Source organism: Dioscorea cayenensis, chromosome 17 (genome assembly GCF_009730915.1).
Source record: "Dioscorea cayenensis subsp. rotundata cultivar TDr96_F1 chromosome 17, TDr96_F1_v2_PseudoChromosome.rev07_lg8_w22 25.fasta, whole genome shotgun sequence".
Classification (NCBI taxonomy): Eukaryota; Viridiplantae; Streptophyta; class Magnoliopsida; order Dioscoreales; family Dioscoreaceae; genus Dioscorea; species Dioscorea cayenensis.
Window position 1 is genome coordinate 20,057,605 of NC_052487.1, and position 60,948 is coordinate 20,118,552.

Below are 60,948 nucleotides of genomic sequence, written 5' to 3' on the forward strand. Positions count from 1 at the left end.
TTTATGTAATTATTTTGCTTGGGAATGGAAGAGATTGGAAATGCTTTGATGATATGTCGGGATGATACGAATGAGTTAGAGAAAGGGGGAGAGATGTATGCTCATAATAGAATGTAAGATTTTGATAAAAACTTATGTGATGAGAACTAAAGCATGAATGTTCAAGAATGAAAATAATAATGTGAGTTGCATTTGAATCTAGAGGAATGGGGTGGTATGAAGCTAGGATTGAAGACATTTTAGGGTGAGATGACATGACAATTATGGCCGGTAAAGAATTGAAAAGTTGGTGAGTTGCGTGGGTGTTATTGCATCTTGGATATTAGAGGTGACCTTGACCTAATGTTAATTCAAAATTGGGGTAATTGCTTTATGTAGCTTATGTTGGTTGATGTTCAAGGGTTGTTTTAATATTGGAAGGGAAAACTAGGTTTATGCCTTTGAAATGATAACTTGTTTTAGATGAACAATTATGATAAGATACATTATTGATAAAATCGAAATGATGGGGAAAACCAATGGTGCTGGATTGGATTTATAGATTAGAAGTTTTGATTTATTAAAGACTTGTGCAAGATGATGTACTACGAGGGAATCTTAAGGTTTAGCTTGATTTTTCTCACTACGGGGACAAAACTTTTGGGAAGCATTTGACAAGGAAAAATGTTCGGTATGGTCTCGAGTTTCATTCGGCAAAATATCTTTGCAATTGTTAGTATGATCTTGGAGTTATGTGTTGTGAAATGGAATAGGTTAGAAGTGATATTATCCAGAGACCTTAAGAGTGTAATTCCCGTGGTGTTTGGTTTTTTTATTTGATGATTTATTCATTTGGTAAATTTTGTGCATAATTTCTGTTTCTTCAGTTATTTTCCCTAATGTGGGATTCTGAAGTTCTGTATTTCTGTTCGTGTGAGTATATGGGAAATTCATGAATACTCTGTATTTTTGACTATGATGTTTTGTGTGACTGATTTATTATATCATTTTGCTTACTTTTATATAACCTATTCTGTTTATTTAGTTATTTGCCCCGGATTGAAAACTTGGAATTTATTAGTATTTCTGCGTTTATTTGAACTTGAATTTGCAATTTCGAACTCGAACTACTGTGTTTTTGGTGTATAATTATTTATTTGTTTATTTTGTTTTGCATTAATTATTTCAGTATTTTCCTCACATGCGTGATTACGTATCTGCGGTTTTAGTACATCTCCATTTCGGCTCGCTTGACTAGGAGGAGTAAGTCCTAGCCATGTGCATGTTTTCTACGTAGTGGCGCTCTCCCATTGCTGATCGAAGATCCGCTACTGCTGTTGATATTACGTTCACGACTTCACGATCGAAGATCCGACCCTCGTCTGTTGATTGCATTATTAGTCAGGGAGATGTACATGTCTGTTTTGCGTATTTTCGGCATTTCTGAGCATCTCTGTATTCTGAGCATTCTCTGTATTTCCGTTCCGCTATTATTTTGCCATTCTGTATGGTAAGTATTATGTTTGGGAATGTTTCGATAACCAATTTCCGTATTCACTGGGTATTTTGAGTTTTCTTGTGTTTTTGCCCACTCAGCTGAGTAGCGTAGGTTACTCGACCTCTCTTCTTCTATCTTTTCGTGTCTCGACTCTTAGGTTGTGCTTAAGACCTTGTTGATCGGCAGTGCTGCTAGGGATGGATCCATTAGGGTTGTCGTTTTTCTTGTAAATTTTGTTATTAACTCTGTATTTTGTACATTGGATTCTCATATATGTGAGTACGTGTTGTATTTCATGTACCATTTTTATTGTTTCTGATTACTTTATTAGGGGTTGACTGACGTCGGGTCAAATCGAGGCCTTGACCCAGTGGGGCCCAGCCCCGTTGGATGCGGCCGATCTGTCAGCGGGCCCGGCTTTGGGGCTGGGGCGTGACAGTTCCTACCACATGCTAACCAAATTTCTCCTATGCTTTTGAGTTCATGGCAGGATAACTCTATCATCTCTGCAAGAGATGTTGCTGTGAAGGTATCTAATATCTATTGCATGCATGCATGAAATCTATATATATATATATATATTATCAAGTTAAATATTTAGTGTATTAATTATTGATGATGATGATGCATTTATAGTTTTCATTTTATATATTGGTGAAGGAGATCTTTAGCCTGTCTCCTGAAGAGCCTAAGAATGATAAGCTCATGAGAGAATATGATACACTTGTCAGAGGAATTACATCTATTCCTTGGAATATACCAGGGACACAATATCAGCGAGCTTTAGAGGTATATATGTATCATCTTTTATATATTTTACCATAATATTACCATCATCCTGTTTTTTGATAAAATTAATCAGTCATTATCGCAGTAATATATGTGGACTCAGCAATAAAAACAAGATGATAAATAATTTCAATGCATTAACTGAAATGCTACTAATTAATTATATAATTGGAAGACGAACAGGGATTTTTATATATGCTATTAAAATTTTGTTGTGTTTGTTAATTAACCAATGAAGTCAAGGAAAGAGATATATATTCAAAGTGTTTAAGCAAATCATCAAAGGAAGGAGCAGAGAGGAGAAGAAAGGTGATCATGATCTTCTTGATTGGGTCATGAACAACACTGAATACTCAAAAGAACAAGTGTTTGACTTCATTTTGCATACACTCTTTGCTGGTCATGACACCACTTCAAGAGCCATTGCTTTGATGATTTACTTTCTTGAAGGCTTCCCTCAAGCAATTCAACAACTTAGAGTAAGTATATATGTATATACATATATAAAAATTAATAATGAAGAGCATAATATTACTGTTCTATAAAATCTGTATTATAATAAGTCCACTTACAGGAAGAGCATCTTCAAGTTGCAAAACTTAAGAACATTAAAGGAGAGATTAGCTTAACATGGGATGATTACAATTTACAAGACAATGGAGTTCACAAAGTGTGTAAGTTCATTACAAAACCAGACTGATTAGTTTATGTATGTATATGCTTGCCAACTTTGCATGTATCTTATGTCTGGATGTTGATATATATATATATATATTACTGAAGGTTATCAATGAGACACTTAGCTGCTTGGCAACATTGCTTCATTAGTACAAAAAAAAAAAAGGAAGGATGGATGTTCATTAATTATGGAGCTATATATACATATATATATAGTTCTATATGTTATATTAATACTGATCATATAAGTTATATATTGAACACATGTTGTTCTTTTTTACTGTGAAGATTATGTGATTCCTCAAGGTGGTTGTGTCATAACAAGCTTCACTGCAGTTCATTTAGATCCTTAAGTTTTCGAGAACCCAGAGATGGATGGTTAGAGTTGCATATACTGAAATTTGAATAGTTTGATTAAGTCCCAGAAACTTTTAATCCTTGGAGATGGATGGTTAGAGTTGCATATACTGAAATTTGAATAGTTTGATTAAGTCTCTGAGACACAAGTGGTGCACAAGTAAACAGACCTCGATGTACAAGTCTGAGTAAGTTCGACCGAGTTGAACTTGAGGGAGGGTGTTGAAAATATAGTACCACATCAGTTGTGTGATAGAAGTGTAATGAGTTTATATATAGATATAGGATGTTAGATTTTATATTTTTGATACTAGTGGGCCCTATATGGGATTTAGGGGTCTTACATCAAAAAGTCTCAAGACTTAGTTGTTCAACCCTTATACCTATATATAAACTCATTACACTTCTATCACACAACCGATGTGGTATTATATTTCCAACAAGTAGAAGTAGAAGAGTTGTTTTAACTCATGCAAGTGTTGTTGTTTATATTAGGGTTCATTAATTTGGTGCAAAGTAAAAGGCATCAATATTATTTCATGGCATTTGGTGGAGGTCCAAGACTATGTCCAGGGGCAGAGCTTGCAATTAACCTGACCATCCTATGCATGTGCCCCAGCAATCCATTTCTTCAAAGGTTTACCCAAAGTTAAAAGCATCAACTCCCTGAACCATTGATAAGATCAGTGACACATCAAGAGGTTTAATTTGATATATTTATATGGAATATTTATGTACTTGTGTATGTTTGAGTCTGTAAATTTCTTGATATGCATGGCATGATATTATTCATGAAGAGGATCATACTGATGATTATATAATAAAGAGATATCTTTGTGGCCGGTTGGATTAATATTGTAGAACTTGTTTTTGGCATGCTATGGAAATTTTTTTTATAATAAATTTACCAATTTTCAATAATTAAACATTATTATCTTTTTAATTAATTGTAGTTGTTTATTGATATTTTCAAATTAATTATTAAATTTATAATATCGAAAAGAGTGTTTTTTTTTTTTCTTCTTCACTTTTTCCACTCTTGCTATTTTTTTATTTAATATAGCCATAATTTAGTCAAATTTTATTTATAAAATACAATATGACATATATAACTACAGGAAAAATTAAGGTAATAAATGAAAAAGCATATAAACAAAATCAAAGAGAAGATAAAATATATAAAAAAAGTAAAAATAAGGTTAATTTTCACCATAGACATGAGTAGTTATCCATCATAATCTAAATCATATAGAATTACAAGAATCAAATAGTCATTCTAGAAGTCATTGTTCTTCTTGGTTCCCCAATTTATATATAAACTAGCTTGCAAGGAAAAACATCTTTCAATAACTCCACAATAATGATGTGAAAAATTATCTCCTTCTTCTCTTTGGCATCATCAATAATGTCTTTGAACACACATGAGATTCCAACCTTAATTTGATTTAGACTCCACAAAGATGCCTTTTATGTTCTTCTTGCTTAACAATCTGTATTGACATTATGCTTTAGTTCTCAAAATATATACACACACACACACCTCTTCATTACACTAAATATCAAAGCAAAAAAGAGAGACTAATTAATTAAAGATGTTCTCAATGTTTTCATTAGCACTAGTACTTATAATATTTATGGTTCTGATAAGTGTTCTTGTTGTAGTCTTGAAAAACAATGAGAAGAGTAAGGATGAGGCCAATAAACTCCCACCAGGATACATTGGCCTACCTTTTATTGGAGAAACCTTTGCCTTTATGAAACCTCACTCACCAACAATACTAGGTGAGTTCATGGATCATCACATAGCAAGGTGAGAAATTAAGCTAGAGTTTTCACTTCTCAGCATGATAGTTGATTCTATGGGAGTTTAATGATCTAATTAAGTTCATGCAATCATGAAGGTTTGGAAAGATCTTTACTGCAAAAGTACTCGGTACTAAGACGGTAATCTCCGCCGATGTAGAGTTGAACCGATTTATATTGAAGAATGACAAGAAGATTTTTGAGGAAGGTTGGCCAAGTTCATTTTGCAACTTTAATAGGGAAAAAGTCGATATCAATGTTGGCCGGAGATGATCACAAGAGGTTGCGCTCTATAATCTTCAACTTCTTGAATGGTGATAGGCTTCGAACCGCATTTCTTGATGATGCTGAGCAAGTTATGTCTTTCCTCTTGAGTTCTTGGAATGATGGTCCTATAATCTCCGCAAAGGATGAAGCAATGAAGGTGATGAACATGGTTAATTATATATATATATATTGATCATTTAATGGATAATATATATATATATATATATATGTTTGCAGTTTTCATTCTATATTATGATGAAGGAGATGTTGGATGTGGATCCTGGGAGAGCCTGAGATGGAGAAACTGATGAGAGAGTATAATGACTTCATAAAAGGAGTTGCTGTTTTCCCTTTGAACATACCAGGAACTTCATACTGGAAAGCTTTGAAGGTATGTATGTATGTATGCCAATTTGACTAGAATTTTTAACAACATGGGAGTTTTCTTTTTAATGAAGTCAAGGGAGAAGATACTAGAAATTTTTAAGAGGAAGGTGGAAGAGAGAAAGAGAATTAATGGTGATGAAAACCTTAGAATGGAAAGAGATGATCTACTTAACTGGTTAATGAAAAACACAACAAATGGCTTTGAAGAGATTGGTGATACTTTGTTGCACACTCTCTTTGGTGGCCATGATACCACTTCAAGAGCCATTTGTCTCTTGCTCTACTTCCTTGATGGTTGTCCTAAAGCTATTCAACAGTTAAGGGTAAGAAAAACTAAATCTTAAATGCTTAAATTGTTCTCTAATATATGATCAAAAAATTAACTAGCTAGATGGATGATCTATCATTTACATGTTTTAATTTCAGGAAGAACATCTTCAAGTTGTCAAGATAAAAGAAGATAGAGGTGAGAGTAATAAACTGAACTGGGATGACTTCAAAGCGATGGAATTCACCAAATGTGTAAGCTCTCAAAATATATACTATATATCTAAAAAAGACAAGAAAATAAACTTATAATGATCACATGCACTTGTATTCATTATTGGCAAAAGGTTATAAATGAAACTCTGAGACTGGGAAACATTGCTGGATTTTTACACAAGAAAGCAAGAACAGAGATTGAATTCAAAGGTACTTAATATATTGATCTAGTTTACAATGGCATTGAACAGTGTTTGGGACTATGACTTCCAGGCTATGTGATTCCACAGGGTTGCACTGTTATAACACACCTCTCAGCTGTGCACTTGGATCCTAATCTTTTTGAGAATCCAAATCATTTTGACCCTTGGAGATGGATGGTAAATATTCTTCTTCACAGTACTGTAATTAATTCATGGCTATTGAAGATAATTAACTAATGAACAAATTATGTGTTTGTTTTCAGGGATTAATATCAGATGTTTATAAGATGAAGAATTTCATGCCATTTGGTGGAGGACCAAGACAATGTCCTGGAGCAGAGCTTGCAAGAATGGAGATGATGGTGTTTGTTCACCACCTTTTGTTGAATTATAGTTGGGAGTTGGCTGAGCCTGACCACCCAATTACTCTCCCTTTCATTGAGTTCCCCAAAGGTCTGCCTGTCAAGATTCAACCAGTTCCACACAAATAAAATGTGGCTTAACCAACACTGGATTGGTTGAGATGGTTAGAGGGTTTAGGCTCTTCAATAAGTGATTCTGGGTTTGAATTTTTGTGAAGGCCTATAATTCCTACTTCCTAGTGGCCCTGTGGAAAAGGCTAACCCCTGTAATAGGCTCTCAATAACCATACTCTGAATTAATTTAAAATTCAGAGGCTTTAGGATATCAATGGTTAAAAAACTGAACAAATGTGGCTTCATAAAATTTAGGCCTCGTTTGGATTGGCTTTTAGAAAACCCAGAAATATTTTTTTATAAGTTAAGTACTTTTGGGTTTCAAAAATGTTGTTTGTATTGGTTTTTCTGAAAAAACAGAAGCTGTAAAAAAAGCTGAAAACAACTTTATTCAAAAGCTAGTCATGACCAGCTTATGAAAAAAGATATTTTTTAGCTTATTTTTACAGCTTCTACTTCTACATAAAAGCTAATCCAAACACAAAATACAAAAAGTGCTTAACTTACTCTGGAGAAGCACTTCTACTAAACTAAAAAAAAAGTACTTTTTTTATAAGCCAATCCAAACAAGGTTTTAATAAATTTTATTGAATTTATTTTTTAATTATATATTTATTTAATTATTTATTTTTTGAGATATTGTATTACATAGTGTTTGGATTCAAAAGTCAAAGGGAAAGTAAGGGGAGGGAAGGGAAGGGAAAGTGAGAGAAAGAAAAGGACGAGTTCAACCCTCGTTTGGATAGACAAATTTTATGAAGGGAAAGGAAAGGAGAGTTTTCTAATAATATGATTTACCAAATATACCCTTATTATTAAATAAAAATTACTTATTTCTATTTAAACACATGGATTATGAATATCTCGAATAAATTCACACTTTAAGTAGATTTTTTTTTTAATAAATATTAAAATTATTATTTTGATTTTGATTTTTATACTTTAATTTTGTCTCTTATCAAATACAACCATTTATTTTTCCTTTGAAAATATATTATATATTATTGTCTTGTATAGGGCAAAAAAATGTTGCTATTTACATCATCACAATGGATTGATGCTTGATTAGGTCTACTAAAATATAAAATAATTAAAATAACTAAAATAACATAAATATTATTAAAAAAATAAACAAAAAAATTTAGAGAAAAATTATTCTAAGGATGAATTGAGAAATAAAAAACTCAATATAAAAAACACAATATAAACAAATAGATAAAAAAAATAAGAAAACAAAAAATAAATACATAAAAACAAAAATTGTGATGGGTGTCATGTGAATACTTGATTAAAATAAAATTAGATTGAAAAAAATGAAAGAAAAAAATTATGAAGTGGTGTTATGTAATTAATTTAAAAAAATTAAGGGTAATAAGGTCTTTTAAAAAATTTTAAAATCTTTACGAGGTTCTCCCTCGGGACCCTAAATCGGGGGCCAGGAAAAGGGGGGTTTCGGAGGGTTTTGGAGGGTCAGAGTTAACCCTTCATTTTTTTTCATTAAATTAAAAATATCAATCCAAACGAAGGAAGGACCGACTTTGACCCTCAAAAACCCTCGTTTTACTTTACTTTCCCTCGTCGGCCCAAAATCCAAATATAGCATTAGAGTTTAAAGAAATAAGAAGCTGGAGAGAATAATGGTTAAATAAAATATATAAAAACATTCTATAAAGCTATTTTGATAAATATAGACTATGGAATTAAAAATAATTAGACGAATAAAAATAAATAAATAAATAAATCCTTATATTTCTCTATTGTTATAATTTTTAATTGAAACCAAAAATTTTCTCAATAGAAGAATTTTTAAACTTTAATTTTTTTAAAATGAACAAGAAGGAAAAATTAAAATAAATAAATAATTAATTAATAATAATAATAATAATAATAATCCTTTGTTATAATATGAGATGATCCGTAAACGGGTCGGATTCTGAAGCAAAAAAGATCCGACCCGTTAGCAGCCCTTAGCAGCGCAGTCTTCGTCCTCGAAGCCGAAGAGGACGAGAAAGCACTGAACTTCCGAGAGATGTCGCCGCCGCCGCCGTCTCAAAAGCCCCAGTTCGCTCCTCGCAAGCCTCGCAAAGGTATTCGCCATTGATTCCTCTATTGCTTTCTCTTATCATGCGTTTCCTCTCAATTCCATGGAGATAACCCCTTTTCACGGTAGCAGGCAAGTCGAAGAAGCAGCGGGACGAAGGCCCAAAGGCATCTTCATCAAATGCTATTCCTCCGCCGCCGGAGAAGCCTCTTCCGGCTCCTCCTTCCATATTGTTTCCTAGATACTCTCCTCTTACGTCCACTCCTCTCCCTCCCCCTTCCATGCCTAGGAAGAGGTTTCTCCGGCGTGTCTTGCCTTTTCTTCTCGCCGCCACTGCCGGAGGTTAGCCATTCGTCTCCTTTTCTTGTTGATTTTTTCCAAGTGTTCGGAAAAATGAGATTTTTGTTCTTTGACGAATGTGTTTGTAACTTTGTATCGTGCCCACAAACTGTTTGATGAAATGCGTGAGCTTTGTTGAATGCGTTGGTTAGTTCGCAAATGATTTATTAATGTGTTTTAGCTAATTAATATCGGTCAGATCTTGCATTGGATGACCTCTCTTTTGCATTGATGTTTGTGCATGCAAACTGTTTGAAGAAATGCCAATGCTTTTGTTGAAGGCATTGAATGGTGAAGTTTTGTTCATTAATTTCAATCCGTCTTGGGTTTTTACTCTTTGTTTTTCTGGTCATAATGTTATATATTTTATTGATTCTTACTCATCAGTTCCGAGTGGGAACTGTTTCTGGACCTCTATGTTTGATCATGCACTTCATTTTTTTTTTTTTAACTGAAAAGCTGTATTTTGGCATTAACTTAAACTATGACTTGAATATTGGTAACATGATGATTTATTTAGTAGAGCAAAGATTTGATTGTGTTTGAACTCATAGTACTATTTGCAGCTTATTATTATAGGGATGGAATGTTAAAGAAAGAGGCAACAGAGAAGATTGAGGACACCAAAGCGGAGGTCTCTTCCGCTCTGGTTGAGAGCACATAGAGGCGGCCATTTCCTTGTCGAGTGATGCCAGTTTTGAGGATTTTCATTGGCTAACAATGTAAGCGGCAACTTGTTTCAGCACGCACAATCATAGATTTTGGTAATAATGGATTGCTTTCCTAATTGTGTATCCTGTGTATATATCCATCTTCGCGAGAGATAAGTGCAGACTTATGTGATCTTTCAATCAATTTTCTAATGAATAATCAATCCAAATTTGAAGTCTTACATTCTTGGCATCCTATGATATTCCTTTTTCGTGTGAAATGATTGGCTAAACCATATTATCTAATCCAAATTGAAATCTGCAATTGAGATGTATACTGAACCTTTTAGTTTTAGCATTTATTGGGGCTGTCCAGAGTTCTGTTCTTTCTTGAGCGAAGTTTATTGACCCAAGGACCATTTGAGGAGTTGTTCTTTTTTTTTTTTCCTTCTTTTTGTACAGCCATTCTCAGGTTCAGTGAATTTTTAGAGAGAGAGAGAGAGAGAGAGAAAGGTACCAAATTTTGTGCCAATATGTATGTTAGAGGACTCAATTATAGAGCATATCCAACAAAATGTAGCTTTCAAAAGGGTGTCTACCTGCACACTCATGCTACAAAAGACACTGCTGTATCCATGCAACATGGACCAATTGCTCTGTGTCTTTAGATTGAGCAAAATCAGAGGATGATTAAAATATAACAAAAGAAACTTTGATATGAATGATTTAAATAGACTGCATTCAGGTAGAATGTGACAGTAAAAACCATGGTATCTCATCTCTATTTGGAATTCAAGAGTCACAAGCTTGCAACTAGGCATTGCCCTCATTTGGTTTTTGTCGGAAAAAGTTTATTAACTTTGTCTCTGCTCTCACAAAACAAGAACAAAAAGGAAAATAAAGAAAAGTAAAAGGAGATAGATCTGCCACCTTATTGTCCATTTAACTGCAGAAACAGAAAGTAAATCCAGAGTAGATTGACAAGTTGCTGTCTTTGTAGAGTCATCCATTTTTGTATATTCATATAAGATTGAGAGGTATCCACCTAAATCTCTTTTATTAGTCTTAATCATCGATATAAAATCATTAATATTATCGTACTTTGTCATTTTAATTCCTTTTGTGCTGTGTGGTGTCACTCTCAGTATAGCAGGCAGTCACATGAATTCCCTTTGTGTTTTTTGTTTTCTTTTTTTCTGCCAAAAGGGCATGGTTTACTAAGACAATAGTGACAGTGCAAAGAGGAGAAAGATTTTAGAAGTTAATCATAAATATGGAAGAACACACCATCAAATCGTCAATGCAAAATTCCTTTTTCTATTGAAACATTGGGCTTGATCACATCTTTTTCTCACTCTCACAAGCTCTCATTGGTACATAAAGATCACTAGTCTTCTCATCTCTTCTTTCTCTTTCTTTCTCTCTTTCTCAATGACACCATTTTTCATGCCTATCTCCAATGAAGAAGGAGATCAAGATCAAAGTGATGACAGTGTTCTCATCAATGCAAACACTTCTCCATTCCCATGCGATATTTTCTTCAACAACTTGAGACAAGAAGGAACAAATGACTGTCATGACCAACAAGAGGTATGTAATGTAGAATGCTATCATCTTTACTAATTATTTTCTATATATAGGTGAACTTCTGAGAATTTTCTTCTTCCAGCTAAGTCATCATGGACTTTCATATGAAAGCAAGACAGTTGAAGAAGGATCATTAAGGTTTGGTGAAGTGGGTGAGAACTTAAATGAAAGATCAGATAAGTGGCTGTTCATGAAAAAAATGATGAGCTCTGAGAAGATCATACTGAAAACAAGAAGAAGAAGAAAGACAAGAGAACTTGAAGATCAACAACAACTTAACCAACAAAATAGTAACAATGCACAGACTGGTTCTATTAGATTTTGCTCTGATTGTAACACTACCAAGACTCCTTTGTGGAGGAGTGGTCCACAGGGTCCAAAGGTTCTCTCTTCCCTCTTTTTCAATATCTTTCTGTGTCCCTGAATGACCGAATGATGTTAATGGTGCAGTCGCTGTGCAACGCATGTGGAATTAGGCAAAGGAAGGCGAGAAGGGCGATGGCAGCAGCAGCAGAGACGGGCGCCGGTTTTATCAATGTGGACAAACTGAATGAAGTAGGCAAAGAGAAAGGATCAGATGCAGATCACAGTACTGTTCCATTCAAGAAAAGGTGCAAGTTCAACAACACTGAACCTACTCAAAAGAATGTTTGTTTGGACAATGTTATGATAAGTTTGAGCAAGAATTCAGGTTTCATGAATCCACCTCCACAACAAGATGAAAGAGATGCTGCTATTCTCTTAATGTCACTCTCTTGTAATCTTGTTAGCAGTTGAACTTGTTGTTGCATGTACATGTGTTCTTCAAGTGTCAAAACACTGACAAGTGAAGGAATAAGGTGTGCAAATAAGTTATGAACAAGAAATGTTCTTTCTTTGCATGTGTTTGCAGTTGTTTTGGTTCCTATTTGAAAATGTTTTTGAATGCATTAGATGTCTACATTGGATCAATTATGAACAGTGTTTTGAAAGACACTTGGACCTCACTGTGATATGATGAAATGGAGGTATTTTTGTGTTTATATATCACTAGTTGTTCTTCTTGTTTTAAAAAAAAAAAATAGTACAAAAGCTCAGGGTAAAGGGTACACTGGAGTGCATAAATATATAGGAAAAGTACAAGTACCATATGATCAAATTAATCACAAAATCATCAGTTTGATTGTACTCAGATCTTCAAATAGCACACTTGAATCATTGTAGAATAATATAATCAAGATGAGCAGAAACTTAGAAATAAAAAACACATTAATGATTGCTATAAAAAAAAAAACATTTTATACTTTTGTTCAAATTAACAATAGATTGCATGTGACAAAGTAAATATATAAATTAATAAATAAGATGGGAATCCTCAAATGAAATGGTTTTTCAACTGAATTACAGTACCAAATCTCCCATGATTCCTTAATAAAGCTGAATCTTGAACTTAGTTCCACCACCTTGGATATACATATATATATAATTTTGAATAAATAAATTTAGTTCATATATATTTTTTAAATATAAGTAGAATGGGCTATATAGTCCATGGAGACCAACAGTGTTGATCATATAATTAAAATATGCATATTCATATTAAAATTCTACAATTTGGGGCAACACAAACAAATCATGGCTTGTTAGAGTATATAAATCAACATGTGTTATGTCTAATTAGTATAAAAAATAGATATATAGTTGAATAACCATAGGTTCCATTATGAAAATTAGAGAGGGATCAACTAATCTAATAAAAGCAATGAAACCAACTAAATCAAATAGTGAAAAAAAATTTCAAACCAATTTGATTTGATTTGGTTTGGTTTGGTTCAATTCAAACTAGGAGTTTTACATGAACCCAACCACTAAACTAAGTTGATAAAAACCTAAACCGAACCAACATAAGGTTTAGTTTTAATTGAGAAATCTATATATTTATTGATTTATTCGATGTAAAATTTTATCATATCTTACTTTATGTATTTAGTTTTAATGGAACTGGAAAAAACAACCCAATAATTCATATAATCCAGTAATTCATATAATCGAATCCGGTTTTTCTATACTTACAAAGTTTTATTTTGCATAAAAAAATTTAAGCCCATGCTTGTACTTTTATGTTTGCTCATGTCTTTGCCTCTTTAAATAACTTCCTAAATTTTTGTTATGCAGGTATTCAAATTATCATAAATATGCTTTCTTGATTGTTTTAATTAGTGATTAATTGCATGTTATAATCATTATATATCACTAACATATTATAATATGGTATTCTATAGTTGTAGGTCTCTATATTGTTATATATCTTGATTCAATTAATTTTAATATTTCATCTATTAAAAGTTAATTTTTTAAAAAATGAGATAAGAGCAAAAAGAAATATGAGTATGAAGTGATTTAGGCCATTCACTGTGGATAAAAGATCTTCTTAGTTGGCCAACATAATCTGATTGCAATAATAGCTATTTTGTCATTTATATTTGACTCACATATATAAATTTATATATATCTATATCAACTCACTAGAAAATTGGATACTAAGAGCATCTTCAAATATTTTTCTTCAAGTGCATTGATAGGAGTAGGTTATTTCTTTGACCAAAATAGTATAATATTGGAATTTTAGATAAGGACAACAATTAATCAAACTAAACCAATATACTATTTACACATTTATTAACAAAGACCCATTGAATAGAAAAAAGAATGATTAATGTACTATTTCAAGAAAAAAAATATTATTAAATAGATATATCCTAATTTAATGAATTTCTCTTTTTATTTTTTATACAATGTAATATGAATATATTTTAATTTTTTTTAATACTTTCTTAAGGAGCGGATAAATTATAATCCATTAAAATAAAAGAAATAGTATAAAAAAATTTTGGGAGGGAACACACGAGATAGAAACATAAAATATATTAAAATGGTCTATTAGAATAGGTCGTTTATAAATATCAAGCTTTTTTGTATAAAATATTTGTATATTTACTTAAAAAAATAGATGCATAAAATATACTAAAAGAACCTATTAGAGTAGATCGTCTATAAATATCAGACTCTTTATGCAGAATATTTGTATTTTTATTAAAAAAATAGATGGATGCACAAATCAGACGAAGATCGGACATGACAAGAAACATGTCAAGAAACAAAAACATTGGAATTTTTACATGATTGTTTGTTCCGTTTCTCTTTTATTAAGTTTGAATGGAAATTCAGAAATTGCTCAACAAATATGAGGTGTTTGAAAATGGTGGAAATAGTCTAAAAAGATGATCACCTAAGCTATGGTCTAGTAACTAGAGAGTAAAAAGCTAATCGACATTGATGATGTGCACTTTGTTTCATGTTAGGATTCAAACACTAGAACCAAAAAAGGGTCTCAAATTTGGAAGTGGGGGGACACACATGACACAACACTCAAAGAGAAAAGGTCAAAAAGAGAGCTACAACATTGAAGCTATGCAAATACCAAGTGAATCCATGAAAAATCATGCATCATGATTATGAAATCAGAATGGCCAAGAAGAAGCCTATTGCTCTTATGTTATCATATGGTCCTGTTTGACATGCTTGGTTGTTCTTCTGTCATGAAGAAAAACACTATATATATGGATATATATATAATTGAATAAGAAGTTGAATATTTTAAATGAACTAAATAGTCCCACATCGACTAATTTTATCGTCGGTCCCTCTTTCGGACCATCAAACCTGAACCAAATCTCTCCATTGTTGACATCAGAAAAGAAGAGAGATATACTGAATGAATAGTCACCATCTATAAACATATGGTAACAAAGAATTTTGATGATCAACAATTTATGCTTATATATATATATATAAACACTTGGCTAAACATCATCCAAGCTTTCTTCTTTCATTCAATATCCAAAAATGAGGTTGATAGCTTTGTCTCCAAGTTTGTAAGCAAACAATGAAGTGATGCCTAATTCTCCCACATATTGAGTGGCTTTAGCATTAGCAACATGTAATAGCTTTAGTCTTTGTCCATTACTATCTTATTTTGATTCTTCCCAAAAATCTCAACCATGTAATTAGCCGGCTTGGAGTTTTGTTTTGGCCTTTCCATTAATCTTGATTTAATTTCATCACATCAAGTTACTTCATAAAATTTCACTAATGAGCTTATCATCATTAATCAATAAAATAACTAGACAAAAATCTCTTTTATCAACCAATTAAACTTTGACAATGACTAGACCAATATAATGATCAAAGATTCCAACGAAGCATGAAGATAGAACAAACAAAATAGCCCCCACCAACCCACTGATTGATCTAATTATATTAACCCAAAAAAAACCAATCTACTTATGACTAATGGCAAATTGTTCTTTGTTTGATAATCAAATCCATATTATATATATATATATATATACAAATACACACATATATTGATATATATATATATATATATTGAAGAAGCATCTTGGTAGCTTTCGGTGTCAAGTTATTAAAAGAATAGGAGAACATGCACATCATCACCAAAAGAATATAAATATGAAGATGAACAATGTTGATGTCCCACCCACCATGTAGTACCATCAATCCATGGATGGGGAAAGAACACACGGGGGGGACTTATGAATTATTTAGCCAGTGAGGCACTTTATTAAGGCTCCTTCATTAAAGAAGATCATAACCATTGGCCCCATATTTGATGTGTGTTTTAGATGTTCTCTTTGTTCTTACTAACCTAACATCACATTCCTTGTGTTTTTCCATCTCTAACCTCCAACCAACCATCACTCTTCTATCCCATTAATTGCCCTTTCATAACCATCTCTTCTCTATATATATATACACACACACATATATAAAGATTTAGTAACAATGGTGTTACTTAATTGAATTGATTTATAAGCTAACAAGAGATAATAAATGTTGGTGGATTGGAATAAAATCTCTAAGACAAAGTAGCTTTAGGTTGATATATGTATTAGTCTTTTTATATATATATATATATATATATATAGCTTATAAAGTGTTCATGAGAGAAAGGAAGAGAAGTGGATATGTGGGGATTAATATAATTAATATAATATGGTTGAGGGAGCAGTAAAAAGAATGAAAACAAGATGGATGTTATTACTAAAATGCAGGTAAAAATAGTTGAAAGCTGATGGATGGTTGCCATTAAATAAATAAAAGATCCCACATGGTCCTAGAGTGAAATGTTATAAAAAAAAACAGAGCAAATGATATAGAAATGTCTGTCGGTACCCATATATACATTCAACTCTGTTTTTTCCTCAATATATATATACACACACAACACACAACACACAACACACACCAAAGAAACAAATCCAATTTATGTTTTCCTTCTCATTTAATAGATAATAATATCATTTATGTAAACACTAAAACCTTAACCAAAATCTAAAAACAGAGTAGCATAAACTGTCACATATATACACATATTAGCAAAAATATAAAAAAATATATATATATATATATTTATAGAGAGAGAGAGTGTGTGTGTGTTAATTGATTGGACTTCACATGAGTGCACGAGGAGAGGGGGGAGATGCACGGTAAGAGCGCCACCATGCCATCATTAGGCGTGGGGACTAAACCCATCTATTTAAAAATTGAATAACAAAAATTGGTCCCCCATATGTCATATGCTGCACACTGCACCCTCTTGCCTTCTTCTTTTGTACTTTTCCTTCTCGAACACCAAATTCCCATACAATCCAATCCTTTGCTTCTCTCTAATTCCCTTCTCTTCACATATATCTATCTCTGATTCTCTCTCTAGATTCCTCTTTGTTCTTGCTGTCATCACTCTTGTCATCATCTTATTCATGGATATATAAGATTGCTTGTGGCCTCTTCTACTCTTTTGAGTTAGTAGTAGTACTATTACTAATATATATTGCTTCTTTAGTTATCTACTCTCAGAGATGGACTTCAACAACATGGTTTGCATGACTTTGTTCTTCATGATCAGCATCATCATCTTGCTCACTTTCATGTCCACACGTTTCAACAAGAGAAAGAGATCATCAAGGAAGAACTTATCAAGATCTGCCAAACTTCCTAGTGGTTCTCTTGGCTGGCCTTTCTTTGGAGAGACTCTTGAGTTCATCTCTTGTGCTTATTCTCCTCATCCTGAATCCTTCATGAATAAACGCAGACTCTTGTAAGCAATATTCATATATTTTTATATATATATATACACACACACACACACTCATGCTCTTCTTCTTCTTCTTCTTCTTCTTCTTCTTCTTCTTCTTAGTTTTTATTGTAAGTTTTATGATGATTTGTGAAGGTATGGGAAGGTGTTCAAGTCACATATATTTGGGAGTCCAACAATAGTGTCAACAGATGCAGAGGTTAGTAGGGTAGTCCTACAAAGTGATGCAAAAGCTTTTGTGCCTTCATATCCAAAGTCATTAACAGAGCTTATGGGAAAGTCATCCATACTTCTCATCAATGGTGGGCTTCATAGAAGAGTTCATGGTCTCATTGGAGCTTTCTTCAAGTCCCCTCTTCTCAAGTCCCAGATCACTACTGACATGCATAAGTACGTCCAGCATTTGATGTCTGGTTGGCAGGATAATCAGCTCATCTTCATCCAAGATGAAACCAAACATGTATGCATATGATGTTTCCTTTCTTTCTTTCTATTTTTTTTTATTAATTAATTAATTATTTATTTATTTATTTCTTATTTAATTTTGTGTGAGAATTTAATGGTGTTGCCTACCCGTTGTTTTCACCATTAGATTGTGTTTCAAATACTGGTGAGAGTCTTGATTGGATTGGAGCCTGGTGAGGAAATGCAGTTCCTAAAGCACAACTTCCAGGAATTTATTGCTGGGTTGATGTCTTTGCCTGTGAAGCTGCCAGGATGTAGGCTCTACAAATCACTGCAGGCAAGCCTACATCTCTTCTTCTGTTTTTTTTTTTATTCATTAATGACCATGATAATTAATTAATAAATAAATAAAACAAATTCAGTTATTTTTCCTTTCTTTTAAATATAAAATACAGGCTAAGAAGAGGATGGTGATGCTTGTGGAGAAGATAATCAAAGAGAAGAAGAAAAAGAGGAGGATGATGATGATGATGATGAACAGTAATACTAGTGATCATCAGAACACACCAAAAGATGTGATTGATGTGTTGTTGAATGACAACAGTAATCAGCTAAACGATGATCTTATTTCTGACAACATGATTGATTTGATGATCCCTGGAGAAGACTCGGTCCCAATTCTTGTCACTCTTGCCATCAAATACCTCAGTGATTGCCCTCCAGCACTTAAGCAATTGGAGGTATTAAATTAGTTAATTCCTAATCAATCACTCATCAATCTCTTTCTCTAACTACTAATTATTATTATTATTATTATTATTATTACTACTGCAGGATGAGAACATGCAATTGAAACAGCAGAAATCAAGCTTGAGCTGGACTGACTACTTATCTTTGACATTCACACAGGATGTAAGTGTTTCTGCTGATTATATATATTAATAATCTTAATTAATTAATTATCATTTACATTTATGTATGAATTAATAACAACAGGTTATAACAGAGACATTGAGATTGGGGAACATAATTAGTGGGATCATAAGAATGGCAATGAAGGACATGGAGATCAAAGGCCATTTCATACCAAAAGGATGGTGTGTGTTCACATACTTCAGATCAGTTCATCTTGATGAATCCATACATGAAAATCCACACAAATTCAATCCATGGAGATGGAAGGTAATTAAAAACTAATTACTAAGTAATCATCTTCTTCTTCTTCACATATATATACATTGTTTAATTTGTTTTATGTTTTTGGCAGGACAAGGACATGAATTCTTGTGGTTTTACTGCATTTGGAGGTGGGCAAAGGTTATGCCCAGGGCTTGATCTTGCCAGGCTGGAAGCTTCCATATTTCTTCACCATTTGGTCACAAACTTCACGTACGTATATATATACATATATACATGCATTACATGCATACACGTACGTAGATCCATGAAGAAAAAATATATATATATATATATATAACACAGTGTCAGTGTGTAAAAAGTGGAAGAGTGAGAGAGTGAAAAAGGAGTGAAAAAATCCAACAAGACAAGACAAACAAGAATCTTAGACAAAGATACGATGACATTCATGGGACGTGTCGGTGGGCATGAACATGAACTCTAGTTTATATATAGTTACCATGAAAATCTAAGACAAGATCTTGTTTGGAAACTTATCCAAAGCATATATATGCATGCATGATGACATTTATTTTTTATTTTTATTTAATATTTTTGAGGGTGGTGATGGTGGTGGTGGTGGGGGAAAAATATATATATAGGTGGGTGGCAGAGGAGGACCAAGTGGTGAACTTTCCAACAGTGAGAATGAAGAGGAGGATGCCCATAAGAGTGAAAAGAAAGGTGGAGACATAGAAGAAGACATGGGAGTGCACACGTGTGGGTCAGAAATTAACAAGGGTTGGAAGGAAAGTCATGAGAACACTGAGCACTGAACACTGATGAAGTAGACCTTTTTTTTTATTATATGGCACACTGATGCATGCACTGTTGTACAAAAAAAATATATATATATGTGAGTGTGTGTGTGTATTGTGTGTTTGGGGGGTGTGATTCAGATCAGATCAGAGAGACACACAGCAACAAGAGAGAATTTAAAGAGTGGGTCAAATGGGTGAGACTGAACCAGTGCCATCAGCTTTTAGGGTTGTGTGGCCTTTTTTAGGGTATGCCAGGGCCTAGAGAAGGGGGCTACCATGCTTGGGAGTTGCACCACTTTTGAAGAGATGGTAAAGAAGGACATCAAAGACTTGTGTACTTTTATATATAAATATATAAAATATAAATAGAGAGAGAGAGAGAGTGAGTTTTTTGGTTCATTTTCTTCTTCATCTTCTTCTTTGCTTTTTTGTTTATATTATTCATTGATTGTATATTTGAATGTTGTTAATGGCCTTTAATGATGACCAAAAAAGGGAGCACTCTCTGCTACCACATGAATTGAGTTAGCTTTTGACCCTATGATATGTTTGTGTTATTATTAGTCAATTGCTAAGTTGGAGCGGCAGACTATTTTGGTCATATGACCATGTTTTCTTTTTTATATGTTCCTTATTTTATTTTATTTTTACTTTTCTTTTTCTTTAATTAGTGTGGCTTGAAAGAATGGGTTGCAATTATTTTGGTGGGCGTCAACATTTATGACTTAGTATCAATGTGTGACCAAATATGTGGAATTGATCCCTTGTTTTTTTTTTTAATTAATTATCAATTTTTTTTATGTGACAAAATGAACTTAAAAACATTAGTTGAGGTTTCAACCAATTTATTTTTTTAAATAAAGATAAAAATATCCTGCGTAAAAGACCCAGTTATATTAATGACCGAGTGGTCGTTGACATTATTATACAATTGTCATTAAAACATAATAATGAATATTTTTGGACATTAAGAGATATGTTGGATTTTAAATATGATATTATTAAAAGTTGTTCAATGATACCTTCATTGAAAAAAATAGTTTCTCCCATCAAATGATCAAAGAAACTCCAACAAAAAAAAAAAAAGAAAATTTATAGTAGGAGGAGGTTCACATCCAAAGCAATGTTCCAAAGGGGCATGAGATTTTAGTGACAACATGATGGATCTCTGTCATGACTTTTTGAGGACTCAAGTTGTAAGAATCCAAACAGGACTCTTTGTTTGACAATGGAGGAACTTAAAAGGACAATCATTTTTCAAGGACCTCCTCCTTTCTCATTCACTCTTTGTTGTTTTTCTTTTTCTTTTTCTTTTCTCTTTTCTTTCTTTCTTTCTTTCTTTCTTTCCACTATCATCAGACATTATTGAGCACTTTAAATTCATATCCCTCTCCACTTTAATCTCAATCTCAAAATTATTTTGCCATTCTTGTACTCTTATTGCAAGCATGACTTATACATACATCATCCTCCATATTCTTTGTTTGATCCCGTTTACAAGTGACTTAGTCCTTTAACCAAAAAGTTCAATAGTTTGATTTTATGGTTTGTTCTTTTTTTTTTAAAAAAAAAAACTTACACCTATTAATGACGTATAAAGAAGTTATACAAATTTTAAAAAATTTGAAATAATTAATTCCCTTTTATGAGAATAATTAAGAGTTGTGGCTATGTCTGTATTTAAAAAAAATTTAGCTATTTACCACATTTCTATTATAGAGAATAGTTATTAATTTTTTAGGAATTATATTTTTTATAATTATAAAAATATATTCAATTCTGAACGCAAGTGTTTTTTTTCCACAATTCAATTTATTTATACATCTCTATCATTTCAAATAAGAGAAAGTGTAGTCTAGTTTCATTTTAACACCTAATATGACAAAAATTACTTTTGATTTACATATTTTTCTCTAATATTCATTTTGTTTATACAATTAGCAAATCTCTTCCATCAACTTTATAAAACTTATTCTATTAATAATTTCTAGATGATGATGAAGCATATACAAATTACCATAAGACAATCACATGATTCACATCAAGCATGCATATTGCATATTTTCAAGATTAAAAAACAAACAAGTACATATTAATGTATCCTTCAATAAAACAAATAAAAATAACTGATTCATATCCCAGATAACAAACAAACTAGAAAGCATAATAATAATAATAATAATAATAATAATAATAATAATAATAATAATAATAATAATAATAATCAGACCACACAAACACAAGAACATATTCAGTGATGCTCATAAGAAAGTACATGACTACACAAAGTCCATGAACAAATGAAAATAGAGGTAAAAAAAAACAATTAGGCCATTGTCCTTTGTTAGTGCAAGCCTGTACAACAACAATTAAGTACACACATATATATATACAGAAAAATGTTCAAAGATAAGACTTTACACTAGTGATGTAGTGCATTGCAGAGTTGCAGCAGAGTTGCAGAGCAGAGAGCATGAACAAGTGGAGCAAGATGAAGTGCAAGTGGGGTTGATTCATCTTCACTCTTTGCATCAACAGCGCCATGTACTTTGGTGTTATTTCAACAGTTGGTCATTCACTGTAAGACTACTCACTCACCCTTTGTTTTGTTTCTCCACCATGGTCCCCTAGCTAGTTTTTCTCTGCTTTCAAACTTATTATTACTAAGTGAACAAAGGATGGCCACCCATAAAAAAAGAGAAAATGAGTGTCATGTCATACAATGTTTTTGGCCTTTAATCAACTCCAAGAGTCATGATGAAAACATTACAACATGTGTTTCTTGATGTGTTGTGGTTCAATACTTCAAGTTATCATTTTTTTATATTATATATATATATATATATATATGAATTTACATCCTCTGTAAACGTCCATAGATAAGAAATATATAGATGTCCATTATCAGCCGTTGGATCTCGATCCAACAGCCAACATTAATGAATATTATTTATATTCATTGTATTGTTCCGAACAATAATTACTTACTCTAGTAACTACTGTTCATCTATGCTAGCTGTTGGATCGAGATCCAACAACTGAAAATAGACATCCGTAGATTTCTTATCCATAAATATTCATAGAAGATTGATCCTATATATATTTGATATGAGACTATTTAATTCATCTTATAAAAAAAAGTTTTTAAAATAAAATAGAAAATGCGCTCATTTAATAAAAAATTGTGAAAACGAAGTTGATCTCTCAACCTCTCTCTTATTTAACAAGAGAAAGAGTTCCTTTTAATGTGAAAGTGATAAAAAAAATACACTAAAAATTATATGACATGTGATTTTAATATTATGTTTATGTATACTTTTTGGTGATCAATAAGAATGAATGACTCTCGCTAGTTTGCTTGCAACATCTCAACATATATATGTTAATTAAAATGAGAATGTCTAACACTAATTAATGTAAAATAAATATAAAATGATTAAATGTGTATTTTGATATTACATAAATTTTGATTTTACAAATTTATTTATTTTTAAATTTAAACTCACGTATTTTACTTCTGTTCTAATAGGGTAAGACGTATTCATTTATTTTAAAGTGATGAAAAAATCAGTGAAACAGATGAGTTTCCTCTCACTTCAAATGTTTGTTCATCCTCAAATCACTTCTCTCACTTAATATTTTTTTTTAAACTAAACTTATTTTAATATGTATTTGAAGTGGATTTACTTTAGTTCTCTTTCACTTTCAATAAAAATTAACATTAAAATTATTAATAATACTTTTAACTATTTTGGGGAAATATCTCTCCCACGTTTTTTTCACTTCAAAGCGTTTGAAAGTAAATCAACACAAGTAATATAAAGTCACGATATATTAAAAAACCAAACGCAAAAAAACACACACATGAGACTATGACTTCACTAAGTTAATATGTCTTGTACTAATTTATTTATTTATTTATTTTGGATCGATATGTTGGTTCTTCTATTATTTTGTGAAATGCTTTGATTTTTTTTCTGAATAAAGGTGATTTATTTATTTGTTTATTAATTAAAAAAACAAGATAACACTATTTTTAACAAAGTATTGATTACTAAATTTAATCCATGATCAAATTTATAAAATTTAACTCAATCAGTTTGACAACTTAATCAAAATAATTAGAAAAAAAAACCAGAAATCACAAAATATACAGTAAAACTTTGAATTGCTGTCTGAGATTTTGGCAGCAAAACAAAAGAAAAGAAAAGAAAAGGAAAAAAAAAGTTTTTATTTGAGATTGAATTGCCAAAAGAGACTACCTAACAACACTACACCAACCACTCTCAAAGCAATGTCAACATTGCACACAATTATCAACCGACACTTAGTGCTCTTTCCTCTGCACAGAATTGATGTTTCAACTTTCAAAGATTTCTCTCTTTCTCTCTTTCTCTCTCTCAATCATCTTCACTTTCTATGAAATGATATTTTTTATAATATTCATCCAAAGTGCTATCTTTGTTCCTTAAAGGATGAATTTAAATAGTACTTCTGCTCTGATTTGGAGTGTGATGCAAAGCCAATGCAAACATTAATGTCCATCATGTAGATGTGACACCATTGGCTTTAAGACAAACACAAAGTCTTATCCAAAGATTAACCACCAATAATTGGTCATATCTCCCACTAAAGACTCAATATTATGACACCACAGTAGCAAGATGCTGTTCCCATCACCAGGTGCTTCTCTAAATTATATTTTCATCTTTTTACATTAATTTATGTTCTAACTCTTTTTATGCACTTAATTAATGAATGAATAAGGTTCAACTTTGATTGTTTGTATGGCTTTTATGAAAGAGATCAACTGATATTCATCAAAATTTTAATTATCTGAATCCACCCAAATTTGAAGATTTCAAGTGATGAAATAACCTCCAACAAAATACTTTCAAGTTAACATGCTGATCTCATAAACATTCTTATGCAATTTTAATTTTATATATATATATATATATTAGTTTTTAATAATTTAATCTATCTGTTTTTTATGAGCTACGAATTCTAAACTAGTCCGGAATAAAATATTAAATGCCTTAAAAATACGTAGGTTCTTTTTAGAGAGCGTTTTACATACACAAAGATTCAAAATTAAAATCTTTTACTTAAGCAATTAAAATCTCTATCATTTAAACCAACCTTATTTTTAAATATGTATTTTAATCAATACTAAGTATGTTAAAAAAAAAATTCTAAAAGATAATTTCAGACAAAACAAACCATTTCAATGATTTTATTTTGAGAAAGACAATGCTCAGGGAACCCGGGGATGAACACGTGGGGAGCCCAGGCCATCCACCGAACCGTCATCCCTCACCTTACTCGAGATAGGGATCGAACTCGGGGAGCCACGCTCGACACTCGAGGCGAACATCTTGCGCAAGAGACCCTGATGTCAATATACCAAATGGTCGTTGGCCAATGATTTCATATTAAAATTTACTGTTTATAAATTTATTTAATTTTATTTATTCAAATATAGTAATAAAATTGCCATGCTATGGGTCTTAGCCCAATAAGAAAGTTATTGGGCCGGGGGCCCGTTAACATCATAGAGACCCGTGATATTGCTATCCGAGTTATCCGATATCGTCGTCCTTCTCAGCACCTCTGAGCGCGCGACGCGCGGAAGGAGCTCTCTTTGCGGCCGCGCGCTGCGCCGAGAGAGATGAGCACGGCCGGCGTCGCCTGCGCACGATTCACCTCCACAGTGCGCGCTTCGTGGGACACGAATCCCAGCTCCAAGCCCTTCAATCCCCCTCGCTCCTCCACCCTCCAGACCACACCGCTTTCTCCATCTCCGACCACTGCTGTCGTCGCCGAGAAGGTGATGCCCCCTTCCCAGATTCTCAGCTCTAATCGTGTCGATGGCTATCGAGGTAACTCTGATTTGCTGAATTTTGGTGTCTTTGAATTTGAATTCTGTGAGGATTGATGTATAGGTTATGGTTTTGATGGTTAGAGAAATCGGAAGAGAAGTATTTGGGGTACGAGAGATGGCTGCCGATTGCTCCCAAAGTGAAGAAACCTCGAGCTACTTATAACGCGGCATCTTTAGCTTATATGGGGGATTGCATTTATGAGGTAAAACCTTCAGAATTCTTGTTTATCTTGAATTGTTCTTGTTTAGCTTTGGATTTGCATGAAATGTTGATTAATGTTCATTGAGGAGGCTGAATCTGGTATTTGGATGTATTTGAGGCTGAAATCTGCTTATGGTGTTCAAAATTAAGTGAAAATTAGCTTGAGTTGGAAATAGAAATTTTTTGCCACTCCCTATGAACTATGAAGTGGATAATGTATATCACTGTGTGTTGAATTCTTGTTTGAATGTATAAACTGAAAGTTTTTGCCTCTTGTTTTTGTTACATACATTGGCTTTTCTTGTGAGCAATCAACTTGTCGCTTAATTTATGTTAAACTACTACACTAAGTTGTATTGAGGACCCTGATATTCACAAAGAGTGGATATTGAATTATGTGTTTTGTGCTTTATGTTTTTGAAGTATTAGTTTGGAGTATAAGCTTCCTCCCTGTCAGGTATAATGTTACCAATGTCGTCTAAAATCTCTAATTTGGGATTCTTATTTGGTGTTTCTCTGATTTGATGAATTTGGAACCTGAAAAAACTGTTATTTGCTAATAGTTTATTTGTTACATTGCAGCTGTATGCTCGGAGACACTTTTTGTTTCCTCCCCTGAGTATCAATGAATACAATGATCGTGTAATGAAAGTTGTCCGCTGTGAATCACAGGTTTGCATTGATTACTCAGGCAGCAATGATATTATTGATACACAGATGAATGTCATTCTCATGGTGGTCTAAATTCAAAATTAGTTATTTTCTTGTCATCATATTCTTTTGTGAGGTGTGGCAGAGTTAAAAAAAATAATTTGAAGTACAATTATATGTCAACCATTATCCTTGTTCTGCATGAAAGTCATTAAGTGAGCTAATTTTTCTGTGCATATCACCTGATTTTTTTTTCTATTGTTAATTGTTCTTTTAAATGTTGCCTGGAGTACTAGTGTATTTATTTCTTCTCTGAGAGAGTACAACAAATTGATCAGAACATCTCTTTTTTTAGGATGCATTACTTAAGAAGCTTGTTGAGGATGACTATTTAACGGAAGAGGAAAGGCAAGTACTAGACCTTTGCTTTCATTCTGCTGTCATGTGAAAGTCTTGTCTAATACATTGTGCTCGAATGTTTGCATGCTTGTGGTTGACATCTGTGGCTATCGTTTACACAACTTTTGATCACAAATCAAATACAGAGTAGATGAATAGAGTATATTGAAACCTAAAGAGTTCTAGGTTTACCTCTTTTCATATTAATTATCAACCATTTTGTTAACTCTTGCTGTTGTTAGTCCTTCATTTCTTAACATATTCCCAGTGATCGTGTGCCCACTTGCTTCCAGCAATATATCAGCTCAACTCTCTGTTTCATTTATTTTTCTTGGCATTGAACTGCCAATTTCCTGTTTCTCTTGCATAACAAAAATCTGGCTTTTGTTTCAAGTTTTTCTCCATTTTTTTTTTTTGTAATCTCAAGTAATGCACTGAGTTGTGAATCCATGACCATTATACAAGTGTACTACCCTACTACCCATGCATGCCTTTTTATATGATTTTTACATACATATTATTTTCAATATCATGAAAGTGGTAAAATTTCTTTCTGTAGAGATGTTCTCCGGTGGGGGAAAAACATTAGTTCCAGCAAAACACGAACTACAAAACGAGCTGGTGTAGCTGTCTACAGTAGAGCATCTTCACTGGAAACACTGGTGGGTTTGGATACTTGATGCCTGAATTTTAGCATTCAAGGTTCATTAACATATTTGTTTGTTTGATTTAATTAGCATCCAATAATAATCTAGAGTCTTCTGATAAAATTGTGCAAGTATTAAAGTGTTTACGTATTTTTCTCAGATTGGATATCTTTACCTAACTGACGTGAATCGCTTGGAAGAGCTCATGCATAGGCTAGGCTTCTCAACTGGTGCTTCTTCTGAACTAATTGCAGAAATGCGCATGAATTTCCAGTGAGCAAATTGTCACCTATTTATCATTCCCAGTTTGTATTGATGCCAATAATTCCTAAAGAGTATTTATTAACAGGAAACATCCTTCAATTACGCGAAATCCAGACAACCCATGAAGGATACAAGAGAAATGAAAGAGAAGACTACCAGCACTCGCATAAGCTTCACATCCACAATGTCGTCGGAAATGCAGAAGGAATACTGAAAAAAGTTGACTATGCACTCTGCAACTCAAAAAAGATAAGTTGAATCCATTTCGGAAGCTTCACTTTGATTTACTGATGTTTCTCTAAACTTTACCTCAGTGAATTACAGTAATCACTTGAGTATATTGTCACATTCCTTTAGCTACAACTAAGGCTGAATTTTCCACCAAACACTGTACCGAGTATCAGTCATTGCAAATATGCAATGAACCTCCTATTTCTATTTTAGAGTTTTTCTTAGCCAGAATTATTTAATATATATGTGTGTGTTTATATTTATTTAATGTTCTTTGGCATCATCTGACGGCAGCAAATGAGCCGCCTTATAACTTTAAGTAGATGCACAGAAAAAATCTTGTGGCAAGAAATTCACACAACTGGCAGGAGAAATATGGAAGTCAGTTTACTTTCCAGCCAATATAATTTTTTTTAAAATTTAATTTTCACGTTAAGTCATTTGAGTGGGGTCAGGTTATTATTAGCAAAATGTGTGTGTTTTTTCCTCCACTGGCTTAAATTCATATATATTTAAAGAGGAATGCACTCAAATCCTTTAAATTACACCAAAATATCATAGTAATGACATTACCTCATTGAGACGCCCGTAAATGTTAGATTTGTTTAGTTCTATTCATGCAAAAACTCTTTACTGTATATATTTTTATTGCTAAAAAATGATTAAATAACAAATTTTTGAAAGACAATTTTAGTATAATCTAATAATTCAAATAATACTAATTTTGATTTGTAGTTATAGCTATAGTCAATGATATTGAGATATTGCATAGAATATTTAAAATTTTATTGAGAAAATATGTTTAAAATTTAATTTAAACTCATGCAAAATGAGGTTAGGAATGTGTTACAGTATTAAGGGGCCGTTTGGTTCACGGTAATGTAGAAAGATTATCACGTGTTATGTAGTAATCTGAAAATATTACCACGTTTGGTATTGCACCGGTGGTAATGTTGATGGTAATATCACATTATCAACTTATAAATATTACCAAAAAAATAGTAATCCTATTATCACCAAATTTGGTGTCTATTTTGGATTACCATGGTAATCTTATAACTTTTTATATTTTAACAAATTGATTACCATGACAACCAAACACGGTAATGAATTATTCCCGGTAATAAGAATTTCAACCAAACATGGTTATATTAAATTACCGCAATATTCCCAACTATATAACATTCCCACTCATGTTAATATGGTAATCTTGTTACGTGGTAATATGTCATTACCACGAACCAAACGGCCCTAACATCACATTTATGCAATCCCATGATTTATTCATTTTGTTATATATATAAAAAAATTTTCAGCTACAGATGTATTCTTGTATAATAATCCTATAATAGAAGGGTATAACTGAAATTTCAAAGGAAGATAAAGATAAAAAGAACAAATAAAATAATATTAAAAGACAAAAAGAAAGAAGTCATGGAAAAAAACAGGATGAAATGATCCATAGCCTCTAAAAAGAAAAAACAAAATCCCAACCACTGAAGTAAGAGACCTCACAAGTCCCAGGTCTCCCCCTCTTCACACGTATTCCTTAGCATCCTTTTTTTTAAAAATAAATAAATAAATAATTTATTTATTTATTTATTTTTACGTATATAAATTAAATTAAATAAATAAATAAGAAGCACAGAGCACCGCCTTCTCATTCTCTCTCTTCTCTTCTCTCTCTCTCTCTCTCTCTCTCTCTCTCTCTTTGAGATGAAGCTCTTCTCGCATCCATGGAGGCTTCTCAGATCCTAACCCTAGCTCTGGTTCTCGTTGTTGCTCTACTCTCCTTGGTTTTTCCTCTTCACTAGGTCCCGTCGCGGCGGCCGCCATCGTTTTGCTGAAGAAGGGATCCCGACGAAAGAGGCACCCATTGCTCTACCTCAGAATCCGGCGACGCCGCCGGAAGGGCTCGCCGAGGAGAAGTTGGCGTTGGAGGATGGGGAGCAGAGAGGACGGAAGAGGAGAGGGAGGAAGAAGAGGCAGGAAGCGGTTGGCGGTGGATCGGATGCTGGGAAGGGAGTGGCTTGTGATGTCGTTGGGAAGGATGAGAAGGTGGAGAAGAGAAAGGATGTGCTTGATGATTGCATGTATCCGTTCTCGTCCTTCGCGAGTGCTACGCAGAGGAAGATCAAGCTGCAGTATGATCAGCTGGTGAAATCCAATCAGGACAAATCCCTTACCATGGCTCAGGTCCTTCAAATTTCGTTCTTTTTTCTCCTTAATTTTTGCAATTAGTTTCTGTATCTGGATTTTGTGTGTTTGGAAATGCTCTCATGTTTGTTCCATTGTTTGAAAGTTTTCATCTTCTGCATTGTTTTGGCAGTGAAATTCATTATCTGCTTTGCTTTCAAGCTGGTGCCTTTTCATAGTTTGATCTGTGAAATCATGCTATTAATTCCTTAAAGATGCATTTTGATGATTTGCACTTCTTGGATTATATTGGAAACTAATCTTTTAGCGAGTGACACTCATGACTAAATTGATGCGTTGTTAATTTTAATGGTATTGCTGTTATTGTCGTTTATCACACACCCTTGTTCAAGGAAACTCGATAGTTGGATAGCTTGTCGGCAGTCTAAGTGCATAGATTCAACAACTAAAAGATGGTTATGTTCATGAATCTGTTTTCCTCATAAGAGTTTCAGAGGATGGAATGTTAAAATTTGGAAAAATGCACATAAACTTTCTTTTGAAAAATGAAATCATTCAATGACGAGATTACTAAAATCTAAGATGATTTATTACTTTATGTTGGAACTGATGTATAAGTACATGCTCTGCATGTTTACATTATGCGATTGTTGCCAAAACTCTGTAGAAAGGCTAAATTTTTTTCACATGGAAAACCCACATGTTTTCCTAGTGTTGAATGTATGCCATTTGGCAGAGTCAAAACACCTTAGGGAAGATTTTGAGGTTGCTTTCAAAATTTTTTGTGGCTCATTCAGGTTTAATTTATTTATTTGGCTGCCTTTAGAGTTACACTGGGCAATATTAAGCCAAAATCTACTTGTCAAAATGTGAGGGTCATTTGAACATTTTTCCAGAAATGAATTCTCCATTTGAGGTTGAATGGTAGTGTTTGTTATACTTGAGCATTTGATAAACCCTTCACATTGAGGCTTTATGCCAAGGGACTAGGAGCATTTGCTTAACAATGATAGAATGATGCTTAGAATAACTTGAAGATTATTATAATCATGGTTCACCATTTAAATTTTATCAATGAATTTCACTAAGGTGGGTGCTAAAAAATGCTCTGTAAAGGGGGTACTCCTGGATTTTATGACAATTGAACAAAGTCTGTTTTTGTTAGAAATAGTAAAGGGTGCGGTATATCAGATGTAAGAAGAATGTAGGCCGTAATTCAGATTTCTTGGTGAGCAACCAGGGATTAAATTAATTGCATGCAGCATCATTTTCTTCACCTTGTTTAATCATCAAGCTAATATTTTCTTCTTTTTATTTGATATAATTCCATATTATGAACTGTTGTCTGTCAATTTATTAGCTTTATGACATGCCACAATAGTCTGGTCACTAGCCTAAATGGCTCTGCATCAAGATTTGAGTCTCCACTAGGAAACCTTGTTTCTCCAAAACACTCATGAATTTTTAATTTATATTTTATTGTAGCAATTAGTTATTAGCATAATATTTTTTTTGTGGTATGATACTTGATAGCAAGGCAGTTCTTTGGTCTATGTTTACCTTCTTTTGTCTTTCCTTTCAAATTCTTTATCCATGCTTTTACTTACAGTATATGTTAACTCATATTTTCCAATTGTGTTCACAGGTAGGTGAATTTGTCAATTGCCTGGTCGAGGCCAGAAATGAGTTGCAGCACAAGTATGTTCCCTCTTAAATGAATACTGTTTTTCCCTCCCTAGCTGTTTGGTATATATATCATGCAATAAGACTCATACAAAGTATTTTATATTTATTACCTTCTGCAGATCTGATATAATTCAACGGAGTTTTAAGATAAAAAAGGCGCTTGTATGTAAAGCAGATAGGTCTTCATTTGATCGCCTTTGCCAACAGGTTTTAGTCATTTATCAGCTATTGCTACTTTTGTGTGTGACCGCCCATTTTAAACATAAACTTCAAATAATGCAATACATGTTTGTATCTGCAGTTGTATAAGTTAGAGGCAGAACATCGAAGATTAGAGGAGGATGCAGCCGTCTATAATTTGCTCCAAGAACAACTTAAGCTTTCTCCTGCATATAAAACTGTAAGTTCACCCGTGCACCATTTCTTATGAACCAGAAAGTTTGTAACTCACTCTCTCTTTCGTGATAGATGCTTGAGATTGGTACCAACATGGAGCTGAAGGATAAGTTGGATCAGCCGACAGAATTTGCTGATATCTCCTTTGAGGAATTACTGGCACAAGAGAAGAAAGATTCATTTTGGTAAGCAGTCAATTCTTATTTCATGCACTACTAATTCCTCGTCAGAGGAGAGTTCTTATATTAACTTAGATTACAAACTATTTCATGCATTGCTTTGCAGGCTTAAAAATGGTAAATTAAGAACAAGTACAAGCTAAAATCTCAGATGACATGTGTCGAGGCGATGATTTTGGGTGGCTATAAGATTTCTCTTGTTTCATTAGGATAGAAATGCAATAACAGCTTATGCCTTCTCAGTTTCATGCTGTGCTCTTAAATGTTAATTAATCTGCACATACAAACTTAATACTGATTAGTGGTAGTCTGGTTTGATGTTATACCGATCTGTAATGATGTTTAATTTCTTCTTAATTATCTTATAAACAATATCTGAAAGATAGTGAAAACCTTTTTATGAAGAATGTTGAATTTTTTTAACTTTTATGAACTTGGTTTCTCTGGTAAATTTTCTGTGTTGCTTGGTTTAACTTTCATGTGTAATTTTCAGTTTAATTTCATGTTCAATAAATTGGTATAATTTTTGTGTGGTTTAAGTAATTTTATAAAATTTCAAGGTTTATTTAAAAAAATATATTTTTATGGTTTTCTTTAATTTCTTTATTAAAAATTGTATTCTAAACTTATACATTTAAATCTAAGTAAGATTAAGATAAAATAGAAAATGATAACAAAAAAAAATATTTACTTCAAACTTTGCAGGTTGTTAAAACAAATACTTGTAATATTGTACTCCTCCGTGATTCCCTAGTGTTGTATTCACAATTGATAGTTTCATAACTATAATTTAAAAATTATAATTTTATATATTTTTTCTCTCTTCATTATACACCCCATTTTTGCGTAATGGGATAAAATCCGGCTGTTAGATATTTTGGTTTTATTTTTTTTTCAAATGTTGGATCGAACTATAGGTTCAATACTGATATCTATTTACAATTTTACATTACGGCGGTGCTTGATTGGTAAGGCTGGAAAAGAAAATTTTTTCATGGAAAAATTTTACATGAAAAATAAAAAAATAGTTGTTTGATTGGCATTATTTTCTAACTAGAAAATCAAAAATTTTCTATAGAAAATTCAGATTTTGTTGTTTGATTGATCTTATTTTTCACGGAAAATGAAACATTTTTTATGGAAAAAACCTCTGTTTGATTGCATCAATTTTTCTTGGAAAAAGTCACATTTTCCATTGAAATTTTTTTAAAAATTATTAAAATTATAAACAGCGTTACGTGAAATTGAATCTTACCATCAAAATAATCTAGATAAATTTATTTAAAATATTATCAAGTTATATATATTTTTTTAATTTAAAAGAAAACGAAAAACTTTTCTTTTAAATTTTTTAAAAAAATTATTTTAAAATTATAACAACGCTACGTAAAATTGAATCTCACCATAAAAACTTCGCGGGATCTGTTCACTAATCTGGATAAATTTATTTAAAATATTATAATGTATCTATGTTTTAAAAAAAATTGAAAGAAAAGAAAAAAAATTTCTTTTAAATTTTTTTAAAAAAATTATTTTAAATATTTCAATCCACGTTATTTTTTCACATAGCCCCTTACGTTTTTCCCTGAAAAACTTTTCCCAGAGTGGAGGCAGGAAAAATTTTCTACTGATTTGAGGGAAAATAGGGTTATATGACAGAGTTTGTGGAAAAATTTTCCACTGCAAACAAACAGCCTATTTAGCTTGAAAATGACTACTAGAAAAATTTACAGGGAAAAAAAGGCTAATCAAACACAGCCTTACATTTTATGAATTTTTTAAAAAAATAAATTGATTTATTAGTGTCCAAATTTGATCAAGAAGCACAAGATCAATATTTTAAATTAGTTTCACATCACCACAAGGTCCACAACTTACGATCACCGATGTTGGAAAGAAAGGAGGACAGATGATATATATATATATATATATATATATATATATATATATATATATATATATATATATATATATATATATATATGTGTGTCATTTTTATCATATATATAAATATATTGATATTTAGGTACCTTGCATAACCATTTAATTTTGAAAAAAAAAATTATATATAATTTTATTATTTCAAGAACAAAAATGTCCACTTATAGATGCGAATATGCTGAGGCTTTTTTTTTAAATATTGTAATTTTTTTAATTATATCACAAAATAAGTATCTTTTTAGATTAATTCAGAAATCGTTATGAGCAATGCGATTGCACTTTGCGTGGTATTTTTCTGCACTGGGATATATTTAAATTTTCTTTTTTTAATTTTTATAATAGTTTTTTTATATGAAATTTTACATTTACTAACCTTACAAATTTTTTTTAAATTAATTTTTTTCACAACTTTATTTAAATTTTTACAATGGTTTTATATAAGTATTTTTACGTTTTAGTTCTTATAATTTTTTTAAATTCAAAATTTTTGTCACTGATTCTATTTCGATTGTCATAGTACGTCCGAATTGTCCTAATGCACCCTGGTCCAAGTAGTCGTCAGTAATATGTGATTGTCGTAATCTTTTTATAATATATATTATCATTTTCATCCGTTTAGAGTATGATTTCAGCTTTTTTTTTATTTCAAATGATATATGTTAGAAAGAATTTAAATTAAAAAAAAATATATGGACTTAAACATAAAATATTATATTAAAAACCCATTGTAAATTTTAAATAGGGTTGTGAGAAAACAAATTAATTTAAAAAAATTATAAGGACTAAAATGTAAAATATTATATAAAAAAAACCATTGTAAAATTTAAATAGAGTTGTGAAAAAAATTAATTTAAAGAATTTATAAGGTTGTAAATGTAAAATTTCATATAAAAAAACTATTATAAAATTAAAAAAAATTAAATATAACCCATGTGCAAAAAGTACCATGTAAGTACACTACATGGTATTTTTTGTGTATTTTGGTAATTAATCTAAAAGATACTTATTTTGATATATAATTAAAAAAAATGCAATATTTAAAAAAAAATAGCCATATGCTGAAGCAAAAAAATTTTAAATAATTTTGTGTAAATAATAAAAATAAAAGATTTTATAAAACATATTAGTAAAAAAATAAATAAATAAAAAAATAAACGTTAGTCCGGCTTTTTGAGTTCTCTATATAAACAAAAACCCTCTTCTCGCTTTATCTTTCTCTTCCTGTCCGTGCTAGGGTTTCTAGGGTTTTTCTCTTGCTTGCTCCTCTTCTTCGGCGGCGGAGAGGCAGCGATCGAGACGATGACCGGTGACAAGAAGCAGGAAGGCATCAACCTCGCCGATCTTGGCTCGGTCCTCCCCGCCAACGCGCCAGGTTTTTTTTCGTTTTCTCTACTGTTTTGTGTTTTGCTCTGCATTGTTGAGCGAAGATTTACCGTGGTTTTGTAGAGCTTAGCGCGGAGGATCGAGCGAACCTTGTTAATTCTCTAAAGGTAAGGTATTTTTTGCTTTTCGCTCTTATTGGTTTTGTGTTTTTGTGCGGAAAGCTAGGGTTTTGATGTTGTTTGGATTGCAGAACAAGTTGCAGAGCTTGGTGGGGCAGCAGACTGATGTGCTTGAGAGCTTGTCGCCCATTGTAAGGAAGCGTGTTGAGGTCCTACGAGAGATTCAGGTATGGTTTCCTTTTTAGCTGTCCAATAATGATCATTGTTTGTTGTTTAGAATTTATGGTTTTGGCTTTTTGAGTTTTTTTGTTATTTTAATTTTCATTGCGTGTGAGCTTCAGTAGACTGTTTGGTCACTGAAATATCTGATTATTAATATGGTCTACTTAAATCTTGAATACTTGCATCTCGTTTGGAAGATTGAGCCAAGGGTTTTAGAGCCTGTTATTGTGGATTTAGATTTTGTTTCAATATTTTATCTGTGTTTATAATACTACTCTGCAAAAATCATATTTTTTTCATCAAGAACAATGTTAATTACAATTATTTGTCTTGGCTGCAATTACCCAAGCAATGTTTCTTTTGCCTAGGTAAGTTGTGGTCAATTAATTCTTTTGTTGGCACAATTTCACGGAGTATTATTATAATTCTTGTTTATATCTATCTACTTAATAGTTTATGTTGGGCTGAAATTTACCTTAGCCAAGAATTTGTGTTGTCTTCATGCAAAGCGAGGTACAATTTTGAAAGCTCTGTGTTGTCCTTGACAACACTCTGGGTTGGGTGATGTTTAGTTATGTACTTTAGACATTAATTATACATCTTTCTGTATGTTGGCTTCCTAAAGTTCAACTAGCTCGTTATGAAATGATGATCAGATTTATTGGAATTTTCATTTAATTTTACTGTTTTTCTAAATGCAGAAAGAGTACTTCATGTTTCATCGGTTTCTGGCACCTATCAATTCATGTTAATCAGTTATAAGTAAACTGCTGTATATAATATATTTAGAAGGGGATATTCTTCATCATGTTTACTGGATCACTTGTCATTAAGTGTTTTTTTTTTTTTCTATTAGTGTCTGTATTTCTTTCTGAACTCTTTTGAAGCTTTTTATGTTCTGGTATAGTGATTTTATTCACTAGCTGGTTGAACTAATGTGGTGCTTCTAATGCTTTTGAAACTTGCTTTCATGTAAAGAATAAGTCGATTAGACCTTTCTTTTAAAGTATAACATAGTGCCTTCTTGTTGGGGTAGTTTATCATAATTGTTTTTATATTTCTTCAGAGTCAGCATGACGAGTTTGAAGCTAAGTTCTTCGAGGAAAGAGCTGCCCTTGAAGCTAAGTATCAGAAACTTTATGAACCATTATATGGCAAGGTATTTTTTAAGTTGAGCAATAAAAGCTTTTGTAGTCCTTGGTTTTGTTCTGTTTGGTAGGAATATTTTCATTACATCTCATTATTGTTTGTCCCCTTTGTTCAGCGGTATGAAATTGTGAATGGTGAGGTTGAAGTGGAATGTGTTGAATCTGAAACTACAGAAGGAACAGTTGCTGCAGATAATGCAATTGAAGGTTTCATCATTAACCTCAAATATGTGCAGATCATTTATTAATTTTTTGTGCTGATTTTTCTCTTGCATCACAGTGAAAGGAGTCCCTGATTTTTGGTTGACTGCCATGAAAAATCATGAACTGCTAGCTGAGGAGGTAAGGGAGTATCATGCCTTTGATTTTTCTATGCATGTTTGTTATGGTGGCAACGAGGGTTCTGTATTTTTTATAATTTCTGACTCTTCTTTTTCTTTCTTTCTTCTTTTTTTTTTTTAAAATTTAGATCCAAGAACGCGATGAGGCTGCACTGAAGTATTTAAAAGATATCAAGTGGTACAGGATAGAAAATCCAAAGGGTTTCAAGCTTGAATTCTTCTTTGACACAAACCCTTTCTTCAAGAACTCTATCTTGACAAAAATTTATCACATGATTGATGATGATGATGAGCCCATTTTGGAGAAAGCAATTGGGTAAACCTTAATCCTGAAATTTCTTTGTGTTCCAGAAGATAACTAATCCTGCTAATTGAGGAACTAAACACAATGGCTGTTGACTGTTTGGCAGGACTGAGATAGACTGGTATCCAGAGAAGTGCTTAACCCAGAAGATTCTGAGAAAGAAGCCAAAGAAAGGATCAAAGAATGCCAAGCCCATCACAAAAACTGAACAATGTGAAAGTTTCTTTAATTTCTTCAACCCTCCTGAAGTTCCCGAAGATGATCACGATATTGATGTTGACACTGTAAGTAAACCTAACCACAGAAAAGTTAAAGTCAATAAAAGAAATAAAAAAGCACCAGCTTCCAGTTCTTACTCCTTTTTCTTTGTATTCATTTTTCCAGGCTGATCAACTACAGAGTCAAATGGAGCAAGATTATGATATTGGGTACCCACTTGACACTCTAAGAATCACTTCTAAGATAGACACAAAAAAATGATACTTCCTGTCTCCTCCACTTAAGGTTTAATATATTAGCATGCCCTGGAAACAGGACTGTATCCTGAATGTCATCTTATGTGTCCTTGTATGCAGTTCCACTATTAGAGACAAGATAATACCTCATGCTGTTTCATGGTTCACTGGTGAAGCTGTTGAAGGTGTTGAACTTGAGAACATGGATGATGATGATGAGGAAGATGATGATGATGAAGATGAAGTTATTGAAGAGGATGATGAAGAATCAGAAGATGAAGACGAAGAGGTAGAGGAGCAACCTAAAGCTGGGAAGAAGGTAAATTTTTAAGTTCTAGTCAGCATTTTCCATAGAAAATTGCAATCCATCAGTTGTAAATACCAAGTTTTGTCCACCCACAACAAGTTGAATGAATGATCTTGTCATTCTACAGAAGACAGGAGGAACCCGAGCTGGACGAAGTCATCAGGCTGATCAACCAGCTGAGTGCAAGCAGCAGTAACTTATTTCTTCAGTATCCAGTATCGGTGGTGTTTCGTGCTGCGAGAAGTATCTTCTAGTCTGGCTGAAGATATAAGTTATTTTTAGATTGGGAATGGGTGTTAAAGTTTTGGTGTCGTGATTTTCAGCATGTATTATTTTTGTTATTTCTTCATTCATATTATTCGTGTTACAACACATGGGCTTGGCTTAAATTTGTCTAAACATGAACAACACTTGTTTGCTTAAACAGCCACCCAGTTGGCTATAGTGTTTTTGAAAGTTATTTCAAGGTAATCTCTATTGTGATGTTTAAAATTAGATTATGATTTTTATGGCTCTTGATATATACGGGCTATGGTATTTTTATTGTAGTGATTTTGTTTTATTCACAGGGTTTTGTTCATTGCTTGATCAGTGAATGTTTAGGACTTCCACTCAAGCTTGTGGTTTTATGCGTATATTGTTTATAGCATTTATAGTCTTGGACTAGCAAAATAAAATATCCGTAATTTTTTCTTATAAAACACAAATAATTTTATTTTTAAAAAAATAAAAATAATACATGTGAGTTAATTATTTTTCTCGAACTCATCCCCGTTTAGCATGGAATCGCAGAATCGCTTTCTAATTCCGCCATAATCCATTGAAAAACTTACTACATCACACGAGACGATGTAGTTAAAATACGATAAACCCGAAATCGACAGATTCCTGAGCTTCGTAATCATGGGAGATAAATTCATTTTTCTCTGTATTGCGACATGCATGAAAGCCTCGTCATATGCACATGATCCAACAATCTCAAGTTAAAATAAATTAACCTTTTTATTTGTTATATAATCCCTATATTTAGTTTATTTAACGGTTGTATAACTTTTAATAACGTATATGCACAACTATAATATTTATTTATTTTTCCTTTTTTAAAACAGATTTCCACCATCAGCACCTGCTTTTGCACGTGCTGATAAGAGCCTCCAAAATGTCTATAACCTCATTTGAACCCCACCTACAAATGGCTGGAAATGCCTTGAAACACTTTCCCAAGAACTTTTAATGAGCGGTCTTTTGGAACTCGTGCCATTTTTGACTTTTTCAACACCTTTTCAGGAAGGGTCACATCCTTTTGCCTTCCCTAGCCGTCTCCCTCAGCCTCAGCCTTCTTAAGGGGATAAGGACCTGCTCAAGACCTCCCTTATCTGATCTCAATTTCTAATTCCCTGTCCTTTCCTCTAGCGGTGAGTCCTCCGTTTTCCCATCCCACCGTGGACTGTGGAGTTTCAAAATCTGGCTGAGTTCATTTCTACGACAGTGGAAGTTCATTGGATTTCTCATTTTATATATATATATATATATATATATATACTAATTTTTTCAACTTGGATTTTGCAGGAAATGGTCCCCATATAAACTAATCTATCTGAATTTATTAAGAGACAATAATATATTTGATATTTTGTAGGGTTTTTTTACAAATATTCAATTGGGATTGTACTAATTTTCAAACGTTATATTAAGGGAAAAAAAAATCAAATTTATGATTAGGTTGTTTGTATATATAAATAATAAAATAGAAATTTTATAGAGGGTTATATGTAATAATATTTGACATTTTCTTGGGATTGTTTTCATAAATATGTAATTGGGATTCTGTTAATTTTCAAAGGTTGTAATTAGGTTATAGTAATGGAGTAAATTTTTTGAAAGGTCACCCAACTATGGGTTATTTTCATCTGGGTCATCAAACTAAATTTTGAATCAAAAAGGTCACCCAACATTATTTAAGTTTCTCCGATTGGTCACTCGTTGGTTTTTCCATCCAACTTGCTTGCATGGCAGCTGGAAAATCCGAGTCACCCAAGCATGTCCACATAAAAGTGCTTATTTGGCATGTACACATCACCTTGGAGAGGCCATGTCACCCCATAGTTGGATGGAAAAACCAACGAGTGACCAATCGGAGAAACTTACATAATGTTTGGTGACCTTTTTGATTCAAAATTTAGTTTGATGACCCAGATGAAAATAACCCATAGTTGGGTGACCTTTCAAAAAATTTACTCTATGAAAATACCGCTATAGCTCTATCTTCTCACTTCGACTACAAGAGACGAACAACATCAAAGAAAAAAAAAAATTAATCATTATACTTAATTCAAGTCTAATATTGCGGTAAATATATTGATAGTTTAAAAAATGCCTCATGATTTCGTTATAGCAAAGTCAATTACATGTACAATTAAAAAAAATAAAGCAATTCAATTTATTAAATAAGTTGACTAATTTCTAAGAGGAATAATAAGACATAAAGTAACATGAAATGCCAAATTACCATGAATAAATCAACTCACCCAACAATGCTTCAGAGCTTGATATCGCATGCAATCTCTCCTTAGCCACCTTCCTCGTAAACTACTGAAAAGATCAAATATGTTGTTATACTTCAGCCACACAATAATCTAATACTATATGGGAAGAAAGTCCAGTTCCAATAAAATATCAATTCAAATGTCTTCTGAAAGCTTGTTATTTTAACCTCGGTTAAATATTAAATGGAGTGGTTAACATTTTAGGCCTTAAACATATTATATAAGAGCAAACATATCTGAAGGTGCAAATAAATCACACATTTAGGTTTTTATCACATTTACAGATTATTTTTTTAGCTAATTAAATATTTAAAGTAGCAAATAAGTCTCTTGAAATACACACTTAGTTTCAGCACAAAACACACAAATTCCTTGATCTAAATACATGAAATAGATCCCCAACAGAAACAAACTAATTCACCCAAAAATAAGACATACACTTGAAAAGATCTCAAATCACAAAAAATCGACACTTCTTGTTTCTAGAGCATAAATACCTATTCATTTACGAATATAAGTAAATTAAAAAACAGCAAATTACCAGTAATAAATCAGCTTTCTTGATAATGCTTTCTAATTGAATATCTAACAACAATCATGACTCTGTTCACAGGCAATCTGCAAAGGGGGCAATCTTCTTAAAGACAAGGTAAACACACAACAATCAATCAAATAATCTTAAGCGAAGAGAAGTAAGGAATAATCTCTAATCACATAAAAGCTTAAAAACACGCCATATTTACCGTATTGAACTAATTAGGTACCATGGCAATCTCATTGAATAGCAAAGAAACTACAAACATAAGAGCACAATTAAGCTCTGTATATCATTCGATGTATTTTTCATTCTTATATTTCATTGAAATGAGATAGAAACAATCAAATATTTCTATTATAAACAAGTTTCCCGGAAAATCCAAACGTCAATTTTTTTCTCATAAAACACAGATTCTTTTATTCATGAAAAGGATCTTGATCACAAACAAAAGGCTACAAAACAGACTTATGTAACAAGCATAATGAAAAGCATACTGATGATTACAAAATGGATCCCAAACACAGAATTTACCTTCTTGAAATTATAAACAAAAAAGGAGGAAATGCGTACAAAAAATCTTTCATTCCACTTGCATTTATCATAATTTTACAAAAAATGGGATAAAATTGATGCTTCTTGTAACCACAACTGAAAATGAACTGAAAAATCCTATAAAATGATCTGATTAAAACCCAAGGATCAGCTCACCCTCATTTCACCCTTATTCTATGAATTGGGTCCCGATCACAAAGAAACTGAATTTTTGAAAACAAAAAAATAATAATAATAAATAACAATAATTAAAATTAAGAAATGGGAGTGAGAGAAAAGAGAAAGAAATTATTTGATATACCTTGTTTGGACTTAAAAAAGAATATATAATAAAGTAATTTACTAATTACACCCTCCTTATAAAATAAAATTTTGTAATTAATTAAAAGAATTGAAGGCATCATAGTCTTTTTAAAAATTATAAAATTTTTTAGAAGTTTTTCCCCTTTTGGCACAAGGTAAGAGTTTTCCTTAACCCTCCTTTTACTTTACTTTCCCTCTTGAAACCTCAATACAAATACAAATTCCACGTAATTTCAAAAACTAGAATATGATACCTGCAAATCAAGAAAATATTGGGAATGAGAATTTAGAAGACTACACTACATGTTAGAATTTTGACGACCACACTTCAAAAGAGAGGCAGGCAGGCAAATCTACGCAAAGGGACTATGAAGTTAAGGCCCGGAAGGCCATTCACCTAGCTTGCGATCTCTTGTAGAGAACCATTTTTAATATAGATTTTGAATTCATAGGCCTGAGAAATGGGCTTTCGCGGAGCTTGCTTGGGAAATATTAGGCTTGAATTATATACATCAAACCCAACATACTTTTGAATAAATGTAATGATTCATGAACCAACTACATTAGAGATAGTTAATAATGAACCATTAATGACAAAAAACCATAAAGTAGATATGCATTTAGACACCTACTTTAAAAGTAAAAAATAAAAATAAAATAAAATAAAAAATCGATTATTCTACATATGAAAACAACTAACAAAATTAACCGATTTTAATACCGTGTAACATAGACGTACACACATATTTAAATGTGAGAAATTAACTTCATGAATTATGTTGCATTGTAAGCAAGCTATTGGCCAAAGTTTACATTTATTTTCTTTTTAAAATAATTTAACATTTATATATTTTTTAAAATAAACATATTTATATATATATATATATATTTGGTTTTGTTAGTGAACATATTAAACAATCCAACATAAACTATCGGTAAGTAAGATCAATTCAAATTAAATTTTTCAAAAAATCAAAATGTCAATTACATAAATTCCATTACCAAACTGAACTCCTGCCACTTGCACTGTGTGACCCACAAGATTAAACCAACAAAAAAAAACGTATGTCACCTGTTGTGATTTAAGGCAATACACTGATATTAGATAGATGGATAGCAATCACACAACAAAATTTCCTCAGGTTTAAGCTTCCTCTCAATGAGATTTAGCTTTGAGGAGTCACAACACAAGAGTTTAAGTAATACACTTCGAAATGAACAACAGACACACCATAAAAAGACATAAACTGCTACTTAACTGACAGCAAGTCATAGATCACAAAACGGAGAAATTAACAGCACACTATTTCCGGCCTAGAGATCTACGCCGATCGCCGTAGAACCACCGGAGATACTCAAGGCATGAACTTCTTTTCTCTTCTCTCTTCTCTGCTCTCCCTCTTCTCTCCCTTCTATCATTATATTCCCTCCTTTCCAACTCAGCATAACTGTTTAACTAACAGTCCTCCATCACATGTCTCGCCTGTTCCTATTTGTCCACCTGTCAACGTGTGACAAATCCTTGAAGCCGTGTATTCATTCGGCGTTCCCTGCCACTCGTCCGCCCTATTATCCCATTATTAGCCTCTCCATTGGGCGGTGAAGATTCCTTTTCTCCTTTCTTCCTGCCATTTTTCTTCATCTTCATAGCATTACTCCCCTCATCGAAATTGACCTTGTCCCCAAGGTCAAAGGCCGGATAATCTTGAGTAAATTGTTGGATGTTCTCCCAGGTAGCATCCCTTGAAGGTAAACCAACCCACTGTACTAGTATTTGCGGAACGGAGTGACCATTTCGCAAGAGCTGTCGAACTTGCAGAATTTGCTGAGGTTGAAGCACAGGACCTTTATCATTGGTAAGAAATGGGTGAGTTGATGTGTTTGCAACGGTTGAAAGTTCACCGACATATTTTTTTAGGAGGGAGACGTGGAAAACTGGATGTATCTGTGAATGAGCTGGTAAGATCAATCGATATGCAACTGAACCAATCTTGTGAGAGATCTGGAAAGGCCCGAAATAACGCATGCCCAACTTTTGGTTCTTGCGCAAAGCCACAGAATGTTGCCGATATGGTTGCAATTTAACCCATACCCAATCACCTTCTGTGAATTGAATGTCGACCCTTTTCTTGTCAGCAAGGCGCTTCATCCGTGATTGAGCTTTTAATAAGTTCTGACGGAGCTTCTGGAGGATGGTATCCCTGGAAGACAATAAATGAGCAAGTTCAGGGGGGTCATTGTCATTGGAGTAATATGGAATTAAACTTGGTGGATCACGGCCATAAAGAATCTTGAAGGGAGTCATGCCGGCACTTGTATGGAATGCTGAATTGTACCAGAACTCAGCCCATGGAAGCCACCTAGTCCACTCCTTGGGGTTTTCAGAGACAAAACATCGCAGATAGGATTCTAGGCACTTGTTTAAGGCTTCCGATTGCCCATCCGATTGAGGATGATAAGCCGAAGACATGGCCAATGTGGTACCCATGGCTTTAAATAAAGTCTTCCAGAAATTGCTGAGGAATATGCGATCACGATCACTGACAATGGTGTTGGGGACTCCATGCAACTTGACAATGTTGTGGATGAAAGCCTCGGCCACCACGGAGCTTGAAAAATCAGATTTAAGGGGAACAAAGTGAGCAAACTTGGAGAGACGATCCACAACTACAAAGATGACTGTAAAGCCTTTAGATGGAGGTAATGCGGTGATGAAATCCATGGAGATGTCTTCCCACACTTGTGATGGAATTGGAAGGGGTTGCAGCAGTCCTCCCGGGTGTGTATGTGCACTCTTGGCCTGTTGACAGATAGAGCACTGTTGAATAAATTGTTTAACATCATGAAGCATACCTGGCCAATAAAATTGGGAGGCTAGACGAGAGTAAGTTCGCAGGGAACCAGCATGTCCTCCAATTGGAGTACTGTGGAATTCAAATAAAAGTTGCTGTCGAAGGTTACTGTCATCAGGAATAAATAGCTTCTGATCTTTCCACAATAAATTATGGCGCCAGGAGAATCTGGTGTCAGGAGCAGGATCATGCTGTAGGTTATGAATTTTGTCTAAGCAGAATGGATCCTGTTGCTGTATTTGTCTCAGTTGAGACCACAGTGTGCATTGCATCTTAGTAAAAGCCAGCAAAAAGCTCCTGGACAAGGCATCTGCACCGACATTGTCCTTGCATGGCTTATATTAAATCTGGAAATCATACCCTAATAATTTGGGTAGCCAGCGTTGTTGTTCTGGAGTTTGAATGGGTTGTTGGCATAAATGTTTGAGAGCTTGATGATCAGTCCGGATTGTAAAAGAGTGGCCCAATAAATAATGCCGGAATTTACTAACAGATTCAGTAACAGCATATAACTCTCTAACATATGCTGACTTGGATTGCATGCTTGGATTTAATTTCTTGGAGAAGAAGGCAATTGGATGATTTTTTTGTTGCAAAATGGCACCAATTCCTATGCCCGAAGCATCAGTCTCCAAGACAAATGGTTGGGAGAAATCAGGTAAGTGTAAGACTGGGGCTGATGTAATTGCAGATTTCAAATTATCAAATGCCAGTTGGGCCTGAGTGGACCATTGAAAACTGTCTTTTTTGAGGAGTTCAGTCAAAGAATGAGCAATATGAGCATAATGATGAATAAACCGCCGATAGTAGCCACTAAGACCCAAAAAGCCTCTTAAGTGTTTGATAGTAGTTGGAATGGGCCATTTGAGAATTGCTGTCACTTTATCAGGATCCATTTGAACTCCAGTCGCAGACACGACATGTCCGAGATATTCAATTTGCAAGAGGCCAAAACTGCATTTATTGAATTTGGCAAAGAGCTGATGGGATTGTAATGTATTGAGAACAGATTCCAAGTGTAGTAAGTGAGTGTTCCAATCCACACTATAGACCAAAATATCATCGAAGAAAATTAAGACATATATCCACTTGCACTGTGTGACCCACAAGATTAAACCAACAAAAAAAAACGTATGTCACCTGTTGTGATTTAAGGCAATACACTGATATTAGATAGATGGATAGCAATCACACAACAAAATTTCCTCAGGTTTAAGCTTCCTCTCAATGAGATTTAGCTTTGAGGAGTCACAACACAAGAGTTTAAGTAATACACTTCGAAATGAACAACAGACACACCATAAAAAAAGACATAAACTGCTACTTAACCGACAGTAAGTCATAGATCACAAAACGGAGAAATTAATAGACACTATTTCCGGCCTAGAGATCTACGCCGATCGCCGTAGAACCACCGGAGATACTCAAGGCATGAACTTCTTTTCTCTTCTCTCTTCTCTGCTCTCCCTCTTCTCTCCCTTCTATCATTATATTCCCTCCTTTCCAACTCAGCATAACTCGTTTAACTAACAGTCCTCCATCACATGTCTCGCCTGTTCCTATTTGTCCACCTGTCAACGTGTGACGAATCCTTGAAGCCGTGTATTCATTCGGCGTTCCCTGCCACTCGTCCGCCCTATTATCCCATTATTAGCCTCTCCATTGGGCGGTGAAGATTCCTTTTCTCCTTTCTTCCTGCCATTTTTCTTCATCTTCATAGCATCACCACGACTTATCATAGAATTCTCAGTCCCAGAATCTTGACCTTTTCATTTAATTAATATATATATATATATATCTTGAGCTTTCTTGCAATATGTCGCTAGGATAGTTTTCTACCTCTAATCATCTTCCTATCTTCCTGCTAAAGAAAATTGTCAAATATTGCTTGATTTTGATTCATTGTGTATAGTCTCACGAGAACATCTTTTCATGGCTTCCAAACCCACTATTGATTTACCATAAAAACCAAAACCCTATTTCAGCACATATAAATCCTTTTTACCCTAATTTGTGAACAAGGTATCAATGCTTTTTAAAAAAACATAAACAACAACTATAAACAAACTTCTACGATAAATAAAGAAATCAAAATTTCTTGAAATTAAAAATAAAAGGAAATCCAAAAGGATAAACAAATTTTTTTTAAAAAAAAACCGTAGTCATAAAATCAAGACAAATCACCAAGAATCGACACTTCTTGAAATGAGAACAGCAACCCAAAAAGAAAATTATAGGTATATCAATATCAAAGAAATTCAACTGGAAAGAAGAAACACAACCTATACGGCGCACTCTTCATCCAATGAATTCCCCATGACTCAAGAAATCCCATGACCACGAACCCCTTTGGCTCTTTAGAACACAAAGATCCGCTTGCCCTAAAACACAAAATCAATCCAGACATCAATCGACATTTCTTGAATCAAAACAAAAAAACCCATTCATAGAGAAATCAATATCAAAAGAAATTCAAATGGAATGAAGAACTGTGGATTTCAATAACTCAAGAAATCCCATAATCACGAACCTTTGGTCCTTTAGAACACCAGGATCGTCTTGCCCTAAAACACAAAGTCAAAATCTAGAGATCAATCAACATTTCTTTACACCCAAGAAGAAACAGAAGGGAAATTCTTAGGGTTTGAAGAAACGTATCCATGGATCCGAAGGTGTTCTTTGCTCGGGATGGCGGCGAAGAAGGCTGATCGGCGACAACGAGATCGGGAGGAGACGAGCGAATGAGATGCAGGGGTTGGTTTGGCGGAGGACGAAAGGGAGGGAGTTCAAATGAGAGGGCACTTACTCTTTTGTAGGCTCTTATAGGCACGTGCGATGCAGGTGCTTATTCTGGAATTTGAAAAAAAAAATAAGTTATAATACTCAAATGTTATAATAACCGAATTAGTCCTTTACTCTTGAAAAATACAGCTAATAATTGACCTATTTTAAAATAGAGGGGACTAGAGAGGGGCACGGACCGTCATTTGGCCCGGCCCAACCCGCCGGGTCGCCAACCCGTAACCGGCCAGCACTGTAGCGGGTCCGATTACGTGTTCTGTTTTCTCAACCCGGCGGGTCAACCCGCTGGGTCGCACACTGAGTTAACCCGCCGGGTTACTATTCTTTCTCAAAAAAATTTCATAATAAAATTGCCTCTTCACATATTTGAACCCTTGACCTCTATTAACTTGAAGTGATGCACTAACCAACTCCACCAAGTTTTATTAGTTAACCATCATTATAGATTTATATATATACCTATATAATTGGTAGACATCATTAATTGTAAAACACATTTATGTGTATTTTGTGCTTATAAACATACATTTAACACAAGTAAATATGTGTTGGACTTAACAAATTCTTAATTATTTTCATCAAAATATAAATTTATATAAATAATTAAAAGTGTGTTTTAGTATTATTTTCTAAAAAAAAAAAAGGGCGACGAGCATATGTTTTTATGGCATATCAATACGGGGTGCAACATCACTCTTGAATTATTTTCTTCAACGAATATTAGAACCCTCACCACTCCGTACATTAGACAAGAGGCTTATTTTTTTTTTCATCGATAAACATAAATAAGTATAAGAAATAACTCCTTAGAATTCAAGACCAAAAGTAAAACTTAGATATATCTTAATAGATATATAGATAAATAAGTGTGTGACAACTCTAATAAAAAATTAAAGAACTAATATTTATCACATTAAAAAAATTGTACATACAGTTTAATTAGATAGATAAATGAATTTAATGAAATATTTTTTTGCTCAAAATTATTTTCAAATTTTTTAAGTTGTCCCTGACTTTATCTAATTCATAAGAATTTTATTTTTTTCAAAAATTATTTAAAAAAACTTAATATAAAAAATATAATTTAGTTTGTTTTTAACAATCATGATAGAAAAAAACATTGTTGAAAAAGATGGTTAGGGAGGTGGGAAACTTTATGAAGTGGCCCGAGCTGGCTGAGTTGGGCCCGAACCCGCGGGTTTGAGGAACTACGGGCCGGGTCCGGGTCGGTTTCACTGACCAGTGACCGGCCGGATCGCGGGTCAACCCGCCCGGCTGGGTTGTCATTGTTTCACTGAGTCGATACGGGCCGGTCAAAGACCGATCCAGACCCGCCAGGTCGGGCCCGGCGAGCCCGGTTAACTGGCCCGTGCCCATGTCTAGAGGGGACTAAGTAGAATCATTTTTAAGAGTAAAAGGACTATTTGGGAGTATTTCTGAGTAGATATACCAAAAGAGAAGAGAGAGAAAAGTAGAGGGACCAATTCAGGTATTATACCTACTCAAATTGGTCTCTCTACTTAGAATGCTCCTAATTAATCTTTCTACTCTTGACAATGATCCAACTTAGTCTCTGTACTTTTAGTCCCTATCCATGTAGTCTCTCTACTTTTAAAAATACAGCCACTAATTGACCTATTTTAGAGTATAATTGATTAAATAGAACTATTTTCAAGTGTTGAGGGACTAGTTAGTAACATTTCTGAGTAGAGAGACCAAAAAAGAAGAGAGAAAAATAGAGGGATCAATTTGGATATTATACAAAATAAAATAAAATAAAAAAATTGGTTGTGAATGTAATTACTACGGTTAATGAACTAAAAATGGGGATTATAATAATAAATAAAAGATAAATTGTTTTAAAAATAATAAAACCACATTGATTTTTATTTTTATTTTTTTGTTTTAATAAATAAAATTAATTCTTTGTATTTTATAAGGAAAAAAATTATGGATGGATTTTTTTGATCAAGCAGTATTTATTATTGTTAAACTTAAAAAACCCCTTACTATACAATGGTTTATAAAGCTACTTCATTTAAAATGTTTGGCCAATTTATTCTTTGATGAAGCTGAGTTTTAATAGCATCAAAAGTATCACATTAACTTAACCGGTCAAAGAATAAAATCACAATATTCTTCAATAAATTTAAAACAAAAATAGGGACCAATAATTCAATCTGTTGTTAATTTTTTTTTATTTGCTATTCGTTTAGTAAATATAAAACCATTTCAAACAAATATTTGGTTTAATTAGATATTCTAATTCCCCAGATGATCTTTGGGTCTGTTAAAGATTCGACATCAAAGCCCTAATTAAGAAAACTTATGATTTTTCAGCCAAAACTAATGTTTGGAATATATAGCTTGTATGGAATGAGCGTATTTTCAATTTTAAACCACTCCCACCAATTTAACAAATTTTAAAATTAATCACACATTTCTTCTGCTAGTTTCTACAATTCCCTGTAAAAACAAATTAAGCTTGACTATTCAATTGGCTCGCTTCATAAGAAGCCATATTCAACGATAAATCTAGGCTCTAGTTAGCCCACATACTCGATGAACACCATTATAGGGATTGACCATCTTGATCAACCTAGGGCCTTTTTGGGATTTTTCTCATTTTAATTTGCATATTTTCACATCTAATAGGTTTACTTCCACTTCTAGGGGAAGTTCCCCTTATTTGTACCGTTGCTTTCACTTCTATTTTCTTCATATGTAATTTGTCTTCTATCATTATTGTGCTTTGTCTTTCTCCATTTTTATTTGTACCTTTATGTTTTTCCTTTAACAAAACTATAATTTATTAAAATAAATAAATAAATAAAAGTAATAGACACAAAGAAAACAATAGTAAATTATTTAAAAAGATTACTTTAGGAAAACCAACATATCTTAGCCCAAAGATACATAAATTATGTCTAAATTTTTTTCCGAGCATAACTAAAGTACCATATACACTATTTGTGAAGCACAAAAGATATTTAAAAATTTCAGCACAACAAATAAATATGAAAAAAGAATATAATATTTACTTGTTTGCAAAATCATATCATTCATCAATTAACAAAATATTGTGGTCAAGTTAATTCTTTGTTTGTTGAGAGTGTTGTTGATGGCATTTAACATTTTGTAAAGTGGGCAATATACTTCAAACCCAAGATGTCATAATTCATAAACCAATGCAATGAAGCAAGGAATGGAATAATTTTTCTTTGGTTAATTTTTTGCATGCCTCACATGAGAAAAAAAAAAGTTTATTTTTTATTTTTTTATTTGAGTTGATTTGATTTGATTTTATTTTGTTTATAAGCCTTAGTAAAGTAGGTAATACAGTTTTCAAAACATGAAATAAATTTATTCTCATAAAAAATTAAGATTTTGAAATATATTATTTTAAATCAAATTAACAAGAAATTAATAATATTATTAAACAATAAATGAAAAATAAGTGAAACTTCTTGATATTATATATATATATGAATTATTTTAATAGTTTAGCACATTATATGTAACTACATACGTTATATATTTGTATTTTTTACAAGTTGAGTCTAGAGCCATTAATATAATTATAGATTTGGATAATTTTAAAAAAAATATATTTATTTATTAAATTTGGATATGTGCCGAAAAAAATATGAGAAAATAACTTGTTGCCACATGTGGTTTCATTAAAAGACTTATTCAAATTGTTTATTATTTATTCTACTTGGTCATGTTAAAGCTTTGAAAACAACACAAGTTTACAAAATAAACAATTTGAATAATTGATTTTTTTTAAAATATAACTCTTAATCTACTAAAGAAAAAAAAGACAAATTTTTGTCTGAACAAAATTGATGCATGTACTATATTTGGCTTTGCTCTGTTATTGATTTTGTTAAATTAGTTCTAATAGTTTTATCTTTTTCATTGTTACCATTGTATTTAATTAATTAACAGAAATAATTATTATTTAATTTTTTTTCCAAATTTAAAATATTTATTATTATATTAAATTAATAAAATTAAAAGTATGATTATTTCCAAATTTATAAACTTTATTTGGCCCCTTCACATTTATACAAATTAAAATAAATTAACTCAAAACGCTGTCATTTTTAAAATTTACTTAATAATAATGAAACCAATCAAGAAAATTTACTTTTTTTATTTAGCAAATTAAACTTTATAACTAAGAAAAAATGAAATAAATATTTGTAGCTAGTTACCAAATAGTAGAAGTAGTTAAATCTCACTTATATGGACCTACCCTTTTTAGGTAAAAGTATGACTTCTAAATATGTCCTAAACCAAAGAAGTGTAGACATAGAAGTGAGCGTCCATCTTGTTTAGTGCTTGAGTGCTGAAAGTAGTGTCCTAAAGTGGATGTCTTGATCACCGAATTTTTCTATAATTATATATATATATATATTAATAAAAATTACAATTACATTATCCTAATAAATAATTCAATTGTATATACACAGAAAAATTAAAATTTTCACCATTTTTGAAAGAGGCCTACACCTTATAAAACTCACAGTATATCTTTTTAGACAAGTTTAAAACCTATTGCTTCTTAAAAAGATAAAATCAATTTTTTATATATATCTAGTAAACCTATTTTTACTATGTCAAAATTAAATATATAAAATATCAATATCCTCTCACTTTTTCTTCCCGCTAAACTTTTTGAGATAATCACTGCAAAACAAAAAAACATTACCTCCTCACAAGCAACTAATTAGATCATGAATAATATATATATATATAAAATAATCTTTTAACTTTTGTATAGATATATGTAAATAATATATTTTAAAAAAATATAATTACACAAAAGACTCTAAATTTATTCAGAAGGGAGGAATTCAATGATTTAATTAAATTTGATTGAAGTCAAAACAACATAATTGCAAAATCATACTTCACAAATACATAAAAAAATCCACTTCTATCTTTAATAATGATCTCACATCCTTAAAATAAACATCTTTTTGAAAAAAAAAAAGATAGATATTAGAAAATCTTTTCAAATATTGCCATATTGGGTTGGGTTGGTAAAAAATCTTCATCTCAAATGTTCAATCAACTGTAGACTTAATTAGTAGTAACAAAAATTAAATAACAATATTTTAAATTAATATTAATAAGTTTTAAAAATATAATTATTAGATATATATAATTTAAATAATTAAATTATAATATGTTTGGTTGTGAGTGTACAAGAGTCTAAACAAGTTGACCTGAAACCAAGTTTGAAAAGAGTCTAAAAGTACGGTTCTAAAAGAACATGGAGTGTGGCAACAACAGCAACAAACGAAACAGCAGCAACAGCAGCAGCAAGCATCCGAGTATCACGCCGGTTAGAATCAAAGCAACCATCTGAAACTCTATACCTTATGCACCCTTAAGTCCAATCACTAGTCCTTAGTCCTTACTCACTAGGAGGAGCATAACCTAGCCATATATATCTATATTAATATTTGTATATGAATTGTGAGTAAGTACTGCTTCATCATGTCCACCAACTTAAAAGACCTCTTGCCTGTCTTTTCCTGCACCCAAGATCTTCCATATCTAATCACCTTTTTTTCACAGCTAATATTTTTATTATATTATATCTCTTTTAATATTTTATAATAAATTAAATTATATATAAATGCCATATACTTTGTCTATATCCATCATGCACATATATATCAGAGTCTGTATTTACATGATTATAAGGTGGGTGACAAATTAGGTTGGCATACATGGCATGCAATTAGCAAGGATATTCCATATCTAATCACCTTTTTCTAAGCTAATGATTTTATTATATTCTTATCTTTTATAGTAAAATAAATTATATGTAAAACATCACAGAAAAACAAATTGCTAAACGCCATGTACTTTATCTATGCATGTCCATCAGTGTATATGTGCATACTTGATTCTAAAGGGTGACATAATGGGCTGTCATGCATGCATGCAGCGAGCTAGGCAGACATTAAGTCTAGACTTAAACTAGGCATAGACTAGACAAGTTGGTGGAAGATGGTGGAGACATCCACTAACATGGCAACTCACATGGCCAGCACATCAGTGTCCTCAAACTCCGTGACCAACACACCCAAGAGTGGTACATTATATATATATATATATATTATTACTACGTATGTAACAATCCTATGCATGCATGCATTTCTCATGATGCATGTGTAAACGTTTCACTGTGAAAAGACATGCTTGACTAACTGATTTTGCATGATATATATGTTGGTGTGTATAAAAAAAAGTTACATGTGTATATGCATATGATGTATGTGAACATGTGATCTATGTGGGCACGGGTCCCTGCAGCAAAAGATTTTACGTACTCTTCTCATGAGATCTTTCTTAGACAGTATTTCCATGCATGCATGCATGCATGCATGGTACAGAGTTTTGATCAAACGTACACGTACTGTTTTTCTTCATTTGTATTTGGACTTCTTTAACAAATTTTCTATGGATATATATATATATATATATATTACATTTGAGGTGTTTGGGGAAACAACAGGCTGGATTCACAGGAAGCTAGTGAGATTGTTAGGTGACATATAGCTATAGGTTTAGGCACTAGTGCAGTAACTTTACCAGACAATGTGAGATAGCATCATAACCATATCCACCATCCTAAAGCTTATGAAGGACTTAATCTTGTGTATGCCTTGGTTTTATTAATATTGTTTTAATTGAAGGCTGTGTGTTACCTTGATTTGACTTGAACCTCATTTAAATTATGTGATACATGAGAGCACTGTGACAAAGATTCTCTATCATTCTCATGTTTGCAATTCTGTGTGCTCTCTTGTCTTGTGTTTCTGTGTGCCATCATATATATCTTCAGATATGAGTTATCTACCCATTTTTTATCTAACATTTTATCTTTTGTGATTTTTTTTTTCTATGTAAATATATGTATTAATTGGTGATCAATGATTCAATGGTGTGCAAACTCTGTGTAAACATAAATTGCACATCAAACGAAGCAAACATTTATGTTCTCTTAATTAGATATTCCTTCAATATTATAAGAGTATTACGGTCATAGAGGAAAAAAAATGAACTTTTAGTTAAGTATATAATATATTTAAAGAGAAATATAAGCAAGATGCCAACATATAAATCCAACAGTATAGTGATCATGTGAATGATATATATATATATATATATATGAGATTAAGGCTATCCAGTATATTTTCTTAATTCATATTTATGGTTTTAATTCATGAATGGCAAACTTTTATAAACAATTATAAAAATAATTCGGTTGACCATAAGATGAGTAATTAGAAATTAATGTTAGCTATATACCAATCAATTCAAAGGGAGACAAGGCCATGGAATGGCTACAAATCTATTGAGTTTTGTCACTACCAAATTCAAATATTTTTGACAAACATCTTTTCCTTTCTCATTGTTCATAACATCAAATCAATTGTTTTAGCACATGGATATGTTTTGTTGAGTCTTTTGCTGCCCATTCTCATCCTCTATTTAATTTTATCCCACATCTTTTCAAGCTATTTAAATAAAAAGATAAACTTTACATGTTTGTGGGGGGCATGCAAGCCATTGCCTTTTGTAATTAAATTTTGAACTTACCTTTTTATTTGTGTGTGGGGTGGGTGGAGATAATATCTATCTTTTTTAACAAGTGCATTTTTTTAAAAAATAATAAATAAATAAAATAATGCATTGAAAAAAAACAGGAGTATAAGAGAAGAACAACAACAAAAGAGAACTTAAAAGAAAAAATTCACCAAAAATGGAGTTTTTCAAAAACAAATCATAAGAATAAAAAAAATAAAAAACAAGAAGAGGACCGCAATGGTCTAAAAGGGAGCTACCACCACGAATGGAAGAGCTCATATATATATATATATATATATTACAGAAATGTTATTAAAAGTGTATTTCTATAAGATAATATATATATATATAAAAAAATAATTTATTAATAACAAATATGTTTTTACAGAAATATAGTAGTAATTACCCGTTTTTACAGGGACATGGAAAGTAAAAACAAACCCTACAAACAAGTTAGTGACTAATATATAAACACGTGTTATATGTATGTTTCAAGGTGGCAAGAGGTAGAAAGGAAGGTCCATCTCAGCCGTCGGATTTCCATCTGAGCGGTCGTTATTGGTCCATGTAGAATCCTAGCCACGGGACCACGTTCCGGATCCGGCCCGGACCGGGTCATAATAGTGGACCTGAAATTGGGACCCATTTGATGACCCGGTTCAAATCTCTAATTATGTATTCCCTTTTTATGAGAAATAGGGGGACCAAATCTACACCACATCAAGCTATTGATTCTACCACCTTAATTATTTGACTTAGTCAAACACCCAACAACTATTTGGAAATAAATTCTATCAATTTTTTTTTATATATAGCCCCCTAAATAATCTTCATTTGCATAAAACTCCCTGAATCTTTGGATAATCTTTTGACTTTTATATGAAAGCATGAGCAAGAGATTTGAGAAAGGACAGGTAAAGAATATATAATTATGAAATACTTTTATATGTAATGAAAAATTACATTTATTTTTTGTAGTTACATAATGCTAGAAGTTCTTTGGAAGGATTTTCCAAAGTAAATAAAATTAATATTTAAACCACTCCAAGTCCAAGAGATCTCAACTTGTTGAACAGTGCAACCCACAGTGCTTCTTCAATTCATTGTCACGGGGTAAGATTGCCTTTTCACGTGTCTATGTAATGGTTGAGCTGCATGTTAGCTTATGATAGTGATAGAAAGGAAACCTCCTTGACAACTAATCTAGTAAAAGTTATCTTACAACTATAAAAGGGTCTATCTATATATATATATACATACTACCCAATCACTCTGGCATAACAAATTTACCATAGTGCTATATATATAATTAGTGTTTAATAATCACTACTCTCTTTTTTTGCCTTCATACATGAAGCAAATATAGGAATGTATTTGCTGCAATATATATATACCAAAGAAAGTAGTATGCAGTGTTTAATTAATATGAAAAAAAAACTAATACACATGTAATAAAATTCATCCAACTTTATCTAATTGTATTACATATATATATATATATATATATAAAAACAAAAGAGAGCAATGGAAAGAATACAAAGGCAGAGACACATATAAAAGATAGAAGAGAGAAAAAAGATGGAAACAAAGGAGCTGTCCGTAAGATCTTATTCTTGTCATTATCTCACACTCCCCCCACAAAGGGATAGGATCTCTGGACATCGTCCTCCGTATCTTGCTAAAACACTGATGTCTGGCCTTCAACGAGGTCCCCAAACCCAGAAACCAGGATCTCCTCTGCAACCCCAAAGATTTCCCTCCCCACCTTCATTCCTTCTTATCCCTTTAATTTCTTCTTCTTCTTCTTCTTCTTCTTCTTCTCCACCATTATTCTTCTTCTCCTCCTTCATTATGGCTTTCCTTAAGCTTACCTTCTCTTCACTCATCTTCATCCTTACTCCTTTGCTCTTCATCCTTCTTGATCACCTCCACACTCATAAATATTACAACTGTTCTTCTTCTGCTTCTCCTTCTCCTTCTCTTCATCATCACATTACTAAACTTACAGGGATAAGTACTAACTCCACCACCATTGCAAGTGTCTCTACAGACTTTGGGAGAGTGATCAAAGCCTCACCAGCAGGAGTTTTCCATCCTTTATCAGTCACTGACATCACCAACCTTGTTCGTTTCTCCTATGAGGGTCCACAGCGTTTCACTATAGCTGCCAGGGGATGTGGTCACTCTATCAGAGGCCAAGCACTTGCCCCAGGTGGAGTGGTTGTTGAAATGAGGTCACTTATGAGGGTTGGTGTGGAGAGGATTAGGGTTTGCTCTACTGAGATGTATGTTGATGCTGGTGGAGAACAGCTCTGGATTGATGTTTTGCATGAGACTTTAAAGTATGGACTTGCACCACGCTCATGGACTGATTATCTCTACCTAACCGTCGGCGGGACGTTGTCCAACGCTGGTGTTAGTGGCCAGGCCTTCCTTCATGGCCCGCAGATATCCAACGTGCATGAACTTGACGTAATCACTGGTAATAATTATCTATATATATATGTATATATACTAAGCTTCTTCAGCATTTTCACTAAATAAATGTGCTACTTGAATTGCAACAGGGAAAGGAGAGGTTGTGACATGTTCGGAGAATTATAATTCAGAGCTCTTTTTTGCTGTTTTAGGAGGTCTAGGACAGTTTGGTATCATAACCAGAGCAAGGATAGCACTTGAGACTGCTCCAGAAAGGGTACCAATGATATATTTATATGTGTTTATATATATATATATATATTATGTGAAGTTTAAATGTAGATTAATGCATGAATAAATAAATGATATATGTTGTAGGTGAGATGGGTGAGATTGATTTATAATGACTTCAGTGCATTCATCAGAGATCAAGAATGGTTGATATCAATGGATCAAGAGAAGAAGAAGAAGGGGTTTCAATATATAGAAGGGTCTGTTATCATGGAGCAAGGGATTAAAAGTGGGTGGAGATCTAGTTTTTTCTCAGGTGGTGATATGGAGAAAATAGGTGGTCTAGGTGGAGAGAAACAGCAAGGACCCATTTACTGCTTGGAAGGGTCCATGTACTACAACAACGTCACAGCATCTAAGGTTGATCAGGTGAAGTACTGAGGCATGCTATTGCTACAACACTGCTCATATATCCTTTCCCTATTATCATGCATCTTCATGGGACCCTCCTCCAACTTTCAGTGCAAAGGTTGGCCATGGCCTTTGTCTCTTCTTCCTTTGTGGTTGTGGGGTATACTCTTAAGTGGTCCTTCATTAATGGTCCTATAGAGATCGCCCACACTCCCTTTTGTTCTCTTCTATGACCTTATTAACATTCATATATGCTTGCAAGCTAGCTAGCTCGTACTATTCCCTCTCTGTCTCTCTTCCATGGCATAAACGACGAGATCACAAGCAAACTCATTATTATTCTAGGACAGAAGTTTTCAGAGAATATCATGAATATATTAGGTTTGACCATCATGATAGATAATACAAACTTCATTGATTAATGTTGAACATGTCTAGTGATTGACTATGTGACAGGAAGTTGAGTTGTTGCTTCAAGACCTGAGTTTCCTGCCAGGGTTTTCATTCACCCATGATGTGTCGTACCTGCATTTTCTTGATAGAGTTCATCATGGGGAGTTGAAACTCAGAGCTAAAGGTCTTTGGGATGTTCCTCACCCTTGGCTCAATTTCTTTGTCCCAAAGTCAAGGATACAAGATATCAACCTTGGAGTCTTCAACGCCATTCTTAAGAACAACAACTCCATGGGTCCTATCCTCATCTACCCTGTGAACAAGAACAAGTAAGTACCCTCATGACTTCTATATATATATATATATATAATTATACTTTATTAATTAACATGCATTATATATATATTAATGAATTACATATATGTACTAATAATGAATGCATTTATGTGGGTGCATGTGTTGTGTAGGTGGGATGAAAGGATGTCAGCAGTGATCCCAGAGGAAGAAATATTCTACTCTATAGGACTATTGAGATCAGGTTTGCATGATTTGGAGTATTTGGAGAAGCAAAACAAAGAAATATTGCATTTTTGTGATCAACAAGGCATCAGGTTCAAACAATATCTGCCACGGTACAACACTCAAGCTGAATGGATGAATCATTTTGGTAGTAAATGGGATGCATTTGTTCAGATGAAAATGAAGTATGACCCAAGAGCCATCTTATCTCCAGGCCAGGGAATATTTACATCATCACTTGTTGATCATCATCCTAATGAGTAATTAATGTCTTTATATATATATATATATATATTTGTAAACATAAGAACCTTGTTGATTAGTCTGTGTGGTGAACCTAGTGTTGACCAATGCAAGGGAAAAGAACAAGGTGGTTGAAGTTTAAAGGATATGTTTGTCTGGATAGAAAAAGGAAAGAAATATATAGGTGTTACTTTCAATTACTTGACATATCATAGTCTTTTTGATAAAGTTGGATACTAGAAAATCTAACATAAGATCACACATTGAAAGCTTGTGAATAGTGGTTAAACCATAAATGTCTTTCTATATTAATTGAAATGGATTCTCATGATCTTTTTCATGTAACAATATATTGCTGCAATAAAATTTAAAAAATAATAAAAATAAACAAGGAGAAAATGTTTTTTTTTTAAATAAAAAGAGCTAATTTTAGGATATTCATTTGTCATTATTGAGTGGCCCTCATGAAAATTTTATTCTGCTAGTATAATGTCTAATATGAAACATAAATTAAATTAGCTGTGATAAATTTATGCTGATTAATCAAAACCAATTTCATCGTATAAATCAAAACTCTTTCAAATACAATATAATTCATATTCAAAATTCGAATAAATAAAGATTGAATAGATTT

General features: G+C 32.7%; 7 protein-coding genes and 1 long non-coding RNA gene across 10 annotated transcripts; 7 read left to right on the top strand and 1 right to left on the bottom strand.

Annotated features, from left to right (window-relative positions):
• The first annotated feature begins 5,372 nt into the window (after positions 1-5,372).
• LOC120281323 (cytochrome P450 90B2-like) lies at positions 5,373-7,150 on the top strand. The gene is made up of 7 exons (XM_039288176.1): positions 5,373-5,528; positions 5,609-5,762; positions 5,830-6,081; positions 6,185-6,280; positions 6,373-6,451; positions 6,515-6,621; positions 6,708-7,150. Exons 2-7 carry the CDS (start codon positions 5,643-5,645, stop codon positions 6,933-6,935), a joined length of 882 nt encoding a protein of 293 aa, XP_039144110.1. The 5' UTR covers positions 5,373-5,528; positions 5,609-5,642; the 3' UTR covers positions 6,936-7,150.
• A 1,703-nt stretch (positions 7,151-8,853) lies between these two features.
• LOC120279999 (protein CYTOKININ-RESPONSIVE GATA TRANSCRIPTION FACTOR 1-like) lies at positions 8,854-12,416 on the top strand. Of its 2 annotated transcripts, none has more exons than XM_039286687.1 (5): positions 8,854-9,007; positions 9,094-9,303; positions 9,867-11,540; positions 11,620-11,919; positions 11,988-12,416. In XM_039286687.1, the coding sequence occupies exons 3-5, from the start codon at positions 11,382-11,384 to the stop codon at positions 12,312-12,314; spliced, it is 786 nt and encodes a 261-aa protein (XP_039142621.1). In that variant the 5' UTR covers positions 8,854-9,007; positions 9,094-9,303; positions 9,867-11,381; the 3' UTR covers positions 12,315-12,416. The 2 variants fall into 2 exon arrangements, with proteins under 2 accessions (XP_039142621.1, XP_039142622.1); XM_039286688.1 differs by having other exon boundaries at positions 9,880-11,540.
• Positions 12,417-17,197: 4,781 nt separating this feature from the next.
• Positions 17,198-20,530, top strand: LOC120281370 (cytochrome P450 90D2). Its single transcript, XM_039288212.1, has 8 exons — positions 17,198-17,697; positions 17,830-18,154; positions 18,287-18,436; positions 18,555-18,839; positions 18,934-19,011; positions 19,096-19,281; positions 19,367-19,488; positions 19,878-20,530. Exons 1-8 carry the CDS (start codon positions 17,459-17,461, stop codon positions 19,969-19,971), a joined length of 1,479 nt encoding a protein of 492 aa, XP_039144146.1. The 5' UTR covers positions 17,198-17,458; the 3' UTR covers positions 19,972-20,530.
• A 5,097-nt stretch (positions 20,531-25,627) lies between these two features.
• On the top strand, positions 25,628-28,577 carry LOC120280615 (mini-ribonuclease 3-like). The gene is made up of 7 exons (XM_039287492.1): positions 25,628-25,918; positions 26,002-26,123; positions 26,705-26,794; positions 27,129-27,181; positions 27,732-27,834; positions 27,980-28,092; positions 28,169-28,577. The coding sequence occupies exons 1-7, from the start codon at positions 25,708-25,710 to the stop codon at positions 28,206-28,208; spliced, it is 732 nt and encodes a 243-aa protein (XP_039143426.1). The 5' UTR covers positions 25,628-25,707; the 3' UTR covers positions 28,209-28,577.
• Positions 28,578-29,969: 1,392 nt separating this feature from the next.
• LOC120280616 lies at positions 29,970-33,136 on the top strand. Its single transcript, XM_039287493.1, has 6 exons — positions 29,970-30,510; positions 32,117-32,169; positions 32,277-32,364; positions 32,459-32,557; positions 32,626-32,738; positions 32,839-33,136. Exons 1-6 carry the CDS (start codon positions 30,406-30,408, stop codon positions 32,873-32,875), a joined length of 495 nt encoding a protein of 164 aa, XP_039143427.1. The 5' UTR covers positions 29,970-30,405; the 3' UTR covers positions 32,876-33,136.
• A 2,757-nt stretch (positions 33,137-35,893) lies between these two features.
• Positions 35,894-39,392, top strand: LOC120281346 (nucleosome assembly protein 1;2-like). Its single transcript, XM_039288194.1, has 11 exons — positions 35,894-36,045; positions 36,120-36,163; positions 36,247-36,342; positions 37,404-37,496; positions 37,602-37,692; positions 37,766-37,827; positions 37,955-38,142; positions 38,237-38,414; positions 38,515-38,558; positions 38,706-38,904; positions 39,020-39,392. Exons 1-11 carry the CDS (start codon positions 35,973-35,975, stop codon positions 39,086-39,088), a joined length of 1,137 nt encoding a protein of 378 aa, XP_039144128.1. The 5' UTR covers positions 35,894-35,972; the 3' UTR covers positions 39,089-39,392.
• Positions 39,393-40,066: 674 nt separating this feature from the next.
• LOC120281332 lies at positions 40,067-42,240 on the bottom strand. Of its 2 annotated transcripts, none has more exons than XR_005542538.1 (3): positions 41,980-42,240; positions 41,421-41,481; positions 40,067-40,339 (listed from the first exon to the last, which is right to left on the bottom strand). It is a non-coding gene; the product is annotated as an uncharacterized LOC120281332 (long non-coding RNA). The 2 variants fall into 2 exon arrangements; XR_005542539.1 differs by having other exon boundaries at positions 41,421-41,484.
• A 15,478-nt stretch (positions 42,241-57,718) lies between these two features.
• Positions 57,719-60,469, top strand: LOC120280247 (cytokinin dehydrogenase 6-like). The gene is made up of 5 exons (XM_039287023.1): positions 57,719-58,581; positions 58,667-58,794; positions 58,896-59,177; positions 59,616-59,881; positions 60,020-60,469. The coding sequence occupies exons 1-5, from the start codon at positions 57,789-57,791 to the stop codon at positions 60,333-60,335; spliced, it is 1,785 nt and encodes a 594-aa protein (XP_039142957.1). The 5' UTR covers positions 57,719-57,788; the 3' UTR covers positions 60,336-60,469.
• Positions 60,470-60,948: the final 479 nt, after the last annotated feature.

Bases quoted from the DNA above. Each gene is read 5' to 3' on its own strand.
- LOC120281323 (XM_039288176.1), top strand. From the start codon at position 5,643: ATGTGGATCCTGGGAGAGCCTGAGATGGAGAAACTGATGAGAGAGTAT. The intron at 6,082-6,184 runs GTAAGAAAAACT...TTTTAATTTCAG, and splicing joins AAGCTATTCAACAGTTAAGG to GAAGAACATCTTCAAGTTGT. The intron at 6,452-6,514 runs GTACTTAATATA...TATGACTTCCAG, and splicing joins AACAGAGATTGAATTCAAAG to GCTATGTGATTCCACAGGGT.
- LOC120279999 (XM_039286687.1), top strand. From the start codon at position 11,382: ATGACACCATTTTTCATGCCTATCTCCAATGAAGAAGGAGATCAAGAT. The intron at 11,541-11,619 runs GTATGTAATGTA...TTCTTCTTCCAG, and splicing joins ACTGTCATGACCAACAAGAG to CTAAGTCATCATGGACTTTC. The intron at 11,920-11,987 runs GTTCTCTCTTCC...TTAATGGTGCAG, and splicing joins GTGGTCCACAGGGTCCAAAG to TCGCTGTGCAACGCATGTGG.
- LOC120281370 (XM_039288212.1), top strand. From the start codon at position 17,459: ATGGACTTCAACAACATGGTTTGCATGACTTTGTTCTTCATGATCAGC. The intron at 18,155-18,286 runs GTATGCATATGA...TTTCACCATTAG, and splicing joins TCCAAGATGAAACCAAACAT to ATTGTGTTTCAAATACTGGT. The intron at 19,282-19,366 runs GTAATTAAAAAC...TGTTTTTGGCAG, and splicing joins TCAATCCATGGAGATGGAAG to GACAAGGACATGAATTCTTG.
- LOC120280615 (XM_039287492.1), top strand. From the start codon at position 25,708: ATGAGCACGGCCGGCGTCGCCTGCGCACGATTCACCTCCACAGTGCGC. The intron at 26,124-26,704 runs GTAAAACCTTCA...GTTACATTGCAG, and splicing joins TGGGGGATTGCATTTATGAG to CTGTATGCTCGGAGACACTT. The intron at 26,795-27,128 runs GTTTGCATTGAT...CTCTTTTTTTAG, and splicing joins TTGTCCGCTGTGAATCACAG to GATGCATTACTTAAGAAGCT.
- LOC120280616 (XM_039287493.1), top strand. From the start codon at position 30,406: ATGTATCCGTTCTCGTCCTTCGCGAGTGCTACGCAGAGGAAGATCAAG. The intron at 30,511-32,116 runs GTCCTTCAAATT...TTGTGTTCACAG, and splicing joins AATCCCTTACCATGGCTCAG to GTAGGTGAATTTGTCAATTG. The intron at 32,365-32,458 runs GTTTTAGTCATT...TTGTATCTGCAG, and splicing joins TTGATCGCCTTTGCCAACAG to TTGTATAAGTTAGAGGCAGA.
- LOC120281346 (XM_039288194.1), top strand. From the start codon at position 35,973: ATGACCGGTGACAAGAAGCAGGAAGGCATCAACCTCGCCGATCTTGGC. The intron at 36,046-36,119 runs GTTTTTTTTCGT...GTGGTTTTGTAG, and splicing joins CCTCCCCGCCAACGCGCCAG to AGCTTAGCGCGGAGGATCGA. The intron at 37,497-37,601 runs GTATTTTTTAAG...CCCTTTGTTCAG, and splicing joins ATGAACCATTATATGGCAAG to CGGTATGAAATTGTGAATGG.
- LOC120280247 (XM_039287023.1), top strand. From the start codon at position 57,789: ATGTCTGGCCTTCAACGAGGTCCCCAAACCCAGAAACCAGGATCTCCT. The intron at 58,582-58,666 runs GTAATAATTATC...GAATTGCAACAG, and splicing joins TGAACTTGACGTAATCACTG to GGAAAGGAGAGGTTGTGACA. The intron at 58,795-58,895 runs GTACCAATGATA...TATATGTTGTAG, and splicing joins TTGAGACTGCTCCAGAAAGG to GTGAGATGGGTGAGATTGAT.